At 40.8% G+C, this 67,742-nt stretch overlaps 3 protein-coding genes and 1 non-coding gene across 6 annotated transcripts; all 4 read left to right on the top strand.

The window, feature by feature from the left end:
* The first annotated feature begins 7,625 nt into the window (after positions 1 to 7,625).
* On the top strand, positions 7,626 to 20,795 carry RBM34 (RNA binding motif protein 34). 3 transcript variants are annotated; one of them, XM_075835370.1, is made up of 12 exons: positions 7,626 to 7,692; positions 9,570 to 9,688; positions 10,360 to 10,528; positions 10,949 to 11,088; positions 14,221 to 14,407; positions 15,603 to 15,662; positions 16,633 to 16,676; positions 17,427 to 17,510; positions 18,112 to 18,175; positions 18,261 to 18,303; positions 18,496 to 18,614; positions 20,382 to 20,795. In XM_075835370.1, exons 2-12 carry the CDS (start codon positions 9,621 to 9,623, stop codon positions 20,658 to 20,660), a joined length of 1,257 nt encoding a protein of 418 aa, XP_075691485.1. In that variant the 5' UTR covers positions 7,626 to 7,692; positions 9,570 to 9,620; the 3' UTR covers positions 20,661 to 20,795. The 3 variants fall into 3 exon arrangements, with proteins under 3 accessions (XP_075691485.1, XP_075691482.1, XP_075691483.1); XM_075835367.1 differs by having other exon boundaries at positions 18,258 to 18,303; XM_075835368.1 differs by lacking the exon at positions 7,626 to 7,692 and adding an exon at positions 7,759 to 8,393 and having other exon boundaries at positions 18,258 to 18,303.
* A 4,931-nt stretch (positions 20,796 to 25,726) lies between these two features.
* On the top strand, positions 25,727 to 31,983 carry LOC142659335 (uncharacterized). The gene is made up of 2 exons (XM_075835366.1): positions 25,727 to 25,842; positions 28,762 to 31,983. The coding sequence occupies exon 2, from the start codon at positions 28,773 to 28,775 to the stop codon at positions 30,294 to 30,296; it is 1,524 nt and encodes a 507-aa protein (XP_075691481.1). The 5' UTR covers positions 25,727 to 25,842; positions 28,762 to 28,772; the 3' UTR covers positions 30,297 to 31,983.
* A 3,194-nt stretch (positions 31,984 to 35,177) lies between these two features.
* On the top strand, positions 35,178 to 47,980 carry MAGEA1 (MAGE family member A1). The gene is made up of 10 exons (XM_075834572.1): positions 35,178 to 35,285; positions 39,128 to 39,195; positions 40,211 to 40,318; positions 40,929 to 40,992; positions 44,574 to 44,653; positions 44,742 to 44,836; positions 45,676 to 45,755; positions 46,922 to 46,964; positions 47,053 to 47,115; positions 47,842 to 47,980. The coding sequence occupies exons 2-10, from the start codon at positions 39,139 to 39,141 to the stop codon at positions 47,978 to 47,980; spliced, it is 729 nt and encodes a 242-aa protein (XP_075690687.1). The 5' UTR covers positions 35,178 to 35,285; positions 39,128 to 39,138.
* LOC142660113 (small nucleolar RNA SNORA11) lies at positions 39,457 to 39,588 on the top strand. The gene has a single exon (XR_012850428.1). It is a non-coding gene; the product is annotated as a small nucleolar RNA SNORA11 (small nucleolar RNA).
* Positions 47,981 to 67,742: the final 19,762 nt, after the last annotated feature.

Genomic DNA, 67,742 nt, shown 5'->3' with positions numbered 1-67,742 from the left:
GCATAATCGAAAAATAATAAAATGACTTACCTATCCCCGTTCCCACGCCGGGTGGAGGAGATCCTTCTCCTCCTTTGGTCTGTGCTATGAGTGACTCGGCTCAGACTGGCGCGATGACGTCACCGCATCGCGCCTGTCTGCGTCGAGCCGCTCATGGCTCAGGGCACAACGAATGCTGGAGTAAGGAGCCGTCAGCTCCTTTTTCCAGCAATGAATGGAACCGGGACCTCGGTGAGTGACTCGCCACCCCCCCGGAGGTCATCACACGACCCCCCAGGTGGTCGCGACCCACAGTTTGTAATGTATTGTATTGTGTGGTAGAGAGAGGAGGGGGGGTGCAATTTAATGGCCCCCCTCTCCCCTCTCCACCACAAAAACAGACCGCACAATACATTACGTGCCCCCTCTGCACGTGGTACACTGTGGGCCCCCCAAGCTTAGGGGCCCGGTCGCAACTATGACCGCTGCAACCCCTATAGCTACGCTACTGGCCTTGCATAAATCTCTCCTATTAACCCAAGAGGACTATGCTAATGATCCTACTGCGGAGAGTCATCTAACGTATCCGACAGCTAAGCACCTCTTGGATGCTTTTATCCATGATGAGTCTCACTGCCAGGTGAGGAATACAGATAGCAAGTTTTATAGGTGGGGCAACAGAACAGGCAAACTCCTGGCCACACTTACTAAACAAAGACACCCCTTTAAACCTATTCTCTCCTTGTTTAACACCTTTACGAACACCACTTGTACATACCCCTCTGAGATAGCACAAATCTTTACAACATACTATGAGGATCTTTATATGGCCACTCGGACATCTCCCTCTGACATAAATTCCTTTCTGGACTCGGTTCATTTGCCCACTCTCTCTTTAGAACAACAGGTTTTGTTGAACTCCTGAGATTCAGGAGGAAGAGGTGAGACAGGCAATTTCTTGAGCCGCTAATGTGAAAACCCCGGGTCCAGATGGATTCTCTGCGGAATACTATAAAATATTAGGTCCCCAACTTACACCTCTCTTTACTAACTTATATAATGATGCCTTCATGCATAATAAGCCTATTGATGGCTTCACAGAATCTCGGACAGTGCTTATACCGAAGCCGGATAAGGACCCATCCCTACCCCAATCTTATCGCCCGATATCACTACTGAATCAGGATTATAAGCTCTTGGCTAGGATTTTGGCGGACCGACTCCAATGTTTTCACCCCAGTCTCCTCTGCAATGCCCAGACTGGATTTACAAAGGGTAGAACCAGTATAAAAAACATCAGAACAGCAGTGGCTGCAACGGTTTTGGCGCAGGATCCGATACAACCGGTCGTCATATTAATGAGCCTTGATGCCGAAAAGGCTTTTGATACAGTGTCGTGTCCTTTTCTGGACGCGGTCCTTTCAAAACTACAATTTCCATTTTTTTCTAATTTTGTACAGTTTCTGCCAGTGGCGTAACTACCGCTGTAGCAGCTGCTACGGGGCCCGCAGCATTATACTGTATGGGCCCCCCCCAGGGCCGGAGGCTCCACTAGCAGCCGCTATGGCTGCTACAGCGTGACGCCACTGAAGGGGTTGTTCCTACAAAAGGCATGCATCCCCTATCCATAGGATACGGGATACATGTGGGATCACTGGGACGCCCAGCGATAAGGAGAATGTGGGACAGAAAGTCCCCCGAAGTTCTCCATGACAAACCTCGGACTTCCAGGGTCTGTCGGCAGCTCCATAGAAATTAATTGTGCACCGCTTGTGCGCATGTGTGACCAGCGCTCCTTTCATTTTTATTGAACTGCGCAGACCCCGGAAATCCGAGGTTTCTCATGGAGAACTTCGGGGGACTTTCGGCACCCCGTTCTCCTTATCGCTGTCAGCGATGACACATGTATCCCCTATCCTGTGGATAGGGGATACATCTCTTTTGTAGGACAAACTATAGGCTGTTTTTTGGGGGGGGTATGGCGTTACCTTCGGGGGGAGGGGGTTGGGGGCTGTATGGCGTTATCTACAGCGGGGCTCTATGGCGTTATCTACAGGGGGATGTCTGTAAGGCGTTATCTACAGGGGGCTGGGCTGTGTGGCGTTATCTACAGGGGGCTGTATGGTATTATCTACAGGGGAGGGCTGATGTGCATCTTGTAAAACTCGTAATCTAGTTGTATTCACATTATGTCTATGGGGATTTGCTCACTACTTATATTTGTTTCATTACCCCCCCCCCCCTTTTCTTTTTTTTTTATTCCTGCAACCCATATTAGAAAAGGTTAATAAAAACAATTGTTAAAGATCCAAAAGATCTCACGTTTACCCAAGAAGTTGAACCGGTCTGGATGGTTCTCATCTATTTGTTCTATGGGCAGGATCGAAAAACAGTTAAAATTCCCTTCCTCCATAGTTGTACAGTGTTTGGAGACAATGTGTAAAATAAATTTATTGTAACAATTTGACCTGTGTTTATTGAGACGACAGTGGAGTGGCTGGATGGTTCTGCTTACATACTGTTTCCCGCAGTTAAAATTTATTCAATAAATTACAAGCTGTGACTCACTGTTTAGTTCTTTCTTAATTTTGAAACTTTTTCCTGTTCGTTGAGAGTGGAAACTGGTTACATTGTTGCCAATGGCCTGGCACCACATGCATCTTTGTCGTGTTGGGTTTGTGGACCCACTGGGCCGTACTGCCTTGGCGGTATGGCAGCTGACCAACAGGGCGCTGGTAACAGTCTATAGTTCATATAGGGTACCTGTGGCAGCTCGAACAGTAGCAGGGCAGGCTTGGCAGGTAAGGGAAACACTGGGAACTGAAAGACACTAGCAGACCATTTGCATAGACAAACTTTGAGTGCAACAACAACGCTCAGGCATGGGAGGAAGGGGCTGGGCTCTTCTTATAGCCCAGGGTGCTCTGGGAGCAATCAGCTCAATCTCCCACCTGCATGCGCTTTGGCTTCTTAAGTCTGGACTGAGCTCGCGAGCACACCCTAGTGGTCACTGTGTAACAGGACGGCCGTATTTGCAGACATCTCTGGAGAGAAGGGCGTCGACTGGATGGAAGGAGTTCGTGGTCAGCGACCACGGACGTTACAATCTTTTTGTCCCACATCTGAAACTCCCTACCTTATCAAGATTTAGGATGTCACTTATGTGGTGGGGTCATTGTTGGGATATAGTCGGGAACTTAACCCTACATGAGGCCAGAATATTTTTAATCGTTTGAGCTCTTTTGAATGTTAGCCGTGGTTCAGAAGGGATTATAGATAGAAGGAAAGTATCGTTTTGCAGAATGTGCCAATGTTTATTCAAACACTCTCTGATCTTTTGGTGGACAGAACAGTATTTCGTGACAAAATTAAAACTGAAATTTGTATTATTCTTTGTAATAATAGAATGTTGTAGTTCCGATGTGTTTTGGCTAACAGTTTTACTGGTGTTAGGTAGACAATCTCCTCTTGACTCAAATTTATGGTTCTTTTGTATGCCCCAGAAAGAAGTTTACTAGGGTAACCCTTTTCTTTTAATCTTTTTGTATAGTACCCTACTTTGATGTTTAAATTCTGTCTGTAGGGTGCAGTTTTTACGTATTATTTTGTATTGGCTAAAAGGTATGTTTGTTAGCCATTTGGAATAGTGCCTACTGTGAAAATCTAGGTAGAGGTTTGTGTCTACTTTTTCTAAATGCATGTGTGTAATGAATTTTTGAGTCATTAAGGATATTGTAAGGTCTAGGAAATCTCATCATTTCTTATATCAAAGGAGAAATTAATCCCCCAGGTGTTTTCATTCAAGGAATGGCAGAAGTTGGTGGCACTAGAAAGATCGCCATCCCAAATGATGAATAAATCGTCTATAAATCTTCTGAATAGACGAATATGGCTGGTGGCCCATGGGTGGTTCCATATGTATAGGTGCTCAAAAGCCCCCATAAATATATTAGCATAACTTGGTGTTACCATTGTACCCATAGCGGTACCCTTGGTTTGATGATAAATTGTATGATCAAAAGAGAAAATGTTATTGTTTAGGATGAATTCCATACCCTTACAAATAAAATTAGCTTGTGGTGGGAGTAATTCTTTATCTTTTCTAAGTTGTTTTTCAGACTGGTGAGACCTAAAGTATGTTTAATATTACTGTGTAGAGAGCTCACATCCAATGTAATAAATAGTAGGTTTTCCTTAGGTGTTTGTGAATTAAGATTTTGGAATCAGCTGGGTGGAGTCCTTAAGATAACGGGGGAGGTTTATTACGTATTTTTGCAAGATCAGATCAAGGTATTGGGATAGATTACATGGGAGAGTGTATGCCAGATATAATTGGTCTACCTGGCGGGGTTCTAAAGTTTTTATGTATCTTAGGTAGATGATAAAAAAAAGGTCATGTCAGTATTTTTGGGTATAAGGTAGTTCTTCTAGTTTTTGTTGAGATTTGATTCTTGGTGTGCTTTATTGATTATATTTTTAAGCTCATTCACAATGAGTTTCAGATGTGGGACAAAAAGATGCCTGTGCTGTCGGGCCATTGGCAACAATGTAACCAGTTTCCGCTCTTAAGAAAAAGTTTCAAAATTAAGAAAACACCAAACAGTCAGTCACAGCTTGTAATTTATTTAATAAATTGTAACTGCGGCATACAGTATGTAGGCAGAACAATCCAGCCACTCCACTGTCGTCTCAATAAACACAGGTCCAATTGTTACAATAAATTAATTTTACACATTGTCTCCAAACACTACTACAATGCAAGAAGGGAATTTTAACAGTTTTTCGATCCTGCCCATAGAACAAATAGATGAGAACCACCCAGACCAGATTAACTTCTTGTGTAAACGTGAGATCTTTTGGATCTATAAATTGAGCACATTGGAAATGTTAGGCTTGAACGCAGTTACAGAGACTATTATTTAACCACTATTAGCTAACCTTGTTTTCAGACCTGACATATTATGTATCATCACAACCCACCCCCTCATTCAGGATTTGATTATCAGTTTTTTGACCAATTACTGTATACAATTATTGTTCTCATCAAATATCATTTTACATCTTATTTAAATCCTAAACTCTTCAATTGCCCTCACATGCTCAACCAGTGTTAATTATTCTAGAGCCATGAAAAGATATTCCAATTGTTTGATAATTAATCGGAACCATCACCATGAACGAAGGCGACTACGAGGTAATAGGAGATCAGTTTCTCCTTTATTTCATATCAAGTATACGACTTTTTCATAGCAAGTATATGAAATTTGTTCTACAATATATTTCTCAAAATGAAAGACTTGCTTTTAAGTGTGGTTTTAAACGTGTTTATGAGAGAGTTTGTTAATATACTGTACATACTTATGGATGAATATTTATTGTCACTTTACCAATTGCTTTATAGCGCAAATCTCGTTAGAATCAAAATAGACACTAAACTAATTTTATATGAGTGAAACAACCAGCAAACATCTCTATACTTACCATTTCGGTCTGCTCTCGCGGACTGTTACATATGATGCCGTCAGAGACCGTTCTGTCAACATGCCGACTGATAGTTTAACCCATTGTGTCTGCCGCTATTCCTCCAGTTGTACAGACATAGTGGGATAAAACAACACAGTTAAATATACCCTAACCCACTCTGGTCTAACATTTATCTACAACTTTATTATCGATTTACTATCTACCGCTGACACTACTTACGACTAATAATACCTACAGCCGAAATCGCAACCTAAGATCGGCTTCACAGCAGACCAATTTGTATACACAAATTATTCTTTTCCCCTCTTCTAATAGATCCATTTTATTTGGACACATTGATGTATCAAATACAAATCAAGAGAATATATAATTTTGGACAAACTATCTGTTACAAGCGATGCATTGCTCAGACGCTGGTTTGATTGCAAGGTCTGTGACCTGTGATCCCCACTCGATAATCCATGTTTCCTCTAACTTTTGCCCTATATAAAGCATGTTATTTCTACCATTGTGTATTTGTATTTTGCCTGATGAAGAGGCCGGTCCGGCCCCGAAACGCGTTGTTTTAATATATACAAATAAATTTCTGTAGATGATCTTTGTCAATCTGTTAGAAATACAGAGTTTGTTTTATCCAGTTGCGCCAAGAAAAATGGATCCGATATTATATTTTATCTTCTCCACTCCATTATTCTGGACGGAACTGGCCCAGTCTGGGATCCAGGCTGCAACTGTGCCTTACTATCACTCAGTGGAGTGTTTTTGGTCTACGCTTATTTGGATGTTGTGTTCCCAGCACAACTGAATCAGGTGAGCGTATTTGACCACCTTTTCATCCAAGCATATATTTTATTCCTCATGCACATGGCTGTGCCCGCAATCACGGCCCGTGATTGCGGGCATGGCTGGCCGCATTTTTGGGCCGTGCTCCCATACAAAGTATGGGAGCACAGGCCGTAAAAAAAGAAAATTAGGACATGCTCCATAATTCACGGCACAGTTCTACGGCACAGACACCCTGTCCGCAGCCAATAGAACCGGGTGGGACCGTAATTGCGGACCGTATTGCGGTCTGCAACTACGGAGATTTTTTACGGTCGTGTGCATGGGGCCTTAGGCCTCATGCACACAACCGTAGCCATGTGCACGGCCTGGATTTTCGGGTTGGCCGGCCACGGAGTGACAGCTGCGAGCTGCCCCCAAATCGTGGGCCGTGCCCATGGCCGCGGCCATTATTTTCAATGAGCCCAGACCGCAGAGCACGGCCGTAATAAGACTTGCCTGTTCTTTTTGCGGTGCAGGCTCCTGGGCCATTCATGGACCGTGAAAACCATGTGTGCATGCCCCCATAGGAATGAATGAGGCCGCAATTCTCCCGTGGATTTTCGGGGGAATTGCGGCCGCAAAAGCATGTTCGTGTGCATGAGGCCTTACAGGTTCATGCACTGTGTGCGCCGTGTTTTTTCTTGTTGACCCACATATCTTCAATGTGTAGAAATTGTTAATATTTATGAATTCAAATGATATCAACTGTCCATGACTATGACTTGGGTCTGCTGGGGTTCTTCATATCAAAACGAATGGAACCCCCCATGGAGGCTTCAAAAGGTAATGTGAACAGAGCCTTTTAGACTAGTCAAAATCTTTATATACTATTGATTTTTTATTTCAAATATTATAGAGGGAAGTTCTTGTCTCTTCACAAAGATCCGCAAACCAATATGCAAATTGACACGCGCGATGTTTCTCATCCTGTCAGATGCACTGAGTCTCTTCCATGACCGTTTACTTGAAAATTAATAAGGGAGATTTATCAAGACAAAATGGGGCAGTTGCCCATAGCAACCAATCAGATTCCACCTCTCATGTGTCCTGCAGAAAATAAAAGCAGCAACTTATAAGGTTGCTATGGGAAACTACTCCACTGCACTAGTTTTGATAAATATTTCCTAATACATTTGAAACCATTACTATCCTCATGTCTATATTGCTACTGAGTTACAAAGACTGATAAAGTTTCTTGAAAATAGTTTTCATCATGTACTGTATATTGAAACGTATTCGAGGTTTAATAAAGTATGTTGGGTTAAAAAAAAAAAAAAAAGCAGTACTCCAGGCAAATGTTGCCTGTTGCTGATAAAGTTTGTTGAAAAAAAAACAAAAAAAAAAACACTGCGGGACCCGGAAGTAGTATGAGAGAGCAGGAGCAGCGCATGGGAACAAGAAGTGGTGAGTGCAGCGTCTAATCTCTTGTGTGATGCTGGTCTCTGTTCACACTTATAGGGCCCCACCCTAGGATTTTTTTCTGGGTGTAGGGGATTGAAAGCAAAGGGAAAGCTACATGGAGGGATTTCAATCACTGTGTCATGTGTTACAGCACTTTTTCCAGGGTATAATGGTAGCAGTACTACAAGTCCCAGAGGACTGCAGGAGAAGCTGGGAGTAAAATAATAGAACTGCCCCTCCCCCTCCAATACTTAGATCACAGAGCAGAACGTTTGTGAGGAATATGTGAATGTGCTAGTCCAATGCCCCCTGGGCAGAAGTCTACAGCCTGGTGCTTTCCAGCTGTTTGCAGGCTCTTGCCCTTGGGCATTAAATATCCGCTCCTCTACCTCATTCATTTTTGTTAATGTCTTTATTGTAAACCTTGGTTTCTAGATGATACCTCTGATTCCAACCAATTATAATGATGGGGGTCTTGTGACCCTACTGTACACAACCAGATGCGGGGCGGTTCTGTCAGGCGACAGATACCCCTTGACTGGTTGTCCCATAGATCGAACTTTTGACGGGTTCTCCAGCCTCTCATGTTCTGTTTTACATAAAAAATAAATGCAGAACTCAGAGCGGCGTAAAAAAACAGGATACGTTTTACGTGTGCAGAAAACCGAACCGCTATATTACTGAAATAACCGCATGACTTACAGGTGTGGTTTACTTTATAGTATATGTATACGTTTTCTGTTTATTGCTCCAAAGCATCTAAAATATAGATGAATAAACGCCACAAATAGTCTTGATAAAAAAAATCTCTGCTTTGTGTATACAGCTCCTGTGCAGATCTATGTGTCTCCATAGTTACAAAGTTCAAACAAGCCTTGCAGTCATAAGGCCCTTTTACACGGGTCAATGATTGGTTGAACGAGCGCTGGTACAAAGGCTGGTTCACGATTATTGCCTTGTATAAATAGGGAAAGGATCAGCCGATGAACAAACAAACGCTTATTCATTGACTGATCGCATCTTATATGCGAAACAACAAATGATCGCTAGTCGGCAGCACATCTTCCTGTTCATGAGGGAGTTGTGCTGCCGTCACAATTCAAATGCATGGGGACAAGCGATCGTAGTAACGATCACTAGTCCCCTTACATTACCGATAATTATTCTTTGTGAATGGAGCAATCGGCGCTTGTTTTCATTGGACCTTTACTCTATTCTATCAGTCTCATCTCTTATCTGTGTTGGAGGCTCCGATGCCAGACAAGGTATATTGACTGACACCATGATGGAACTCCGATGAACCCCATTATAGTCAATGGGGTCCGTTATGCGACAAATCCATCAATGCCATTATTTTCATTGTTCTGTACATATGACGGAACAGAACAATGGAAATATAGAACGCAGATGTCGACAGAGACTTAGCAAGAAGAAAGGGCAGAGGGAATGTGGAGTAACACGACTGCAGGATCACTTCACACAGGGTTTTTCTCTAGTCTGTAGCCATGGAGACACTGAGGACTTCATAGGAGCTGTAAACATAAAACTGTTGGAAATTTGTAATCAAAGCTATTTGCAAAGTTTCTTATTGTTAAAGTTTTTCATTCTAAATGCATTAGAGAAGTAAGAAAAAAAAATGGAGTGACTTTAGGTTTGTCGTATAGACTTCGAGGTCCTTTATATGTGTAGGGTCCATGCACACAGCTCAGCTATAGGCGAGAGCTGCAGATTTACAGCCATGGACTGCATCAGATCCAATCCTGTAACTCCCCATCATTGGTGTGAAATATACGGCATATGCACAACAGCTCAATGAATTGTTTTTTACCATCATTTTTAATGCATATTTAAATTTGTTCTTTTTCATGGATGTTTGTCAGAATCCACAACATTTATTATTTGAGGCTGCTATACATCTGATCTAGAAAGAAATGAAGAACGAAGGTTTGAAAAAGAAACCTAGGAAGGTTAAAAAGACGAGAAAAGATGCTGAGGCCAAGTGAGTACAAGGGCGTCAGTAATAAGCTTGTGTGACTGCGGGTTCACATTAAGCAGCAATTGCCCTTTAAGCACTGGTCCACGTGCCCACGTTTGTGGATTGTAATAAATGTATGTATGTATATATATATATATGTGTGTGTGTGTGTTTTCAATAAACCGTATTGGATTCCAGCACATGAAAGACGCAAATTAAGAAGTATTTTCTTCCCCCAAAGGTATTTTCTTTGGTCGCTCCTATTTGCCAAACAGCACAATATTAATTTTTTTTGTTGGTGTCGTTTTGGCTAATAGGAGGGCAGACCTATGTCCTATGTCCGAGTACTATGCTTTCCTTACATAGGGCAGCATAGTCTGATGACAGATCTACTTTAAATCCCTGTGTCGCGCGCCACCTCATTTGGCCCTGCATTAGACATAACAATATGTCAGTTTTGCCCATACTGTTCCTTTAATGGAAGTCTAAGACTAGAAAAGGCCTGTGTAAACCTGGGCATCTCTGTTTCCATACTACTGTGGACCTAGTGGGTGGTATTTGCTTCCTCTAGGACCCCTGTTGGCCAGTGAGTGTGCCGAGATGACCGGGGTCTTCATGACTACTTTTTAAAGATTTCTAGCCACATAATTTCCATTGCCATATACACTAATACAATATTTTGTGTGTCTTTGCAGGTGTGAAACGGAAATATCTGAAGTTGAACCTGCACCTGAAAGTTATGTAGCGGGTGACGTGTCAGGCAGCTTGTTCCCAGCAAAATCCGATCAGAGTACCACAACGCTGTCATCTCTCTTTGGTACCAAGGCTAGCTCCACTCAGCCCCTTTATGTTCCTGTCGTAATTGTGAGTATTATTCTCATATGTTAGATGACATATGTCTAAATACAGGCGTGTTCTGGGCAGCTTTAAAGAGGTTGTATTTGATTAGGTAGCATGCCGAGTACAAGAGGGGGGAAAGTTTAAAAAGAAAATAAATATTGAGTAACGTTGGCCAACACTGCTGGAAAAGGCAATTGCAATCTTATAATGAGCAGTTTATTAACACTATACACCAATGGTCTCCTACCTGTTGGGAGTTGTAGAGTGTCACAGGTTGGAGACCACTGCTATACTGTGGCAATGAGCTCTATCCAGGAACATTGGTGTAGACCAGGGCTTCTTGATCTTTCTCTACTAGGGCCTCCGCAGTCAGAACACCTTACAGCTTAATGTAGAGGTTCCACATATACCCTGATTTCACCATTTATTCTTTGGGTTTTGTAGACCAAAACAAAAAGAAAACTTCCTGATCCAGATGAAGTAAAACAGAGTAAGCCAACACCGGCTGTCCCTCAAGGAGCTGAGACAAAGAGCAAAGTGGCTAAAAAAGAACTGACCTTATCCGAAAAGAGAGTGGGGGATAGGTAAGATGGGGCAAGAAGGAATCACAGATTAGCTATGTGTTATATATGGATTTTAATAGTCTTCATGCAGTGACAACAATGAAGCAACAACTAAAGCTACGAGTCCACAGCGATCATGTTGGATTTTTTGCGATGGTCACAAGTTGGTTTATGACTTACCGCCCCCCCACAGGGTAACATTGAATTTGCAGTAATGCTGGGGACGACATTGAGCCCTAGATTATAATACAGTATGGTAACCAATGGATGGGCTGAAACACAATATGTTGCTGGATGACCTGGGAATAGTTATTACAGCACCCAACGCCGTTGTAGACAAAACATCAAGTGTAAAGGTTGCAGCCAAGATGTTCTGTAATAGAGAACATCCAATAGTAAAGCAGTTTCAGAATAATCTGTGAGACCATTTAAACAGCGTTTCCCCTACAATGTAACATAATGCTGTAAATAGAGATCAATGCTCTATTCTGTCAAGTTACTACCGGGTTTGTCTGCTTTGCACAGTGCCTTTTTGTTAAAAGGACCCCTGACAATAAGGTGATCACGGGGTCACAGCAGCGAGACACCTTGTGATTAGCTGTAATCTGTGGGAAAGCATGGCAGCAAGTGTTTAGTTCCCTTGCAGTGCCATCCAAGAGGAAATTAAGCATTATTCAATGCCCATTGAAATCATTGGGCTCTCTATGTAACCCACAGATCTGGCAGGTCCTCCGTTTCCAGTGACTCTATTTTAAAGGGGTTTCCAGGACTAAAATGTTGATGGCCTGTCCCTCGTATTGGTTATCAATGTTTGATGGGTGGGAGTTAGGGCTGGGCGATTAACCAAATTAATTCGCCCTCAAGCACCCTCACGATTCTGTTTTTTAACAGAATCGTAGAATCGATTCTTCAGTGGCGCCGAGCTGCAGGGGGAAGCTCCGCCCCGCCGCCTCGTCACTGCCCGATCTGCCCCGTTCTGTCTTTACTTCCCCACGGAACCGCTGTTCTGTACTGAAAAAAATGATACAGGTGGGGAAACAGGGGCTCCTAGTACATAGCCACACCGCCCCGCTGTAGATAGCACCCCCTTGCAGGTCGCACCAACCCCCTTGTGCCTTGCACCACAACCCCCCCCCTTATAGAGTGCGCCACAGTAGATCACACCCCCACTTGTGGATCGCACAACCCCTCCCCTTATAGAGTGCGCCGCTGTAGCTCCCACTAGGAGCTAAATTTCCAGCCAAAGCGTCGGCAACCTCTGGCTGGGATTCAGCCCCTAGTGACAGCTACAGCAGCGCGATCTACCAAGGAAGGGGGGTGCACTCTAAAAGGGAGGCGGGTGGTGCTGCGATATGCAAGGGGTGTGGGGGTGCAATCTACAAGGGAGGCGGGTGGTGCTGCGATATGCAAGGGGTGTGGGGGTGCAATCTACAAGGGAGGCGGGTGGTGCTGCGATCTGCAAGGGGTGTGGGGGTGCAATCTACAAGGGAGGCGGGTGGTGCTGCGATCTGCAAGGGGGGTGGGGGTGCAATCTACAAGGGAGGGGGGTGGTGCTGCGATCTACAAGGTGGGGTATGATCTACATGGGGTGGGGCTGCTATCTGCAAGGGGGTGTGGCACTATATTGAGGGGTGTCACTATATGTGGGCACTGTGTCACTATATGTGGGCACTGTGTCACTATATGTGGGCACTGTGTCACTATCTTCCCTGACAAATGAAATCCATCCTTTCTTTTTTGTTTACTTTTTTTTTTTAACGGCCATGATTGACGGACTGGAAATGAATGAGAATTTGGAGACACTGATGCAAAATGGACATGAAAAACCGACAATTGAATCAGTTTTTAATAGCCATTTTTTTTCACTGTCGTGTGACTGTAGCCTAAATGACTATGATGCCAGGAGTCCCGTTCACATGTACATGGGCCGCAAAATCCGGCAGACACACGGACCGTTTTTCAATGTCCAATCACGGTCGTGTGAATCCGGCAGTGTCGGAGACCGGCTGAGGTGGTGACAGGTAGAGGGGGATGTTGGTGCACGCAGCGCCTCATTGATTATAGATTCTGTTAACCTGTTCCCTGCCGGGGAACACAGAAGTTATAATCCATTAGATGTACATTTTCCAATTGTATTTATGATAAAATAAAGTATTTGCAGAGGTTAAAAGTTCTGTACAATAATTATAGCAATATATGTTTAAAAGTTATTTATATAAAGAAAATGTATTTAAATTATCTCTTGGTATTACTGATAAATAAACAGAAAAAAAATAAGAAAATAGAGATTGAAATCAAAAATCGCCCAATGTGTTGAAAAAAAATCGAGATTTTAATTTTGGGCAAAATCGTCCAGCCCTAGTGGGAGTCCAGTGGCATATTTGCCTATTTTTGTTTCTGTGTGGTGATTTGGCTTCTTGTTAAATGGAATGTAACGTCAGAAATGTACCTATTGATTAGATAACGTTTTTTATGTTAAACGTGTTGTTGTTTTTTTTAAAACAAAAAACATTGATATTTTTTCTAATAGTTCATGTCATTATCTATATTTAAAAATAATCCTAATATATTGCAATTTTTTAACTGGCCACTGGACCTCACGGTAATCTAAATGGCCCAGTCATCGTCCAGTGTAAACATGTGCAGCGAGCGATCAGAGATAATCCGCTCGTTTGTCCTTGATCGCATCTTTTATGTTGATTTAAAAATGATGAATGTTTGTCAGCAGGGCATCCACTTGTGTAAACAGGCATTTTAGGAAAATCTTAAGAAATTCATTGGAGACATGATTTTAATAGACTCCCTAATAGGTCTTTATCAGAAGATCGACACCGTTTTTGCTCGTTCAGAAGCCATGCCCCCATATGAAGACAGCCGTATCTTTTGACCGCCGCAGATGGAGGAGCATGTGACCAGACGCATCCAGGAAACAGGCGCAGTGTGTTACAATGGAGGTGGCAAAGTGATGCGTCTGGTCACATGCTCCTCCATCTGCGGCTATATTCTTGGCAGAAGCGGCATGCGGTCAGAAGATACGGCTGTCGTAACAAGAGGACGTGGCTTCTGAACTAGCAAAAAGTGGCTGATCTGTTGAAGTAGAAATGTGAGGATGCAGGTATTCTGTGGATTATAATTCTCTATGGACTGTTCTAGGGAGCAAGCATTGGCCAATGCAGATGAAGATGAAAAAGCAAAGACGGCTAAAATGAAAACCAAAAAGAAACCGGACGATGAAGACCTAACGCAGCAGGATAAAAAGAGAATGATCTTGGCCGAGGAAAGGGTGAAGAACAAGAGAACCATCTTTGTTGGTAATTTGCCGGCAGCTTGCACTAAACAGGTACATGTTACATATGCGTTTCCTACCGGGAAGGGTTTTAATTGTTGTAAAAATAAAGCATTACATGGAGTGGAGGGATGTCAGGTGGACACTGAAGAAAAGTCGCCGTACATTAAAAGGTAGTGTTGGCTCATGACCATTAGGCCTCATGCACACTTACGTCACCGTTTTCACGGCCGCTTCACAAAAGAAGGTCGGACTGGAGGAAGAAGAGGGACTCGTCACCAAAACAACGACCGGGTACGTATGAAATGCTTTTTATTTTATTTTTAATCAGCAGCCTCTTTTCTCTATCAGTTATTGATAGAGACAAGTGGCTGCCGATTAGTGTAATATTTTTCTAATATTTTTCTGCCCGCCCGGCGGTTGCTAGGCAACGGCTCCGTCGCACACGGATGCCTTCCGTGTGCCTTCAGTTTTTTTGGCGGCCCCATTGACTTGCATGGGCCTCACGGTCACGGAATTCCGGACCAAAGTAGGACATGCTCTACTTTGTATCGGAAAGGAGCAAAGGACCGTCAAAAAAACTGAAGTGTGCATGGCCCCATTGAAATGAATGGGTTCAGGGTGCTATCAGTGACAAAAACGGATAGCACCCTGAAGGAAAAAACTGAAGTGTGCATGAGGCCTGAGGGGGTCATCTGAGTTTAAAAGAAACAATGCCCAGTTTTGTTCATCGACTGAGCTGCAGTGCCATACTCTGCCAGGGGACAAAAGTGGTAATGTTTCTGAAAAAAACGCCCCTTTTTGTCTAATCTCAGCGCAAGTGCAAGATAGAGAAATATAGCAATGCACTCTAAAATCGTAAGGTATTTTCATATTCTTGGTTCCTTCCCAAACCTGGTGATAAGAGTTTTCTGTCTTGGTGTACGATAGTGGACGGAGCCATGCAAATCATTCCCCATACCCCTGTAGTAAACTATGCCTCCAGAGCCGATGTATAGCACACATCCATCCTTCATGTATAAAGCCTTTTATTCCAACTTGTAATCAGTTGTTTTGGGCTTGTTAGTCCTCATCAGTGCCAGATGTGGTTTTTTTCTTTTAGGTTGACCTAATATGAATCTAGTATCTGGCTTTTAGTTTACTTCCCCCTTTATTTTGTTTGTGTGTCTATATATATATATATATATATATATAATGCACGTGATAATTGATGTATATTAAGTCAGAATGTGTTTTCTGTGTTTTTTAGACGCTGAAGTCTTTCTTTAAAGAGTTTGGACCAATCGAGTCAATGAGATTTCGATCTGTGGTATGTTTCACATTTTTAAGTTTTAGGCAATCTGGTTATCTGAGTTTCAAGCGGATTTCTCATGTCCTCTAACATTTATTAAATCAGCTTGATAGCTTACCAGCCTCTGCAACGCTGGACCTCTTTTTCTGCAATTGGTCCTGTTAGTTTTGGTGCCCTGTAAGAATAGAATGTCAATCTCAGTCATAGATACTCAGCACTGGGGACTGCCTAGTGGGTGGAAGTAAATCAGTCCTGCAGTGGCTGGTAAGCTATACAGCTCTGTTTAAAAGGATTGCCCTGTCTAAACTGACCCCAGTCTTTACTTTGCACCCTGTCTTGTCAACTTCTGGAACACCCCCTTTCCCCAGCACTGTCCACAGGTATCGACGAGGGAAGCTGCCAGCACCTGCAAAATGTTGTATTACATGGCACCCGTTGATGGGCAACCGTGTACAACATGGTCGCACCAAGTCTGCCGGAGTGTGAGCTGTTCTTTGCTCTCCACCCTGGCTAATAAGGGAGGGGGTGGAGTAGGAGACCCCCCCCCCCACTACAATCATGTTATATTCCCATTATCGTAATCCCTTCCAGTTAATTCAATTTTCCTACATATTGTATGGCCGCAGGATAACATGTCCAGAAATGCCTGCATATGATGTGTTGCAGCTAGGCAGCCATACTTCTCTGCGTGCACTTGATCACACATGGTAAATGATGGGCAGGGATACTGTGGAGATGTGCATTGTATCAAATTGGGTTCAATTTTTTATTTATTTTTTCAAGACCAAAGTCCAACAAGAGACTGGTTCTATCCCCCACTATTTCTGCAATAAGCAACTTTAGTGAATTATAAAGCAGGCAACATGGTTGCATTCAAGACCCATTACTTTCACATTTGATTTTTAGATGAATATCTTTGTCTTATGCTTTGTAGTATTGCTGTAGAACAACCAGTATTTCATTTTTCTATATTTTTTTCTATAATAAGGCTCGAGCAGACCCCACCGTGTCAAGAAAAGTTACCGCTATACAGTGAGTTGACCTTAGTTTTTTGTTTCGTTATATTTTGTAATTGCTATTTCTCTTTACACCATGTCTGTTATAACGTCTATATGATCGACATGAAGTAAGTACACCCCTCTGCTGGGTTTCACCAAATAGACATTATCCTTACTCTGGGGCTTCTCTTCTGTTCACCTGGTCCTGGTCAGGCAAGAACTTTTACATAACTGCCTGTAAGATACAAGGCTACTTGTCTTCTTGTCGCTGAGGGTTTTTCGGTGATGCAGATATTATGCTAGCTATTTCTTTTTTTTTATTGACAGGTCCTGTAAAAGTAGCCGTAAAGATTATCATTACAGGGGTTGTCTGTTTTCCACAATCCCCCAAGAATAGGCTGATCACAGAATGTCCCTTTGCAAGGACCCCCAGCGATCACTTATTCTCTGTGGAGGGAACTTACAGCTAGTGTTTCATTTCCCTACAGCTCCGCCACAGGAGAAATGAAGCATTACACAGTACTTACTAAAATCAATGGGCAGTCGGTGTAAGGCATAGACAGGCCGGGTCTTCCAGAGCATGAGATATTTTGTAGCCCCTCTCTGATCTGGCTAATAGATGAGTGAGCGATGAGTGTGATCGGTTCAAACAAAATTAAATCTTCATAGGTCAGAACACTCATCAAACTAACTAGGAGGAGGAATGTTTGAGTTTATGGTCAACATCGTTTCTAGGTTAAATTCTAAAATTTGATGTTAAACCCCAATGTAATTTCTCTCCTAGGCGGAATGTTCACCCTAAGCGGAAAAGCATTAATGCATATGTGGTCTTCAAGGAACAAGACAGTGCCACTAAGGCTCTAATAAGGTAATCTTAACTTTTCCAGACTCCTGAATGGCAAATGAGGAGTTATGTAATGCTGTGTCTGGGAAAGCTGGGTGACAGCCCATATCGGAGATGTAATGGTGGTCTCTTTAGTTGTCATCCAGCTTGCCAAGGAAGATTTGTAACTAAGAAACGACTAATTTAGCAACTTGACAGACGACAAGTCAAGGGTTATATTAACTGGAGGTATTTTGATTTTAGAGGGCCAAGCTTCCTATACCAAGATCATGCTGACATGAGTGTTTTCATACATGTATAATACTAGTATGCCCTGTGTGAGAACTTCGCAACCTTCGCGTTTTAAACTCCATTACGTCTAATCTGATGTAAATTATATAAATACAGCCCTAAATAATCAAATGCCTAAAATGCAAGAATCCTTAAATGTGACATTATTGGAGAAAACTTCACACGCAGGAATCATGTACATATATAGAAGTTGATAAATGTATGCATTATAGACGCACCGAGGACTAAGATGTTCTGCAGTAGTCAATAACGTGACCAGTTTTGCTCATTGTTATAATCCGCTGGATTTAATACCCTGTAATGTGTATATAGTATATCATTTTTATCTTTTTAGAAATGGCATTGAGATTAGCAGTGGATTTCATATCCGAGTTGACCATGCTTCGAAAAACTCATCAGTAAGTAGCCAGCAGTAGATGCAGCCATTGTTAATAGTTATGAGGGGCCTCGTCTTCATTATTTATTTTTTATTTTTTTTAGCAGCACAACAACAAGAAAACTGTGTTTGTGGGAAACCTTCCGTATGGTAAGCTGGACACCTCCACAATTCTATTACACTATAATCAAATATAAGGCCATTGATAATGCATGCTGCTACTTCGCACGTCTCTCGTTCTGGAGCACCCGGCATTACTAATCTGCAGCATCTGAACATACCCTAACTGTATAATCTTTTCTCCGTACATGGCTATTTTTTTTATTTCATATTTTGCCTTAGACATTGAAGATGAGGCACTCCGAGAACACTTTTCTGAATGCGGCACCGTAGAAGGTGTTCGTATCATCAGGGACAAGAGCACCGGGATTGGTAAAGGATTTGGCTACATTTTATTTCAAGTAAGAATATACATTGCTTCAGTCATTGTTGACTCATGTTGAACGGATCTACCATGTATCGCCCTGCATGTTTCCCTTCGTATTGGAGTGTGGAGATCCCAGGGAATCATTTAAATTATTGTGTCCATATATATCAATTTTCTAAATGGCAAATGGGAAACTATCCAAGTGTACATTGTAAATGCTTACGGAGAAATACTAGATAGGACACATTTAGCAACCAAAAATGTCTCAACTTGAAAGACTGTGGTGAAGCATTACCGTCTTCTATCAGAAGATATTTACATATATACTCTTCCATAACAAATCCCCAAAGCAAAGTGTTTAGCCTTCATTTTAGGGCAGAAACATACAATCATTCATTTAAAGGGATTGTTTCATCTTGACAGCCTTTATTCTAAATGAGGACCAGCTGACGATTAACTGTTTGCTGTGGGTCCATCAGCTGGCATCGTGAAGATTCAAGTGGGCACACTTTGCTGCTTTATTGGCTGCTGCAAGGATAAATGTGGTATTTCATGGAGTCAACGCAAATCACTTGGCAACCATGTAATACATGGTCATGCTGAGTACTCTGGTGCTTCACACTGCTCTGGCTAAAAGGGGGTAGGTCCCGAGAAGTGGGCTACCATGTATGCTGTCCATTTTCCGTAATCTGCTTAGATAACCCTACTCCATAGATCTATGGCTTCCACATATTGCACTGATGAGGGCTCACAAGGCTGAAACAGCAGTGTGCCACCTGGAATATATAGTTGTGTACTATTCTGGATCTGCTATATACCAGCAGTTCTGGATGACTAGTTATCCACAGGATGGATGATGAATGATTCACATTGTTTTACCCATTATCCGACCTAAAGTGAGGGATTTGTGATGGTAGTGATGGCATGCAAGGAGCTTCTGTTACAGAAAGTGGGGGAAAGGCTTGAAAAGGTTGCAAAAAAAAGCATTAAAAAAATCAATGACATCCATTATGGCTGCTGCAATAACTCATGTTACCCAAATTTTCCGGAATAGCAGATCTGCCATGTTCCTTGCTCTCATATTACTGCATTACTAGGCAGGTTTGCCAATCGGGTCACTCGGAAAGCTTGTTGACCGTTTCTGTAGGATCTGTAATGTCGGCCGTATTGGTTATCATCCATCTTTTCCTGAAATAGATGGACAACCTCTATCCATATGCCCTATTAGGATGTCATAGAGAGGAAGGTCCTCTGCTTGGGACCTCCTCTATCAGCCAGGAAAGATCCACTCTAACTCTGGTAGACTCGGCACGACCATGTAATAGGCTCTGTTGCCCCTTTTTTCCTTATATTTATAATGGAAGCCGTGATGCAGTGCCAGATAAGTCACAAGACTGATACCAGCACCGCCTGACGACCTCATTGACTTAAAGGGAACTGCGACGGAGGCTTACATGGTCACCCATTTATTTTAATGGGTGCCATTTAACACCACATTTCTCCTGTAGTGGCCGCTGCAGGGAAAATGTGTGGCTGCCCCAGCCATTACCTGGCGATAACAGCAGCTCACTGGGGGATTCAGCTGCTGAACCTGCAGCGATCAGCTGATCGCCATCAGGTCCTTCTTTAGAAGGGTGTTGCCTGCCTTTTTAGAATGGCTTGTACTATACTGCAATCTTAGTTTAGTCTCTCTATCTGCCCATCATCCTTAAACTTTTCAGCTATCTGTTAAATCCAGGCGTTTTTATGTCCAGTGCTCTCATGAAACAAACCTCACTGTTCGTAAAACCATTATTTGCAGGGCATAGACGCTGTGCAGCTTGCGCTAAAGCTTGGAAATTCTGAGCTGATGGGGCGAAAACTTCGAATAAAACGATGCGCCTCCAATGATGCGAAAGGACCACAGAAAAACAGCGGCTTCAAACAAAAGTTACAGTCCCTAAAGAAAGGCCAAGTCAAGAAAAACAACACATTTGCAGGTGAAACGGCCAATGGTACAAAGAGTAAAAATAAGAGGCCAAAAAATAAGTTTAAAAAGCCAGCAACGAAACCGAACAAGAAGCAAACAAATAAGAAATAAACTGTATGGAGAAATGATACAGACGACGTTTTATACATCTTAAGAGACTTCTGGTATTTGTACTGCGGAGAAAGCCCATTTCCGTTTTTTGACTTGTTATGAATAAAGTTTAAAAGGGTCATGAGTGACTTTAGAGCTTTGTTGGAGCGCCTATGTCTTGTGTTCTTATGTTTTTCTTTTATAGATATTACAGAGTTAATCTTAAAGGGCCATACACTGAAGCCCCATAGATGGCAGTAACTGATGTAGCATTGATTACTGATGATACTCTAAAATATTCATTGTACCATTTATATTCGCTTTTACCTGTGTCCTCGCACAATTCCATGTGCCCTGGTATTTCTTTATCGGAGGCCTACTGTTCATCCTGAGACTTTTGGTTCATGAATGGCAGAACTACTGTGCTGTTAGGGAAGAGAGAACGCTGTGCATGCTGGTGTAATTCCGCATAGCTGATAGATTTATGTGCCAGTCAGTCAGTGAAAAGATAGGTGACCACTTATTTTGGCAGAGGGTTGTCACTATTGAAAACCGTTCCTATGGGGCTTGTTCTGGCTTCCATAGGAATGCATTGAGAGCCTGAGTTTCCGGTGTTCTCAAAAGCACAGAATGTGATCATGTGGGCGGCGGTGGACCCGAAAATGACGTCATGCACAGATCGGTAAGTATTTCTGCAAACAGCACCCCACTGAAACACCAATGTACAAATGTAGGGGGAAATTAAAAAAAGTGGAGTGCTCCTTTAAAGTGAATGTCAACCCGTTACAGCCGTTAGTTCAAAATTCTGCGCTGATTAATCTGTTAATATATCTTTATAGTGGTCGGATGTAAATTTATTGTACACTTCAGTTTGGTCTGAATAAGAAGCAAAGGTTTTATGTATATTAATGTTTTTATTAAAAGTTACAGAATTACCACTATGAAATAAAATACATTTATTGCATGTTTGATATATGTGAGGTAATCGCTAACCTGCGACTCCAGCTGTTTCAAAACTACAACCCTCAGTATGCCCTAACAGCTGTCACAGCATGCTGGGAGTTGTACTTTAGCAACAGCTGGAGATCCACAGGTTGGAGACTACCGTTGTAAGGCATCATTGAATGGATCAGCACATAATAATAGTGCTGTGAATGAAAACCATGTTACTGGGGGATTTTTGTTTTGTTAAAGGAGAACCGTCCCAAATGTGAACATGCTGCATCGGTATAAACTTGATCAGATCTTCTATTCCACAGAACTGCTGGCAGCACAAGCTCCTACCCATTGTAGGAGAACATAACCGCCAGTCTCTAATCTGGAGTGGGCAGTATAAGATGAGTTTCACCTACCACCTTAGATTTATTACAGGATATACTAGATCCACTAGGTGTCAATTTACATGGGATTCTGGGCGTGCGTGTGTGCGGAGGGGCGCGGCACAAAATGAACATAGGAGAATGCAGGTCCTCCAAGCTACAGTGCTCTGTAAGGGGGGATTCACACGAGCGTGTATGCGGGCCGCGTGGTTTTCACGCGGCACGCATGGACCAATACAAGTCTATGGCGCAGTACAGACAGTCCGTGCTTTTTGCGCAGCGTTTTCTGCGCAAAAAGCGCGACAGGTTCAATAACTCTGCGTATTTCGCGCGTCACGTACCCATTGAAGTCAATGGGTGCGTGAAAACCACGCAGTTTGCACGGAAGCACTTCCGTGCGAACCGACTGAAACAGCGCACCAGCTGTCAAAAGGATGAATGTAAACAGAAAAGCACCACGTGCTTTTCTGTTTCCGAACATCCAAACGGAGTGTCTTTGCGATGAGCGAAGCCGGACAAGCGAACCGAACTTCACCGGGTTCGGCCGAACCCGGCAAAAAAATTATCGGTACGCGACGTCAGGAGTTAGTCACTGTCCATGGTGCTGAAAGAGTTAAACTGTTTCAGCACCATGGACAGTGACTACCGATCCCAATAAACATGAACCTGTAAAAAAAAACGAAGTTCTGACTTACCGCTAACTCCCGGCGTCTTCCTCCAGTCTGACCTCCCGGGATGACAATTCAGTCCAAGTGACAGCTCCAGCCAATCACAGGCCAAGCACAGGCTGCAGCGGTCACATGGACTGCCGCGTCATCCAGGGAGGTGGGGCCCGATGTCGAGAGGCGCGTCACCAAGGCAACGGCCGGGAAGTTCTCGGTAAGTACGAACTTTTTCTTTTTTTTCAACAGGTTTTTCTATATTGTGTTCGGCATTCACTGTCGAGGGTGCTGAAAGAGTTAGCTCTTTCAGCACCTTGGACAGTGACGGGCGTCGACTAGCCTCATCTCTATGATGGCGGCTGCGCGAAAATCACGCAGCCGCGCATCAGACACGGATGACACACGCAGCTGTCAAATGGTTTTTGCGCGCGCAAAATGCAGCGTTCGTGTGTATCTGCCCTTAGTGTGTTTCCTAATTAACCATGTCATTACTGTCTGAAAATAATGGAATCTTAAAGGGTTGCCCTTGATAAGAAAAAAGGTCTACTTTTTTTTAAATCCAGGTTGATATTGCAGCTCAGTCTCATACCCTTGATTGGGGATGAGATGTAATACAAGACACAGCCCATGTAAAAGAGTGGCGCTGTTTCAGAGGCGGGGGAAAGCAGATCTTTTTTTTTTAGATTCCTGGAAAATGTTAAAAGGGTACTCTGTAAAAATGTTTTACAAAATGTGGACATCTTATTTCCATTTTTAACCACTGACCGATAAAGTGAATAACATTGTTCTCCTTACAATGGCACCATCAATGGGTGGGATATATTAGGCAGTAGGTGACCAGTTGGTTCTTGAAGTTGATGTGTTGGAAGCAGGAAAAACAGGCAAGGATCTGAGCGACTTTGACAAGGGGCAATCTATAATCGCTAGATGACTGGGAGAGTGTACCTCAAAATCGGCAGGTCTACTGGTGTTTCTGGTATGCAGTGACTAGTACCTACCAAAAGTGGTCCAAGGAAGGACAATATTTGAACCGGTATTTGCATCATGGGCCCCCTAGACTCATCGATGTGTATTGGGAGCAAAGGCTAGCCTGTCTGATCTGATACTGCAGAAGATCAACGGTAGCAGAAACTGAGGAAAAGGTTAATTCTGACTATGATAAAGGTGTCAGAACACACAGTGCATTGCAGCTTGCTGCATTTGGGGCTGTGTACCCACAGACTGGTCAGAGTCCCCATGCTGACCCCTTTCCACTTCTGAAAACGCCTACAATGGGCTTGTGAGCATCAGGACTGGACCATGGAGCAGTAGAAGTAGGTGGCCTGGCCTGATGAATCATATTTTTTAATATCTTATGGATGGCCAGTTGTGTGTGTGTGTGTGTGTCGCTTACCTGGGGAAGAGATGGCACCAGAATGCGTTATAAGAAGACAAGCCATTGGATTCAGTGTGATGACCTGGGGTCCTGGCATTCATGTACATATACCGCCTGTCTAAACATTACTGCAGACAGTACACCCCTTCATGGCAACTGTGTTCTCTATTCTCAGTGGCCTCGGATAGCAGTATAATGCCCCTGCCACACTGCAAAAATTGTTCAGCGATGGTTTGAAGAACATGATAAAGATTTCAAGGTGTTGACTTTGCCTCCAAATTCACTAGATCTTAAATTTCCCCTAAGCATACATGCCTCATGCAGACGGCCGAGCTGTGTAAAGGAGGCAATACAGAGCCATATGTATTTTGTGTGCTGCCATATGGAGCGCAATATCAGACAGATCTGATTGAGGTAAAACATCTGCCTCCATATGAAATCTGAGGTGTATGGAGGTACAGCAGAGCCCCATGGAAGTCATATAGGTGAGAAATTACTGCATTTTTTTGGACTATAAGACGCACTTTTTATCTAGAAAAACATCTTCCTGAAAGTCTCTACGTCTTAGGGTATGTTCACACGAGGTCATTACGTCCGTAATTGACGGACGTATTTCGGCCGCAAGTATCGGACCGAACACAGTGCAGGGAGCCGGGCTCCTAGCATCATAGTTATGTACGACGCTAGGAGTCCCTGCCTCGCTGCTGGACAACTGTCCCGTACTGAAAACATGATTACAGTACGGGACAGTTGTCCGGCAGCGAGGCAGGGACTCCTAGCGTCGTACATAAGTATGATGCTAGGAGCCCGGCTCCCTGCACTGTGTTCGGTCCGGTACTTGCGGACGAAATACGTCCGTCAATTACGGACGTAATGACCTCGTGTGAACATACCCTCATAGTCCGAAGTCAGGGGTGTTCTCTCTCCTTACCTGGCACTGATCTGTAAGATCATTGAAGGGAATCAGGAAAAACTGAACGACGCGATGTTCAGCTTTGTCATGAAGACATACCTCCCAACTGTCCCGTATGGAGCAGGACAGTTCCGGTTGCGCTGTCCCTCTGTCTCAGGCGGTCGGTGGTATGTACTACTATCAACTGCATCTGCGTCCTCAGGACGCAGATACGGTTGAATAAAACCAGAGGAACAGAGGGATCTCCACTCGTCGGGGCATTATACTGTGTGGGGGCAGCTATGGGACATTATACTGTAAGGTGGCAGCTATGGGGCATTATTTATACTGTGTGGGGTCACTATAGGGCATTATACGGTTTGTATGTGTGTGTGTGTATGTATGTGTATATATATATATATATATATATATTTTATGTGTTATTGTTCATGCAGCAGTCGATTGTTCAGAAAATTGCATGTAAAACCCTTTGCTAGTGATTTAGAGTGTATTCACACATTAAAGTCTTGCGCAGAATTTTTTATGCAGTTTTTGAAGCCAAAACCAGGTGTGGATTATAAAGGGAGGGGACGTATAAAGGACAGATACTACTTCTCTGCTTATTTGAATCCACCCCTGGTTTTGGCTTCAAATACTGCATAAAAAACCTGACCAAAACCTACACATGTGAATACACCCTTAAAGGGCCATTGTGGTGCTCATTTGCCTCCTTTATGATGGTAATTGTGGAGCTATTCAAATTGTTTTGCCAGTAGGAACTAATGTTGTGAGCTGTGTTTCTGGTGCTGTAGTAGGAGGCGTACAGCTTCCTGTGAGCTCCTGAGTGCTCTGTGTAGTGCTCAGGAGGAGGAAGAGATGTGACTGGAGGAGCTGAGGATGCTGCTGGTCATTTGTGACTGCACATATTAAGGTGGTCCGGCTGCAGCTGTCAGAGGTAATATACTGCCCAGCACCCGGCTGCTACATTGTTGCACGCCACACATAGCAATTACTAGCAAATCCTATACTGTGATCCTATAGATTAATGTTCAGTCACAGGCTGTTCTCTGTCTATATTGTTAATGCACTACCTTAAAGGGGCTTCCATGTTTTATATAGGGGTCAAATAATAGATCACATGCAGCACTGACACCTCCTAATATGCACCGTATAGAAAATCGTTCTCCAAGAACTCATGTGGACCGGAGGGTATTGCTTATTTACATGCATCTATATGTACGTATCTAATCCATAGAGACCGTAGAATATATACATTAGGCGTGTGAAATAGGGCAAATTGCTCCAAGTATATAAAACGTTTACCCCTGTCCTCTCATAGCGTGCATGTATCGCCTGGCCACGCTGCTTATTGTAGACCGTTTTAATAACTGTTGAGGTAGGTGTCTTAAATGCACAATAAATTTGGAGCAAACGGTGTGCTCCGAGCCCCCCACCCTACTCTATGAAGTCCATATGCCCTAATGAAACAACTCCCATAAGCATACATGCCTACTCCACTACCATGCTGGCATCATGAACATACCCCAGTCCCTGCTGCTATTACTGAACCAACAATGGCGTGATGACCGCTTCAGGCAAGAGAAGGGGCATTGTGGGAGTTAGGTTGGAAGAGTTGCCTACACCTATATGGACAAAAGTATTGGGACATACCTCTTAATCATTGAATTCAGGTGCTTCATTCAGTCTCATTGCCACAGATGCAGAAAATCCAGCACCTCGCCATGCAGTCGCCTTTACAAACATTTGTGATTGAATGGGTCGTTCTAAAGAGATCACTGAATACCAGCGTGGTCCTGTAATAGGACGCCACCATCGTAACAAGTCAGTTTGTGTACTTCAGCGACTCGTGTAAAGTTACAGAGCGGGGGTGCATAGTGCATACAATTCACTAATGATTTGCTGACTAACTGCAGAGCTCCAAACCACCTCTGGCATTAATATCCGCACAAAAACTGTGTCCCTGGAGCTTCATGGCATGGGTTTCCACGGCCGAGCAGCTGCATGCCAGTCTTACATTACCAAGCACAATGCCAAGTGTCGGATGGAGTGGTGTAAAGCACATTGCCACTGGACTCTGGAGCAGGGGAAACGTGTTCTGTGGAGTGATGGATCACGCTTCTCTATCTGCCAGTCTGATGGATGAGTCTGGGTTTGGTGAATGCCAGGAGAACGTTACCTGCCTGACTGCATTGTGCCAACTGTAAAGTTTGGTGGAGGAGGGACAATGCTATGGGGTTGTTTTTCAGGGGTTGCCTAGGCCCCTTAGTTCCAGTGAACGGAAATCTTAATTCTTCAGCATACATAGACAGTTTAGACAATTGTAGCTTCCAACTTTGTAGGAACACTTTGGGGTTTGACTCTTTTCTGTTCCAGCATGACTACCCCAGTGCAGAAAGCAAGGTCCATAAAGACATGGTTTGGTGTTGAAGAAAGTGACTGGCCGCACAGAGCCCTGACCTCAACCCCATCCAACACCTTTGGAAAGAACTAGAACGGAGATTGGGAACCAGGTCCTCTCCAACATCCATGTTTGACCTCACAAATGCTCTTCTGGATGAATAGGCAAAAGTTCCCACAGACACTCCAAAATCTTGTAGAAAGTCTTCCCAGGAGAGTGGAAGCTGTTTTAGCTGCAAAGAGGGACCAACTCCTAATTAATGCCTATGGATTTAGAATGGGATGTCATTAATCTCCTGTAGGTGTAATGTGTAGGTATCCCAATACTTTTGTCCATATAGTGCATATAATAAGTTTGAAAATTGTGTGTGCAGCATTTTGCCCACATTGTCTCCCTGAAGTGATTTCTCAAAAGTAGGCACGTATGCCTTTTAAGAAATATTTTGTTGCAAACCATGTGGGAATAGTGTTGGTAGCCATATTAGTTGCCATCCTGCTTTTTAAGAAACCGATAACTATAAATGTTTTTATTAATTTAACTGAAGAGAACATTTCATGCGCTTGTAGTCACTAGAGATATTTTTGATTAGGTGTTTATTCACACATGTCGGCTTGGTTGCCCATTTTTGCTGAGATTTTCAGGAACATTAGGCGAAAACAACGGTTTTGCGATACCACGACGAAGGCAACCAGTGGGTGAACCCTAAGGCCTTATTCACACGAACGTGTGCGTTTTGCGCGCGTTGCAGTTCCGTATGTCATCTGTGCGTGCGTGATTTTCGCGCATATGCCATCCTTATGACACGCGGTTTTGATGTTTAGAAAAAGAAATTAAGTGCTTTTATTTTTTCCTTCATTTCTTTATCTACTGTTGCGCGAATAACGCGCGGCACACGGAAGTGATTCCGTGTGCCGTGCGCGATTTTCACGCACCCATTGACTTCAATGGATGTGTGATGCACGAAAAACGGCCAAGTATAGGACATGTCGTGGGTTTTACACAGCGGACACACGCTGCGTGAAAATCACGGGCTGTCTGAACAACCACATAGAGTAACATAGGTCCGTGCAACACGCGTATCACGGATGTTAAACACGTTCGTGTGAATAAGGCCTAAGAGTAAGTTCACACAGGGTAGATCTGTTGCAGATATTTCTGTGACTGTCCCATACATCATGGAGATTGCAGAGACAACCCTTTTCAGATGTGTAAAAATTTGCTTTTCAGTCGCAGAAATTCTGCAACAAATTTGCCGCATGTGAATATACCCTAAAGGGGAAATCCTATCTAAATGATAAGTATAACTTTTTTTTAAAATTTCTGCATTAGCAGTGCCACCCAAAACTAAATGTGATCGTTCCTGGTTACATCAAGCTTTTGTTTTTTCTTATTTACAGTAATTTTTTTTAATCTTTAATACTGTTATAATTAATATTGAAATTTGTCATTTTATAGTGGACTCCAAGATGATGGAGGGACTTACATCTTGTCTGAGTGACATGCTGGACAGTGTGAAGGCAGCACAAGCCAAACTGGATACCAGCCCATTTTCCATGGGAGATTTTTTGAAAAAAGTGGGTGTCTCCGGTAATCAGCCAAGCATCGTGATGGGACGTAAGCAATACAAGTGTGATTTGTGTGATCGTTGCTTTTCTGACGCTTCCAACCTGAGGCGCCACAAAAACATCCACACGGGCCTGAGGCCCTATGTGTGTGATGTATGTGGCAGTAGCTTCCGTCAAAAATCCCAACTTGACCGCCACCGTTTGGTGCACACAGGTGAGAGACCATATCGTTGTGCCTTTTGTACTAAGGGATTTAGGGACTCTACCGAGCTGAGGGTTCACTTTCGAGTGCACACAGGCGAGAGGCCTTACAGCTGTCCGGTCTGCCAGAAAAACTTTTCTCGTATTTGTTACATGAGGAGACATACGGAAAAGCATGCAAAGACTCAGCCAGCGTTACTACAAAAACATGGAAATTGTCATACCGTTACACCTACTAATGAGAATGAGGAGATTCCTCAAGAATTTCAGTGTTCCTTCTGCAGTAAATCATTTGTCTCAAAGAAAGATCTTGATGTTCATCGCCCTGTGCATCTAAAGGTTGGACCAATGGGGCAGAAACTTTATGAATGTGTCGAATGTAAGAAATGTTTTAACAATTCCTCTAACTTGAGAAAGCACACGGTCATACATACGGGCAAGAAACCCTTCACCTGCAACATTTGCAATCAATCTTTCCGGCAAGCCACCCACCTTCAGCGCCACTACTTGGTCCATACAGGGGAGAGACCATTCAAATGTTCTATTTGCCATAAAGGTTTTCGAGATACCAGTGACCTATTAAAGCATCAACGTGTTCATACTGGTGATAAACCTTATCAATGCCCCACCTGGCATAACGCCAAAGTACAAAGACAGAGGCTTCTGGATAAAGGGCATAGTCCTGAGGTCATCTCTTTGTCTTCTCATTCTCAGTCAATATCTACTTTGAATGAAGACTCTTTTGGTGGGCAGATGAAAGAGGAAAGTTCACATGACAGGCTATATGCTAAACATTGGAAAGATGATGACCCCGTACAAGGCAAGGCCATTAAAGACAAATTAAAGTGCAGTCTTTGCGCCAAGTATTTCACCCGTATCTCGAGTTTGCATCGTCATTACTTGATGCATACAGGCTATCGCCCTTTTAGTTGCGACATTTGTAGCAAGACTTTCCAACAGCTCACTCACCTTGACCGACACAAGCAGATGCACACCGGAGAGCGACGTTATCATTGCACAACCTGCCAGAAAGCTTTTCGAGAGTCTAGTGATCTCTTGCGTCACCAGCAGGTCCATACAAAGGATCAGTCCGTCAATTGTCACCAGAACGATGAGACTTATTCTCAGTCCCATCAGATAAGTCATGGACAGGAGGCCTCTGAAGAAAGTGATACTTTAGTAGATGTTGATGATGGCAACTCAATAGAAGTTGTATTGGTCTAACTGCTATAATAACCACCTAAAGTTTACACTGGAAAAAAATATATTTTGGAGTGACCAGTCGCACAGATACTGGAGGCTTTTTCTTTTAAGGAGAGATCTTGTTGCTGCAAACTTTGGGAGCTATGGTTAATCTATGAGTGAGAGCGCTCGTAGGTTTCTGTAACAACCATCATTGTACATGCATAGCCATCTCTTCACTGAAATGAGTGCAGAGACCTGTTTGTTGAGGTTACTGGCGGTTATCCCGGCTCCCAGACCTCCACCAACATGACCTTCTGATATGTCTGAATTAGGTGTCAGAAAAGTGCCCTTAATGGGGTTGTCCACTACTGGACAACGGATGACCTATCCACCAGATAGGTCATCAGTATATCGTCGGTGCAGGTCCGACACCCGGACCCCGCACCGTTAATTTCTTACTATTGTTCAGTACAATATGTACAGTAATTAGAGATGAGCGATGTTTTATCAGTGGGGGTCTAACGTCTGTGACAGCCCGCCGATCATCACAATGAGAAGACCACGGCACTCGCGTCGCCCTTCATTATTTACACGGGCACCGTCTCTTACGTATGAATGTGGCTGTGCCAGGTACTGCAACTCAGTCCCAGTCCCTTGAATGGGACGGAGCTGCAGTATAAGGTAGAGCCACACTTTACAGACAAGCTGCAGTGCATGTGTAAAAAAACTAAGGGGCCCCTTTATTGTGCTAATTGATGGGTGTCCTGGACTTTGGACCCCAACATGTCAAACATTGATGGCCTGTCCTAAGGACCTTTTAACGGTAGCAATTGATTTTCATATACTATATAGTGGAATATGTCATCAATAAGTTTCCCATGTTAAGAAATACATTACCTGCAAGAAGACATTTTATTTAACATCTGTCCGGTCTATACGGTCTACAGACCCCATAGCGTATGTCCTGGGAGTGGCGCATATGCCAAACATGCACATTGAAGGTTGTGTAAATACATCCTTACCTATAGTATCCTGGACAGGGCTAGTGAAAAGTAGTGGGCTATCCGATCCACTGCCAGGGCAATATCACGTTCTGCTGGCAGGGCTCAATTATGTTAAAGGCCTAGCGTTAATGGGGTTGTGCCAAGATTAACATTAATGTCTATTTGCTTGGGATCCCCACTGATCATTAGAGCGAGGGTCCCGAGCCCCCTGTTCGTCCTCATTGCATGACTGCAGTGAGAACTTTGAATGGAGAGGTTGTCGCGCATGTGCGATGTCGCTCTATTCAAAGTCTATGGGGCCGAGTACAGTGCTCCGCTGTTTCTGTCGTTCCCATAGACTTTGAATGGAGCGGCATCACACATGTGCGACCGCCACTCCATTCAGAATCCTCCTCACTGCAATTGTGAGGAATTGGAGTCGGACCCCTGTCCTAGAGATGGGTGGGGATACCAGTGATGGGGGCCCCCAGCGGTCATATATTTATCACCTATCCTGTGGATAGGTGAAAAATGATAATTGGGGGGGAAAACCTCTTTAAAAATGGAAATGTTGGATCATGAAACCTAAATAAAATTGAAAATAAAGTATTTATATATAAACTAGTACCGTATCATAGAGGGGATTCATCATAGAAATTCATAAAATCACATCATGACTGGAGTTGTCCTCAAATCTGCCCGATAATTTCAGCAGCATCTAAATAAAGTTTTAGAAAACCCCATTTTACTTGCACTGGTACTTTTTTTTTGCAGATTTTCAGTGTGAATTGTGAACCCAAAGTACATAACTGATCTGACGCATGTGAACGTGTCCTTAACATTTACTTGGTTTACAGAGCATTTTACACAGTTAAGAAAAATAAATACATTTGTAGGGAACACATGTTCTGCTGCAACTACAATGGCTGTAAAAAAAAAAAAGTTCTAAATGCGGATTATTTGGTTTTCTGACAAAAACGGCATCATGGCGACCAAAAACGCTCTAAACAACTCTGTGTGAACATGATTGTAACGTTCCAGTCAGGTGATGGATACAAGAACAGTCCCTGATGTCCTTATATTAGTCTGGTGGGACAGTCTTGTTAGATTAATTTCACGGTTTGATATTAATGCTTTTATTTTTTTGTAGTCTTCCCCTTCAGCAGCTGATTTTGACGGGTTTTTAACCGTTTCCCGTTACTAATTTGTAGATTTACATCGGGAAAGGGTTTTTAAAGATTGGCGCCCGCTCAGAAGCAGAGCGGGTGCCATAGCTGCCGGGTCTTGGCTATGTTGCACAGCAGGGACCCAGCGGCAATGCTTGCGATCAGAAACATTTCTGATCACAAGCATTTAACCCCTCAGATGCCGGCGTCAGATGTGACGACCGGCATCTGAGGGGTTTTTACTGCCCCTTTCACTTCGGGGCTGGTCGCCGGCTCCTTCCTGGCGGGCGCCGGTGTATTCTTATAGCAGCTGGAAGCCTTGTGAACGCTGCCAGCGCTGCTATAGGAAGCTTGCTCATCAGACCTGCCTGTCGTCTGTGGCAGGTATTTAATAGCAATGCACTCATTTTACTATAGACTGCAATACTGTGATGTTGTAGTCTATGGCATAAGTGAGCTAATGATCGCAGGTTCAAGCCCCCTATGGGGGGCTAAAAAAGAATAAAAAATGGAAAAAAAGTTTTGAAAAATATTTTAAAAAAATAGAATTATTCAAATCACACCCTTTTCCTTGCAACACATAAAAAAAATAAACCTAAACACATTAGGTCTGAAAATGGCCAAACTTTAAAAATATTTTATAAATACGGTGAACGCCGTAGCGGGAAAAACGGTCAAAATGGCAGAATCTTTTTTTTTTTTACCGCTTCAATCCCGCAAAAAAAAAAGTGAATAAAAAGTGATTGAAATGCCCGATACATATTTCCACGTACAAAAAGAGGCCGTACACAGCTCTATACACAAACATATAAAAAAAGTTACGGGGGTCACAATATGGGGATGCAGAAAAATGTTTGAAAGGAACAAACGGTTAATTTTTTTTTAACGGTACTATAACATAACACAAACTATATAAATTTTGTTCTCACCGTGATCGTACAGGCGTGCAGAATAAAGGTAATGTGGCATTTTCACCGTACAGTGAATACCGTAAAAACAAAACCCATAAGAAAATGGAAGGACTGCTGTTTTTTTCCCAATTCCACCCCATTCTGAATTTCTTTCCAGCTTCCCAGTACATGACACATAATATTAAATGGTACCATCAGAAAGTACAATTTGTCCCGTGAAAATTAAACCCTCATATGGCTGTGTCAACGGAAAAAATCAAAAAGTTATGATTTTTCTGAAGGTGGGGAGGAAAAAACAAAAGCATAGAAATGAAAATGGAGTCTGGTTCTGAAAGGGTTAATACGAGACATAGGGGGAGATTTATCAAAATTGTTGCAACGGAAAACTGGAGCAGTTTCCCATGGCAACCAATCAGGTTTCTGCTTTCATTTTGCTTCTGCAAAATGAAAGGTGGAAACTGATTGGTCGCTATGGGCAACTACTTCACTTTTCCTTTGCACTAGTTTTTCCCCCATAGCATGTACTCCTGGGGTACACACGTGTGACACCACAGATTGAGAACCTAGGTGCTGGGGGGTGTTATAAAGTATTGACAGGCAGCACTCAGGCCTTGTCTAGCTGTTTTCGGCAAAGATCCCCTCTTCACTTGTATGCTCAGTGGCCATTAGTTATCTGTTCACACTGCTACCATATTATGACCTGGACCTAAACGGTCATTTTCAGTTAGGCCTCGTTCACATGAGCGTGAATCACATAGGTGTGCTGCACATGGAAATCACACGCAGCCCACAGACCCATTGATTTCATTGGGGCCGTTCACACATGAATGAGTTTTCACGCAGCGAGAGTCCATTGAAGTCTATGGGTGCGGGAAAACCGCGCACTGCACACGGATGCACATCCGTGTGGGGTGTGTGATTTGCGCATCAATTCGATTAAAAAAAAAAAAAAAAAGTGCTTTGCGAGTGTGTGAATAACACATGCCGCTCAACACATGCCGCTCGCAAAGCACACTGATGCATAACGCCACACACACGGACCAGATTCACACGCGTGAATCTTATACGCTCGTGTGAATGAGGCCTTATATCTATGTATGGAGGTCAGATACATACAATTTGGGATTTTTAAAAAAAATTTTCATGGATCTGCTATTTATTATACCATAATCTACACATTTTGGCTAGCAAAACCCACATGGCTAAAACTACAACTCCCAGCTACCTGGGTATTGTAGTTTTAGAGCAGTTACAGACCAATGATTTATAGAATCAGAGCAGCTAACGATGTTCAGAATTATTTATTAATATATGTATCACTTCCATACATGCAACTGACATTTTCATTGCGAACTTTCTATTTCGATCGAAACTTAACGAACGCGACACCAACAACCAATCAGCTGCCTTCCTTTTCCCGCCTGGAACCATGGTCACATGTTCTATTATGTCGTAAGGGAGGGGCGGAGCTTGAGCGTCGTGTTGCTGAGGGGGCAGAGCTTGAGCGTCGTGGTGCCGAGGACCTAGTTTCGTGCCGTGGTTACGCCGGACGGAGCAGGTAACGTCATGGCGTCCCCTAGCGCTGGTATTCGGCTTCTAATAAATGTTTGTGCCTTAGACAAGTTGCCGCGTTCACAATTTAACGGGCTTTAAAAGCTGTACGCTTTAGTTGCTATGGGCAACCGATAGCTTTTCTTTCTTCCACGTTGTCATGTCTGTGGGGACCGGGTTTGTTTATCTTCTTGTCTGACCTATGTCTCCCTTGAGATAAGCAGCTGTGTTGTCGCTTATCTCCTGACTTGTTAGTGGAGGAGTTGGCTGTCAGTTGAACGCTCATTTTATGTCTCTGACCGGTTTTGAATCAGAATATTTGTTTACATAAAATGGATTTGGATTACCCGGAAATTCCACGCACGTTTTCTGACATGTCTGCTAAACGGTGGTCCACATATAATCTGCACTGATTGGGTGAGATATATCATGATTTGTGCAGATGGAGCAGCTGCCCATAGCAACCAATCCAACTAGCGAAAATTAGGCCCTCTAAATAAAAATAATTGATTGGTTGCTGTGGGTGACTACTCCTCTTTTCCCTTGCACAAGTATTTAACCCCTTAGTGACCAGCCCATTTTAGGCCCTAATGACAAAGCTATTTTATTTGTTTTTCTATAGTCGCATTCAAAGAGCTATAACTTTTTTATTTTTTCGTCTACATAGCTGTATGAGGACTTGTTTTTTTGCGGGATTAGTTGTACTTTTTAATAGCACCATTTTAGGGTACATATAATTTTTTTTATTAACTTTTTTTTTGGGGGGATTATAAAAAAAAACTGAAATTCCACCATTGTTCTATGCGTTTTTAAATTGACGCCGTTCACTGTGCGACGTAAATAACATGTTACCTTTATTCTATGGGTCGGTACGATTACGGCGATACCACATATGTAGAGTTTTTTTTTATGTTTTACGACTTTTGCACAATAAAAACACTTTTGAACTAAAATTATTTGTTTTTGCATCGTCGCTTTCCAAGAACCGTAACTTTTTTATTTTTCCATCAATGTAGTGATTTTTTGTGCTTGTTTTCTGTGGGACGAGACGTAGTGTTGATTGGTACTGTTTTGGGGTACATGGGACTTATTGATTCATTTTTCTTATGACTTTTTTGGGGGGCAATGGAAAAAAATTACAATTTCGCCATTGTTTTTTGCGTTTTTTTTTTACGGTGTTCACTGCGGTTTAAATTACATATTAACTTTATTAATGGAGTCATTACGGTCGCGGCGATACCACATATGTGTACTTTTATTTATTTTTTACACTTTTACTGTAATTTTTATTAATATTTATTTCACATTTATTATTTATTTCATTAGTCCCACTAGGGGACTTTACTGTGCGATGTTCCGATCGCTGCTATAATGCTTTGGTATACTTCGTACACCAGAGCATTATTGCCTGTCAGTGTAAATCTGACAGGCAATCTATTAGGACGTGCCTCCGGCGCGTCCTAACAGGCATATGTCCAGGTCAGACCTGGGGGCTTTTATCAAGCCCCTGGCTGCCATGACAGCCCATCGGAGACCCGTGATTGCATTTGCGGGCCGCCGATGGGTGACAGAGGGAGCGCACTCCCTCTGTAAACAAGTTAAATGCCGCGGTCGCTATTGACTGCGGCATTTAACGGGTTAAACGGCCGCGATCGAAGTAAACTTCGATCGCGGGCTTTGGAGCAGGAGCTCAGCTGTGATCAGACAGCAGAGCCCCGGCTCCAGCCTGCACGGGACACCCGTGCAGGACTTAGACTAGGCTCACGTGAAAAGGCGTCAGCCAAGCCTAAGGCCCCTTAGTCACTCACGTGAAAAGGCGTATTGGTGGTCACTAAGGTGTTAAAGGGGTTATTCGGAAAGTGAATTTTTTTTTTAATTAGAGGCTGCAAATGAAGGGCAAAAAAAAAAAAAGACATACTTACCTCTCCTTGCCCCCCGGCGTTCCAGCGCTATCCCTGCGACGGCAGTCCCAGTGGTTGTGTACATGCACGTAGCACGTGACCGCTGCAGCCAAGCAGAATACTCAGCGGGGCTCATCGTCCATGTTTTATTTCTGGCATTATGCCAGAAATACTATTTGTCACCACTAATATCCGTTGAGCCTGAACATGCTACGTGCACGTAAACCAGCACCAGGACTGCCGCCGGAGCGTCAGCGCTGGATCGCCAGAGGCGAGGACAGGCAGGTATTACTTTTTTGTTTTATTTGTTTCATTTGCAGCCCCTAATAAAAATGTATACTTCCCGCATAACCCCTTTAATAAATCCCTCCCCCCACTATTGTGTCCGTGATTACGAGTGCTGAGGACTTGTATTGATGGCATGAGCACATCCAGTGTGGGTGATGATGGCGAGTGCGTTTCGGCTTAGTTCACATAGCTTTATTTTTATTTATGTTTTTTGTGCTGAGTTTGTCGTGGAAACCGCGTCGGAATCGGCATAAAGGAAAAATGCACTGTTTTCCCTTATTGATGTCAGGCGGTTTTTGATGCCCTATTGGAGCGGTTTCCGCCTCTGAACTAACATTAACATCAATGGGAGTCAGACAAAAAATGCACCACCAATTTTTTTGTTGTTGCAGTTTTTGGCAAAAAATGGCTGCGGTTTTACGTTTGATAAAAAAAATGCGTAAAGAAACGCTGGCATTTCAATATGTGTCAAAAACCCTGAAGGAATTTTGAGGCAGATTTTTGTGCCTGACAAAAAACTGTGAACTAGGCCTAAGGGCTCGTTCACACTGAGTTTTTTGCAGGAGGAAAATTCTGCCTCAAAATTCCGTTTGGGATTTTGAGGCAAATTTTGTACTTCCTACATGTAGTTTGCCGAGTTTTTCGCCACGTTTTTCGCTCGCGCCCATTGAGTGCTACGGGCAAAAAACTCTGCGAAATACGCTTTCTCTGCCTCCCATTGATGTCAATGGGAGGTCAGAGGCATAAAAGCGCGAAGATAGGGCATGTCCCTTTCTCCCGCGAGGCGGTTTTACCGCTCGCGGGAGAAAACCGCCCCCGCCTCCCATTGAAATCAATGCGAGGCAATTTTAGCCGGTTTTTGACGAGTTTTGCGGAGCGGTTTCCTCTCCAAAAAGCTTGTCAAAATACTCCATGTGAACAGGGCCTTATTGTCCTCCAACAATAAATAGACTACAGGATGTCCTGCAGCTGGGAACCTGGCAGCAAGTGTTCAATTTCCCTGCAGCGCCACCACAGGGAAAATAAAGCATTGCATGGTTCCTATAGGAATTAGCTTTCTGTGGACGCGTTGGGTCTTTCAGTGATTGAGACACCCTTTATAGCTACGCCCTGAATGAGCCCCCCCCCCCTCTTAGCTCAGATTTCCCAATGGTGTATGTGAGAATGGGTTTTATAAACCAAACAACCTTTAGGCTTCGTTCACATCTGCGTCAGGACTCCGTTCATGGGTTTCGTCAGATCTTTCCGTCAGGGGACCCATGAACAGATTCCAAACTGAACCATAGGTTTCCGCTTGTCACCATTGTGTAAGGGTTCCGTTGTTTTGACGGAATGAATAGCGCAGTCGACTACGGTATTGATTCCGTCAAAACAAAGGTACCCTTACACGACGGTGACCAATGGAAACCATTTGCACCGGATCAGTCACCATTGAAATCAACGGTGATGCAAACGGAAACCTATGGTTTCCATTGGTTCGTTTGGATTAAGTTTATGGGTTCCCCTGACGGAAAAGTCCGACGAAACCCCTGAACGGGGACCTGGTGCAGATGTGAACGAATTCTGCGGCATATCGGGCATGATGCGGATTTGATAAATCTGACAGCATTCCCTGATTTTCGAGCAGATTTTTTTTCTGCTGCAGGAGGATGGAGTTTTAAAGACCCCGTCGACATGTATTATAATGTAGATTACTTTAATCCCAAAAAATCCACAACATCTGAACATAACTTCTCCATTCAGCCTTTTCTTAGTTCTAGCTGCTTTTGAATAACTTTGGTGACCCCAAATATGTCCGCCACAGCCCACGTATGGGTTATTAGCCAGGATTACTAGACCCCCGAGTGTCACGTTTGGCCAGATAAGCAGTGTCACCGGTGGATTTGATGCAGTAAACTAGGTGACGACCCCTGTAGAAGCGTGATGGTGGCCATATCGGGTCACCCAGCATCCCCCCCAAAATAAATAATGGTTATTGTTTTATTTTATTTTATTTGTTTTGTTTTTCTTTAAGTTTGAAGAACTGTGCTTATGTTCATTGGCTTTAAATTGGTATTTGTGTTATTTAAGCGCCGACAAGCATGGCACAGAAAAGGAGGGGTCGGCCCAGTGGTTCTAAGGACACTTCACACCTTCAGGTACGATTTAGAGGCTACCGAATGCTTTCATAATATATACAGAAACATATTTTTTTGTTTTACTACAGCTGAACTTAGACATTTGATCGCTGTCTGTGGAGGCCACCAATTTTAGAGGGAGCCGCTCTCAATGTATTGGGTATAGGCACAACCTGACTGTCCTCTGATGTCTTCCTGGGAGATAAGCGGCATCAGAGATTACATTTTGTATCTAATGTGTATGGCAGCTTTAGTGTCTGTCCGCTGTAGAAATGCCACTGTCTGGTGTGCTCAGAGCAGCCTTTGGTGAGACCCTTCCTTGGCTGTTTATACCACACCGCAAATCAATCCACTGCAGCTACCACAGTGAGACATGAAGACCGTGTCCTCCTTGGTATAGATTGCAGTACATGTTCTGTTTTATGTTTACATGTATCTTCTGTTCCAGTATTACAGGTTGTTCTTTCTGGATGACGAATGAAGTTCTTATAAAACCTTGAGGGAGATTTATCGGAACCAGAGAAAAGTGGAGCTATTGCTCTTAGCATCCAATCAGATTCCAGCTCTCATTTCACAACCCTAAAATAAGACACAACCTGATTTGCTGCTTTGTGCAACTGCTCCAGTTTTTATACATCTCCCTTATTGTACCAGCTGTTGACGGGGGTTTCTCGCAGGGGTTGGGTGTACCGATCCCGGTGGATGAAAACCTGTGCTTTCAGGCCTTCGATTAGCTCCGATACCTCAACCCATGCAGGTTGTCACTGACTTTAACACTATAAGGCCTCATACACATGGTATTGCTGTGGGCGACGCATTGAGTTCTTGTGGCTCCAAAAAAATGGAACAATATGCGGCTCCGTTTTTCTCCCCTAGATACCTTGCTGGATGGAACAGGGCCCCATAGAATTCAAATCAGTGTTTCTATAGAGCCATAATATGGCCATGTGAATATGGCCTAATAGTTGTGTCCTGTGGAATGTAATGCAAGTGAGCGTTCTGCACCTCAATAACTCTATTATTGTATTTCGTATAGGGTGGAGATGTGGATATGGAGGAAGATATTACATTCACTCAAACACAGACGCTAACGCAGGCACAGAGGAATTTAGAGAAGCATTCTCCTGAGCAAGTGAACCTGAAGGTACCTGTGTCCTGTATATGTCTTCTCAGAGGGCGCATCTATTCAAGTTATCGGGGCAGCTTTACTAAAACTGGCGTTTCATACACCAGTCAATATGCTGCGTCTTCACGCTGGCCGCGATCGTGCACATAATTGTGGCGCACTGACCGCGGCCGTGCGCCATCTATTGCCCACAATCGGACATAAAATAAAACAATTATTCTCACCTCACCGCTCCTCTTTTCTCAATCTGGTGCGTTCTGCGTCTCATTCAAGATCCTGACACCAAGCAGCCTCAAGGCCTTATATGCGGCGCAGCATTCAACGTCATCAGTTCTGCGTCACATACAACGACCTGACGATGCCCATACGTTGTATGAGCCATGTCATTTCCGGAGGGAAGAAGAGGAGTGGTGAGGTGAGCAGAAACTGTTTATTTTGTAAATTTATATAGTGTCTGGAGGGGAGGGGGGGGTTGTCTGATTAGGGGGACAGGGTGCGAGCGCCGGCATGGGCCTATACCGTGCTAAGCCCCACAGAGTGAAATCTACGCCAGGTAGGAGTAGATTTCCACTATAATGTGTATATAAGTGGTTGCCACAAGATACTAAAATATATTCTGTTCTTGTAGGTTGGGGAGCTGGTTCAGTACCTGTTGATCAGGGACCAGAAGAAGTTGCCTATTAAGCGTGCAGGTAAGTCTGCTTCTCTTTCAGTATGTACACTGTGGGTTAAAATATGTCTTATTATTAAGTAATAAAAATAACGGTAAAGAATATTAGAGAAATAAAATTTGGCCTGTTCCAAAGATGGAGAATTTCATCAGTCAGTACTTGCTAATAACCCTTTAGGCAAAAATCCCTCCAAACATTTCTTGTAGCCAGTTATGGGTTCACATGTACAAGTTCATCTTATAGGGTTGTCATGATATCAGAATTTGGACTTCGATACCGATACGTCATGTAGTATTGCGATACTCGATACCAAAACGATACTTTCCAACAATAATAATAATTTAAAAAAAAGTTCTTCCATTTTCTGATGTGAGGCGCGTGGTTTGATGAATTTTGAACCTCCATGTGCATCACATTAATGGTAATTAACCCCATCATGTTCCTCTGTCGTAATATACAACATTTGGTTAATGTGTGAGTTACATGATGGGGTTAATTAGTATTAATATGTCGCACATGGAGGTTCAAAATTCATCATACCTCGTGCCTCACATTATTAAGTGAAAGAAAGCAGTTTAATTTTATAAACATAATAAATGACGCTATAGATTTGTTGTGCAGGTAATTACGGTCGTGATGAATGTGCATATTTTTTTCTATTAGGACTTATTTTAATGTTTATTGTAAAAAGTGTATTTTTTTTAACCTATTTTTTTTAACCTTTTTTATTTTTAAACTTTAATGTACTGGCATTTATCTATATACTGCTAGTACACAGGCGGCAGTTAGGGCATACTTCGGTATGTCCTAACAGGAAATATGGTCAGACAGCCCTGGGGTCCTTCAATGGACCCCGGGCTGTCTGCCCATATATGCTATGTCCCTCAATCGCATCACATGGATTCCCCGTGGCGCGATCCAAAGGGCATCCCCCTTCTCATTTTCCCCTTGAATGCAGCGTCCGCTTTGATTGCAGCATTCTAGGGAATATCGGTGGAGATGAGAGGTTTCTCTGTGTAGTACAACCATTGCCCCGATCCTGACAAGTGCACGCGCGGTCAGCATGAGGTGATGCGGCTGGTGCTGCACTAATGAGTGGCGGCACAGACACTGAAGACAGGCAACATGCAGTACGCCCGCCATGTCCTCTGTGTTCAGTGCCGGCGCTCATTACTGCAGCGCTGGTCGCATCACCTCATGCTGAATGCACGCGCACACTTGTCAGGAGCGGGGTAATGGCTGTATATTACACAGCGGCAGCACCGCTCTAACTACATTCATGTGTTACAATACTAAGCTATGCGGCCACACAGCTTAGTATCGAAATACATGAATTAACAGTATCGAACCGTCTGAGGGTGCATGGCATCGAAATAGTATCGATATTTTGATCCATCGTGCAACCCTAGCAGAGTATAGTGCAAGCGATCCAACGAGGGGGACAAAAAAAATAAGAATAAAAACTTGCATGTACCCCAAAATGGTACCATTAAAAACCAAAGCTCGTCCAGCAAAAAATAAGCCCTCCTACCACTCAATCAACTGAAAAAGAAAAAAAGTCATGGCTCTTAGAACTTGGCGACACAAAAATAAATTTTATTTTTTACTATTCGTTTTTCCCTTGTAAAATATAGAAAAAAATATTTTATTTGGTATCGCCGTAATTGTATTGATCAGCAGAATAATAGGAATGTATCGTAGGGAAGTGCAGGAAAAATATTATTTCTGGCATCGTCCTGCATATATTTAGGAAAGGTCGTCTATGTGATAAAGAGTTGGTCCGAAATGCGTTGTTTTTAATAAACACAAACCGAGTCTTCAAGTAATAACATTTCTTTAACCCCTTGAAGTCAAAGGCATTTTTCGTTTTTCACTCCCCGCTTTCCAAAATCCATAACTTTTTTTTGTTTTTCTGTCATTGGAATGGTGGGAAGGCTTATTTTTTGTGGGAGGAGTTGTAGTTTCTATTGGCACTATATAAAGTATCATATTATGTACTGGGAAACTAAAAAAGAATTCTTTGTGATTTGGAATTGGAAAAAAATCTGCGATTCCTCTATAGCTTTTTGAGTTTCGTTGTTACAGCTTTCAGCGTGCGGTAAAAATGACAACTTGACTTTATTCTGCTGGTCAAAATAATTAAGGGGATACCAAATTGATATAGTTTTAGTTAATGTTTTATTACTTTTATAAAGAAAAAAATACTTCTATAAAAAATTTGTTGTCGCCACATTCTGAGCCCTAATTGTTATTTTTCTTCCATCGTTTGAGCGGTTCAAGGACTTACTTTTTGGTACTTTTTATAAAATATTTTATTTTATTATATATATTTTTTTGTAATAAAAATGTGAATCCGTGTGACTGGTGCAGCTTTGTAATTTACATTTTATTAAAAATGATTTTTTACTTTTTCAGATGCTGCTTTGTATCCTGTATACAAAGCAGCTTTATCTAGCGCTGAAACCTTTATCAGTCAGGTCAGCGGCACTGACGGGCTCAGTGACAGTGGGTCCTGCGTGTCTATGACATGTAGGATCCGCCTGTTATCACATCTAAGTTCATAACAGAGAAAGCTGCTCGCAAGAGCAGCCCTCTCTTCTGGTAGTGCCGGATTGGGTAGGAAAGGTTCTAGAGCTCGAGCCAGGTTCTTTGTTGAGAGGATCAGAATTCGGTGTACGTATTCCTCCCTCAGGGTCAGGAGGGGGTCCCCCAGTGATGATGACATAGTAGGGGAGTCGTGTGTACCCGGCAGAACTTCAGCCCCAACTGAAGCAGCAATAGATATATTACGAGCGTCAGGCTCCATTGCTGGATAGTTGGCCGTTAACTTCTGAGGACCGGCAGATTTGCCCCTACGTTTAACCATTCTTGCAGTCAATAAGATCACATGCACCACAATATAGCGGACAGGTGCAGATCAAAGGGCAATGGATGAGGAGTTACTTTATTGAAACGCACCCTTATTTCAGAGTATGAAAAACCACTTGTATGAACTCTAATATGGGAGAGGGAAACAATATTAATCTCAAATATGGCTCACGTGTAGATGTATGGCTGTCCGCATAAACAGGTGTTTTATGCGTGTTTGAAAATGCTATAAGTGAGATCTCACCACTGGTAAGCAGGTCCAGAACGGTGTAGTTAAAGCCCCTAGAGAACATCCAGTCTGTCTGAAAGGCAGCAGATAGCGTCCCGGCTTGTAGTGATAGTTGAGGGCAGTCACAGACCTTACTCCAACACCTCAGCAAGTCCCGGGAGCCACCAGATGTACTCAGATGGCAGGAGTGTGAGAGGCCGGAAGTCGTCGTCCTCCCGCTGTTTGGAATCAGTCACTGACCGGAATCGAGTAGAAGTAGACTTTTTGTAGTTCTACTGATTTGATTTGAACTATTGATCCACAGCTGAAGTCCAAATGAATACATTGAGCTGCATGCAGTCTTGGATCACTCAATAGTTAAAATCAGTCTGTAGTACTACAAAAGTCTAGGTGTAGCCCTGGCTTTAAGAGGTGTGTACCAATACTTTTGCCCATATAGTGTATAATATACATACATACATAAATACACACGCAAATAAAACAAAATATTATTTTTAAATTACAGATATTGTAAAGCATGTGATGAAAGAATACAAAGATGTTTATCCTGAAATACTTCTCCGTGCCAAGAAGGCGCTGCTAGATGTAAGTGAATATGTAACTAGTTATTGTAAAAAACACGCCATCATTTATCAGAACTTCTCACTTTTTTGTAATTTTTTTTTATATATAGGTTTTTGGTTTTCAGCTGGAGGAAATTGACACAAAGAACCATATTTATATTCTTATAAATAAATTGGACCGTGTGCAAGGAGATGGAATGAAAGTGTAAGAGCGTTTTCATGAAACTAAAGTAGAAAACAGGGATTGACCGTGTTGTTGTTTTTATGAGGTATCCTAGTTAAGATTGTTAAAAATGTTCTTGCAAAGCCCTTTATAGCAGGATGTTTGGTTTTCTATAGTGGGATGCTTGGTTTTCTGGAAGCTAGAGGATGTCAAATCTTCCCCAGCACCCACCCTCCTGACTACCTTCCGAAAAAAGTCTTACAACAGCTTGTAGTAAAGCGATGGGCTTCAGATTAGACTGCTCTGAAATCACTTGTCTGTATTTGGAGTGGTACTCTCTCTTCCCATTGATCATTTTTGGTATTTAGAGCATAGTAGAGAATTGCTGTAAAAGTTATTCTGAAGAAATAGATAACGGCACCAATCCTTTGTGAAGTGTGTGCTTGACTGGGAGTGCTTTTCTCGGTATTCAGCTGATCATATTTGGGATGCTAATAGATACTTACAACACCTGTGGGTCATGAGATTTAGGGTATATTCACATGGTGAGGTGCGGTTAGAACCGCAACCGAAAACCACGTGTTTTACCGCAATCTGGTGCGTCTTTTCTATTCCGTTTTCACTGCAACTGCATCAAATCGCGGTAAAAACGCATGCGGTTATTGGATACGTATTTCTATGTGGTCCTAACAGCTCAACCGCAACATGTGAATAGACCCTTACTGTGGTCGTTCCACAGCCACACATTGATTTTGCTAAAAATTTAAGGGGATAGTATAAGATCGAGAAACAAAATAAATAAATGCCAATTCACAAGCTAGAATGATCCGAAGTGGAAGTAGATGAATTGACAAATACGTAACCTTTTTTTTTTTTCCCAGGGATGACAATACAGCAAAATTGGGCTTACTTACAGTAATTCTGAGCCTTATCTTTATGAAGGGGAACAATGCCAAGGAGGGTAAGCTTTCACTTAAGCATTTAAAGAGGCTCTGTCACCAGATTATAAGTGCTCTATCTCCTACATAATCTGATTGGCGCTGTGATGTAGATAACAGCAGTGTTTTTTATTTGGAAAAACTATCATTTTTTGAGCAAGTTATGAGCAATTGTAGATTTATGATTATTTTCTTAATAGACAACTGGGCGTGTTTTTACTTTTTACCAACTGGGCGTTGTACAGAGGAATGTATGACGCTGACCAATCAGTGACCAATCCGTGTCCTACACTTCTCATTGTTCCAGCCCATTGTTAGTGAGAATTGGATGGTGCTGATTGGTCAGTGTACAACGCCCAGTTGGTAAAAAGTAAAAACGCCCAGTTGTCTATTAAGAAACGAATTAGCATAAATCAAAAATTGCTCATAACTTGCTAAAAAATGATGGTTTTTCAAAATAAAAACCACTGTTAGCTACATAACAGCACCGATCAAATTATGTAGGAGATAGGGCACTTATAATGTGGTGACAGAGCCTCTTTAAAAGCTTTTTCCAAATCCATGCATCATGGCCCCAGTAGCAAGAAAGGTCCACTTTAAAAGTGAGATTTGAAGGAGCCCACGCTTAAAGAGTAACTCTGGTGTTAAAAGTTCTATGAAACAAATCGCTAAAACTAAGTGGCAGAAGCGCTCGTGTGAGTGCTCGGCCACTTCGTTTCTGTTTGGCTTTTCCCGGAAAGCCGATGTAGTGGAGTACGGGCTCATAGATTTTCTATTGAGTCCGTACACCGCTACATTGATTTCCGGAAAAAGTCAAACATAAACGAAGCGGCCAAGCACTCACACGAGCGCTTTTACTGCTTCGTTCTAGTGATTGGTGGGGGTCTCAGTGCTCGGACCCCCACCAATCAAAACTTCTGCCGTGTCACTATGACACGTCAGAAGTTTGAACGTTTAGTTACACTTTAATAGTAGATCACAAAATGCAGACCTTAAAGCAGTTTCGTAAAAGCAGTGCTTTCTGTCCATGGGTTATGTCAGGTATTGCTGCTTAGCTCAGCTGAATTTGTTGTATCTCCAATACCAAACACAGCCCATGGGCAAGGGTGGTGCAGTTTTTGGAGAAGAGGTTCAAGCAGACATCTGACTAACACTTGGTATTGTTCACATTATTGTTTGTTCTCGGCAGCTGCCATCTGGGAGACCTTGCGACGTCTGCACATTGATCCAGGGTATGTTCAGATATGTGGTATAGAAAATAACAATTGTTGATAACTGTGATTTCATTACGCCCATGCTCATTTCAAATTTTGTTTGTAGGGAGGGCCATGAAGACTTTGGAGACGTGAAGAAACTTGTGACAGATGAATTTGTAAGACAAAAGTAAGTTGTCTGAGGCTGATTTCTGATCTTTTTTGAATGCTGGTGTGTTCAGAGTAGCCTGTGCAGAGTTACATCACACCACAGAGTAATTACAGTTTCAAAACTTTGCTAAATGGGGAGGAGGAAAAAAAGTGCCGATTTTTATTGATATAAAATAAAACTGTAATTTGCTTTTTGTCAAACTTTGTCTTGGCAGATATGTTTTTTTTGGTGGCATTAAACTGGTTATCTGGTGTTTAAAATGTATTGTGAAGAATAAGGACAAACTCGGCAGACGAACACAGAGCTGACGTTTGCTCCTGCCGCAAATCTGTTCGTTTGTTAAAAATTCTATCTACTTTTTTGCAGGTCAAAAGCAGTTGAACCTGCAAAAAATGCAGTGGACATTAAATTATTGTTAAACAATGCACTATTTGCAGTAAGAGCGCATGTCAGCTCAGGGTAAGGACATGCAATGTGACTGAACACAAACAGTCAGCGGTGTATGGTCTCCTACAAACAAAATCTTTCACCAGACCGATCTAGAAAATAGAGAGTAATTAGATACTCTAATAACTATAAGCTTTGCTGGATATCCTTCATAACTGTAGTTAGAAAATTGCAGGGTATGGCCATTTTTATCGAAAGATACTGGAGTGTTGTGTGCACCTTGATTCATTTTTGTTCTTTCATGAAGCATAAATGAGTCTTGTACAAAATAAATGATGCTGATTTCTATCTTTTTAGATACCTAGAATATAATAAAATCCCTCACACGGATCCCCCAGAGTATGAATTCCGCTGGGGCCCAAGAGCTTTTAAAGAAACCTCCAAAAGGAAAATCCTGGAGTTCGTCTCAAAGGTAAGAGAATGGGATGTGAAGTAGTCAGTCCTGATAACTGCCCGCCTCCATTAGGATGAAGAGACATTACTTTATGTATTAGGCCAGATTCACACAAACGAGTGAAAAGCTGCCGTTTTTCACGTCCGAGTTGTACCCATGAGCGACGCGTTTTCACAGATTCCTCATAAACTTGAGTCTATTGAGGGTTCCGTGAAAACGGACGAAACTAGGGCATGTCCTATATTTTCACGGACCCTGAACACGGTCCGATAAAACAATGGCTGTGTGAATAGCCCCATTGAAATACATGTGTCCGTGTGACAGCAGTTAAAAACACTCGGCCTTAGTTTCCACTCTGAAAACTCCTTTTAGCATTCAATGATTAAAGGGGTTCTCACATGACGGCTCTTAATTTTAATAGTGGCAAATTAAGTTATCAAGCAAATTTACAGCACTTAAAGAGGCTCTGTCACCAGATTTTGCAACCCCTATCTGCTATTGCAGCAGATAGGCGCTGCAATGTAGATTACAGTAACGTTTTTATTTTTAAAAAACGAGCATTTTTGGCCAAGTTATGACCATTTTCGTATTTATGCAAATGAGGCTTGCAAAAGTACAACTGGGCGTGTTGAAAAGTAAAAGTACAACTGGGCGTGTATTATGTGCGTACATCGGGGCGTGTTTACTACTTTTACTAGCTGGGCGCTCTGATGAGAAGTATCATCCACTTCTCTTCAGAACGCCCACCTTCTGGCAGTGCAGATCTGTGACGTCACTCGCAGGTCCTGCATCGTGTCGGCACCAGAGGCTACAGATGATTCTGCAGCAGCATCAGCATTTGCAGGTAAGTAGCTACATCGATTTACCTGCAAACGCCGATGCTGCTGCAGAATCATCTGTAGCCTCTGGTGCCGATGTGTCCTCGCTCGTCTGACACGATGCAGGACCTGTGAGTGACGACACAGCGTGATCTCTGGAGAACACGGCTGTGTCTGCACTGCCAGAAGCTGGGCGTTGTGAAGAGAGGTGGATGATACTTCTATACACAACGCCCAGCTAGTAAAAGTAGTAAACACGCCCCGATGTACGCACATAATACACGCCCAGTTGTACTTTTACTTTTCAACACGCCCAGTTGTACTTTTGCAAGCCTCATTTGCATAAATACGAAAATGGTCATAACTTGGCCAAAAATGCTCGTTTTTTAAAAATAAAAACTTTACTGTAATCTACATTGCAGTGCCTATCTGCTGCAATAGCAGATAGGGGTTGCAAAATCTGGTGACAGAGCCTCTTTAAATGTGTATTTTAAAAAGTTCCTGTCTGAGCTGCCATTCAAATCACACCCCAGTGACTGTAGTTGGACCATATTGCGCATTACGGTGCTATCTCCCTACACAGCATCTCAAGACTGCTGCCTGCACTACTTTTAATATCTTACCAATATGCAAAGTGTTTTATTACCTAGGCCATGTGTACATGGCCTATGTTCAGGATGAAAAAATAATAAGAAGCAGATTTCAAGGGCAAGAACAACAGCCTTGGAATCCAAGCGGTTTTGGAGCTGATTTAAAAAAATCGGATACGGGTTTTTCGGCGCTTTTTTGATATGTCAATAAGAAAAATCTGCTTGAAACACGCTTTAAGAACGTACATGTCAATACTTTTATACGAAACATATTTTTACAAGGGTGCTTTTTATTTCAGCAATGTAAAAATGTGCCTCAAATGAACTACATAGTGTATTCCCCATTAAAATCAATAGGAAGTTGTTGACAGGTGTTTTAAAGGGAATGTGTCGCTAAAAATATATATATTTTTTTTTAGTTAAAGAATTATTATTTAAGTAATTACACATTGTTTTAATTTTTTCACAAGTCAGGAAATATTATAAATTAGATTCTAATTTATAACATTTCCATGTGCTGGCCACTAGAGGGAGCAGTTCCCAAAATTGCAGCATGGTCAATGTGGTAAAGCAACCTCATTGCTTTATGCTGCAAATTTGGGGTAGACGCACTCTCTAGTGTCCTCACACATTCCCCCTCCCTTAGTCTGGCTAGTGCCAGGAGAAGGAGGGGTTTGAATCTTCAAACTTCCTACACTGTGTGCCGCCATTTTCTGAGCGACTGCACAGTGTAGGAGGATTAGATACAGGGCTCAGCAGACAGTATAACACGAACATACATGAACATAATACACACATCACATACACGAACATAAATTTGCTGCCGCCTCCGCTCCTATTCCTTGCACCGTCACTTCCTTAAACATAAGTCCGGAAGCCGCGGCCGGAAGTCGTTAATCGACACATATAGTGATAAAAAAAACTGGCAGCCCCCATAGAGAAGTAAAAAGTATAACACGAGAACACAAATAAATAAAATTTATGTTATTATCATAGTAAAAGCAATATGATAAAAAAAAAAAAAAAAAAAAAAAAAAATAATAATTCGACACCTTCCCTTTAAAAGTGTATTTGAGTGTAATATGCATGTTTTAAGTTCCAAACAATGCCAGAAAATATTCAGTATTATATCAGCTTCATGATCATTTCTATACATATACAGTTATATATAGTGTTTGTAAAGTGATAGATGTATCACTGTATAGTAATAAAGTATAAGGATAGACGGATGGCGATAAAGGATAAGGATAGACGGATGGCGATAAAGGATAGACGGATGGCGATAAAGGATAGACGGATGGCGATAAAGGATAGACGGATGGCGATAAAGGATAAGGATAGACGATAGCGATAAAGGATAAGGATAGACGATAGCGATAAAGCATAAGGATAGACGATAGCGATAAAGCATAAGGATAGACGATAGCGATAAAGCATAAGGATAGACGATAGCGATAAAGCATAAGGATAGACGATAGCGATAAAGCATAAGGATAGACGATAGCGATAAAGCATAAGGATAGACGATAGCGATAAAGCATAAGGATAGACGATAGCGATAAAGCATAAGGATAGACGATAGCGATAAAGCATAAGGATAGACGATAGCGATAAAGCATAAGGATAGACGATAGCGATAAAGCATAAGGATAGACGATAGCGATAAAGCATAAGGATAGACGATAGCGATAAAGCATAAGGATAGACGATAGCGATAAAGCATAAGGATAGACGATAGCGATAAAGTATAAGGATAGACGATAGCGATAAAGTATAAGGATAGACGATAGCGATAAAGTATAAGGATAGACGATAGCGATAAAGTATAAGGATAGACGGATAGCGATAAAGTATAAGGATAGATGATAGCGATAAAGCATAAGGATAGACGATAGCGATAAAGCATAAGGATAGACGATAGCGATAAAGCATAAGGATAGACGATAGCGATAAAGCATAAGGATAGACGATAGCGATAAAGCATAAGGATAGACGATAGCGATAAAGTATAAGGATAGACGATAGCGATAAAGTATAAGGATAGACGATAGCGATAAAGTATAAGGATAGACGATAGCGATAAAGTATAAGGATAGACGATAGCGATAAAGTATAAGGATAGACGATAGCGATAAAGTATAAGGATAGACGATAGCGATAAAGTATAAGGATAGACGGATGGCGATAAAGTATAAGGTTAGACGGATGGCGATAAAGTATAAGGATAGACGGATGGCGATAAAGTATAAGGATAGACGGATGGCGATAAAGTATAAGGATAGACGGATGGCGATAAAGTATAAGGATAGACGGATGGCGATAAAGTATAAGGATAGACGGATGGCGATAAAGTATAAGGATAGACGGATGGCGATAAAGTATAAGGATAGACGGATGGCGATAAAGTATAAGGATAGACGGATGGCGATAAAGTATAAGGATAGACGGATGGCGATAAAGTATAAGGATAGACGGATGGCGATAAAGTATAAGGATAGACGGATGGCGATAAAGTATAAGGATAGACGGATGGCGATAAAGTATAAGGATAGACGGATGGCGATAAAGTATAAGGATAGACGGATGGCGATAAAGTATAAGGATAGACGGATGGCGATAAAGTATAAGGATAGACGGATGGCGATAAAGTATAAGGATAGACGGATGGCGATAAAGGATAAGGATAGACGGATGGCGATAAAGGATAAGGATAGACGGATGGCGATAAAGGATAAGGATAGACGGATGGCGATAAAGGATAAGGATAGACGGATGGCGATAAAGTATAAGGATAGACGGATGGCGATAAAGTATAAGGATAGACGGATGGCGATAAAGTATAAGGATAGACGGATGGCGATAAAGTATAAGGATAGACGGATGGCGATAAAGTATAAGGATAGACGGATGGCGATAAAGTATAAGGATAGACGGATGGCGATAAAGTATAAGGATAGACGGATGGCGATAAAGTATAAGGATAGACGGATGGCGATAAAGTATAAGGATAGACGGATGGCGATAAAGTATAAGGATAGACGGATGGCGATAAAGTATAAGGATAGACGGATGGCGATAAAGTATAAGGATAGACGGATGGCGATAAAGTATAAGGATAGACGGATGGCGATAAAGTATAAGGATAGACGGATGGCGATAAAGTATAAGGATAGACGGATGGCGATAAAGTATAAGGATAGACGGATGGCGATAAAGTATAAGGATAGACGGATGGCGATAAAGTATAAGGATAGACGGATGGCGATAAAGTATAAGGATAGACGGATGGCGATAAAGTATAAGGATAGACGGATGGCGATAAAGGATAAGGATAGACGGATGGCGATAAAGGATAAGGATAGACGGATGGCGATAAAGGATAAGGATAGACGGATGGCGATAAAGGATAAGGATAGACGGATGGCGATAAAGGATAAGGATAGACGGATGGCGATAAAGGATAAGGATAGACGGATGGCGATAAAGGATAAGGATAGACGGATGGCGATAAAGGATAAGGATAGACGGATGGCGATAAAGGATAAGGATAGACGGATGGCGATAAAGGATAAGGATAGACGGATGGCGATAAAGGATAAGGATAGACGGATGGCGATAAAGGATAAGGATAGACGGATGGCGATAAAGTATAAGGATAGACGGATGGCGATAAAGTATAAGGATAGACGGATGGCGATAAAGTATAAGGATAGACGGATGGCGATAAAGTATAAGGATAGACGATAGCGATAAAGTATAAGGATAGACGATAGCGATAAAGTATAAGGATAGACGATAGCGATAAAGTATAAGGATAGACGATAGCGATAAAGTATAAGGATAGACGATAGCGATAAAGTATAAGGATAGACGATAGCGATAAAGTATAAGGATAGACGATAGCGATAAAGTATAAGGATAGACGATAGCGATAAAGTATAAGGATAGACGATAGCGATAAAGTATAAGGATAGACGATAGCGATAAAGTATAAGGATAGACGATAGCGATAAAGTATAAGGATAGACGATAGCGATAAAGTATAAGGATAGACGATAGCGATAAAGTATAAGGATAGACGATAGCGATAAAGTATAAGGATAGACGATAGCGATAAAGTATAAGGATAGACGATAGCGATAAAGTATAAGGATAGACGATAGCGATAAAGTATAAGGATAGACGATAGCGATAAAGTATAAGGATAGACGATAGCGATAAAGTATAAGGATAGACGATAGCGATAAAGTATAAGGATAGACGATAGCGATAAAGTATAAGGATAGACGATAGCGATAAAGTATAAGGATAGACGATAGCGATAAAGTATAAGGATAGACGATAGCGATAAAGTATAAGGATAGACGATAGCGATAAAGTATAAGGATAGACGATAGCGATAAAGTATAAGGATAGACGATAGCGATAAAGTATAAGGATAGACGATAGCGATAAAGTATAAGGATAGACGATAGCGATAAAGTATAAGGATAGACGATAGCGATAAAGTATAAGGATAGACGATAGCGATAAAGTATAAGGATAGACGATAGCGATAAAGTATAAGGATAGACGATAGCGATAAAGTATAAGGATAGACGATAGCGATAAAGTATAAGGATAGACGATAGCGATAAAGTATAAGGATAGACGATAGCGATAAAGTATAAGGATAGACGATAGCGATAAAATATAAGGATATCTATATAGTGATAGATGTATCACTGTATAGTAATAAAGTATAAGGATAGATGATAGCGATAAAGTATAAGGATAGATGATAGCGATAAAATATAAGGATATCTATATAGTGATAGATGCATCACTGTATAGTAATAAAGTATAAGGATAGATGATAGCGATAAAGTATAAGGATAGATGATAGCGATAAAGTATAAGGATAGATGATAGCGATAAAATATAAGGATATCTATATAGTGATAGATGCATCACTGTATAGTAATAAAGTATAAGGATAGATGATAGCGATAAAGTATAAGGATAGATGATAGCGATAAAGTATAAGGATAGATGATAGCGATAAAGTATAAGGATAGATGATAGCGATAAAGTATAAGGATAGATGATAGCGATAAAGTATAAGGATAGATGATAGCGATAAAGTATAAGGATAGATGATAGCGATAAAGTATAAGGATAGATGATAGCGATAAAGTATAAGGATAGATGATAGCGATAAAGTATAAGGATAGATGATAGCGATAAAGTATAAGGATAGATGATAGCGATAAAGTATAAGGATAGATGATAGCGATAAAGTATAAGGATAGATGATAGCGATAAAGTATAAGGATAGATGATAGCGATAAAGTATAAGGATAGATGATAGCGATAAAGTATAAGGATAGATGATAGCGATAAAGTATAAGGATAGATGATAGCGATAAAGTATAAGGATAGATGATAGCGATAAAGTATAAGGATAGATGATAGCGATAAAGTATAAGGATAGATGATAGCGATAAAGTATAAGGATAGATGATAGCGATAAAGTATAAGGATAGATGATAGCGATAAAGTATAAGGATAGATGATAGCGATAAAGTATAAGGATAGATGATAGCGATAAAGTATAAGGATAGATGATAGCGATAAAGTATAAGGATATCTATATAGTGATAGATGTATCACTGTATAGTAATAAAGTAGAAGGATAGACGGATAGCGATAAAGTAGAAGGATAGACGGATAGCGATAAAGTAGAAGGATAGATGATAGCGATAAAGTATAAGGATAGATGATAGCGATAAAGTATAAGGATAGATGATAGCGATAAAGTATAAGGATAGATGATAGCGATAAAGTATAAGGATAGATGGATAGCGATAAAGTATAAGGATATCTATATAGTGATAGATGTATCACTGTATAGTAATAAAGTATAAGGATAGACGGATAGCGATAAAGTATAAGGATAGACGGATAGCGATAAAGTATAAGGATAGACGGATAGCGATAAAGTATAAGGATAGACGGATAGCGATAAAGTATAAGGATAGACGGATAGCGATAAAGTATAAGGATAGACGGATAGCGATAAAGTATAAGGATAGACGGATAGCGATAAAGTATAAGGATAGATGATAGCGATAAAGTATAAGGATAGCGATAAAGTATAAGGATAGACGGATAGCGATAAAGTATAAGGATAGACGGATAGCGATAAAGTATAAGGATAGACGGATAGCGATAAAGTATAAGGATAGACGGATAGCGATAAAGTATAAGGATAGACGGATAGCGATAAAGTATAAGGATAGATGATAGCGATAAAGTATAAGGATAGATGATAGCGATAAAGTATAAGGATAGATGATAGCGATAAAGTATAAGGATAGATGATAGCGATAAAGTATAAGGATAGATGATAGCGATAAAGTATAAGGATAGATGATAGCGATAAAGTATAAGGATAGATGATAGCGATAAAGTATAAGGATAGATGATAGCGATAAAGTATAAGGATATCTATATAGTGATAGATGTATCACTGTATAGCAATAAAGTATAAGGATAGACGGATAGCGATAAAGTATAAGGATAGACGGATAGCGATAAAGTATAAGGATAGATGATAGCGATAAAGTATAAGGATAGATGATAGCGATAAAGTATAAGGATAGATGATAGCGATAAAGTATAAGGATATCTATATAGTGATAGATGTATCACTGTATAGTAATAAAGTAGAAGGATAGATGGATAGCGATAAAGTAGAAGGATAGACGGATAGCGATAAAGTATAAGGATAGATGATAGCGATAAAGTATAAGGATAGATGATAGCGATAAAGTATAAGGATAGATGATAGCGATAAAGTATAAGGATAGATGATAGCGATAAAGTATAAGGATAGATGGATAGCGATAAAGTATAAGGATATCTATATAGTGATAGATGTATCACTGTATAGTAATAAAGTATAAGGATAGATGATAGCGATAAAGTATAAGGATAGATGGATAGCGATAAAGTATAAGGATATCTATATAGTGATAGATGTATCACTGTATAGTAATAAAGTATAAGGATAGACGGATAGCGATAAAGTATAAGGATAGACGGATAGCGATAAAGTATAAGGATAGACGGATAGCGATAAAGTATAAGGATAGACGGATAGCGATAAAGTATAAGGATAGACGGATAGCGATAAAGTATAAGGATAGACGGATAGCGATAAAGTATAAGGATAGACGGATAGCGATAAAGTATAAGGATAGATGATAGCGATAAAGTATAAGGATAGCGATAAAGTATAAGGATAGACGGATAGCGATAAAGTATAAGGATAGACGGATAGCGATAAAGTATAAGGATAGACGGATAGCGATAAAGTATAAGGATAGACGGATAGCGATAAAGTATAAGGATAGACGGATAGCGATAAAGTATAAGGATAGACGGATAGCGATAAAGTATAAGGATAGACGGATAGCGATAAAGTATAAGGATAGATGATAGCGATAAAGTATAAGGATAGATGATAGCGATAAAGTATAAGGATATCTATATAGTGATAGATGTATCACTGTATAGTAATAAAGTATAAGGATAGATGATAGCGATAAAGTATAAGGATAGATGATAGCGATAAAGTATAAGGATAGATGATAGCGATAAAGTATAAGGATAGATGATAGCGATAAAGTATAAGGATAGATGATAGCGATAAAGTATAAGGATAGATGATAGCGATAAAGTTTAAGGATAGATGATAGCGATAAAGTATAAGGATAGATGATAGCGATAAAGTATAAGGATAGATGATAGCGATAAAGTATAAGGATAGATGATAGCGATAAAGTATAAGGATATCTATATAGTGATAGATGTATCACTGTATAGCAATAAAGTATAAGGATAGACGGATAGCGATAAAGTATAAGGATAGACGGATAGCGATAAAGTATAAGGATAGATGATAGCGATAAAGTATAAGGATAGATGATAGCGATAAAGTATAAGGATAGATGATAGCGATAAAGTATAAGGATATCTATATAGTGATAGATGTATCACTGTATAGTAATAAAGTAGAAGGATAGATGGATAGCGATAAAGTAGAAGGATAGACGGATAGCGATAAAGTATAAGGATAGATGATAGCGATAAAGTATAAGGATAGATGATAGCGATAAAGTATAAGGATAGATGATAGCGATAAAGTATAAGGATAGATGATAGCGATAAAGTATAAGGATAGATGATAGCGATAAAGTATAAGGATAGATGATAGCGATAAAGTATAAGGATAGATGATAGCGATAAAGTATAAGGATAGATGATAGCGATAAAGTATAAGGATAGATGATAGCGATAAAGTATAAGGATAGATGATAGCGATAAAGTATAAGGATATCTATATAGTGATAGATGTATCACTGTATAGCAATAAAGTATAAGGATAGACGGATAGCGATAAAGTATAAGGATAGACGGATAGCGATAAAGTATAAGGATAGACGGATAGCGATAAAGTATAAGGATAGACGGATAGCGATAAAGTATAAGGATAGACGGATAGCGATAAAGTATAAGGATAGACGGATAGCGATAAAGTATAAGGATAGACGGATAGCGATAAAGTATAAGGATAGACGGATAGCGATAAAGTATAAGGATAGACGGATAGCGATAAAGTATAAGGATAGACGGATAGCGATAAAGTATAAGGATAGACGGATAGCGATAAAGTATAAGGATAGACGGATAGCGATAAAGTATAAGGATAGACGGATAGCGATAAAGTATAAGGATAGACGATAGCGATAAAGTATAAGGATAGACGATAGCGATAAAGTATAAGGATAGCGATAAAGTATAAGGATAGCGATAAAGTATAAGGATAGCGATAAAGTATAAGGATAGCGATAAAGTATAAGGATAGCGATAAAGTATAAGGATAGCGATAAAGTATAAGGATAGCGATAAAGTATAAGGATAGCGATAAAGTATAAGGATAGCGATAAAGTATAAGGATAGCGATAAAGTATAAGGATAGCGATAAAGTATAAGGATAGCGATAAAGTATAAGGATAGCGATAAAGTATAAGGATAGCGATAAAGTATAAGGATAGCGATAAAGTATAAGGATAGCGATAAAGTATAAGGATAGCGATAAAGTATAAGGATAGCGATAAAGTATAAGGATAGCGATAAAGTATAAGGATAGCGATAAAGTATAAGGATAGACGGATAGCGATAAAGTATAAGGATAGATGATAACGATAAAGTATAAGGCTAGATGATAGCGATAAAGTATAAGGCTAGACGGATAGCGATAAAGTATAAGGCTAGACGGATAGCGATAAAGTATAAGGCTAGACGGATAGCGATAAAGTATAAGGATAGACGGATAGCGATAAAGTATAAGGATAGACGGATAGCGATAAAGTATAAGGATAGACGGATAGCGATAAAGTATAAGGATAGACGGATAGCGATAAAGTATAAGGATAGACGGATAGCGATAAAGTATAAGGATAGACGGATAGCGATAAAGTATAAGGATAGATGATAGCGATAAAGTATAAGGATATCTATATAGTGATAGATGTATCACTGTATAGTAATAAAGTATAAGGATAGACGGATAGCGATAAAGTATAAGGATAGACGGATAGCGATAAAGTATAAGGATAGATGATAGCGATAAAGTATAAGGATAGATGATAGCGATAAAGTATAAGGATAGATGATAGCGATAAAGTATAAGGATAGATGATAGCGATAAAGTATAAGGATAGATGATAGCGATAAAGTATAAGGATAGATGATAGCGATAAAGTATAAGGATAGATGATAGCGATAAAGTATAAGGATAGATGATAGCGATAAAGTATAAGGATAGATGATAGCGATAAAGTATAAGGATAGATGATAGCGATAAAGTATAAGGATAGATGATAGCGATAAAGTATAAGGATAGATGATAGCGATAAAGTATAAGGATAGATGATAGCGATAAAGTATAAGGATAGATGATAGCGATAAAGTATAAGGATAGATGATAGCGATAAAGTATAAGGATAGATGATAGCGATAAAGTATAAGGATAGATGATAGCGATAAAGTATAAGGATAGATGATAGCGATAAAGTATAAGGATAGATGATAGCGATAAAGTATAAGGATATCTATATAGTGATAGATGTATCACTGTATAGTAATAAAGTATAAGGATAGATGATAGCGATAAAGTATAAGGATAGATGACAGCGATAAAGTATAAGGATAGATGATAGCGATAAAGTATAAGGATATCTATATAGTGATAGATGTATCACTGTATAGTAATAAAGTATAAGGATAGATGGATAGCGATAAAGTATAAGGATAGATGATAGCGATAAAGTATAAGGATAGATGATAGCGATAAAGTATAAGGATATCTATATAGTGATAGATGTATCACTGTATAGTAATAAAGTATAAGGATAGATGATAGCGATAAAGTATAAGGATATCTATATAGTGATAGATGTATCACTGTATAGTAATAAAGTATAAGGATAGATGGATAGCGATAAAGTATAAGGATAGATGATAGCAATAAAATATAAGGATATCTATATAGTGATAGATGTATCACTGTATAGTAATAAAGTATAAGGATAGATGATAGCGATAAAGTATAAGGATAGATGATAGCGATAAAGTATAAGGATAGATGATAGCGATAAAGTATAAGGATAGATGATAGCGATAAAGTATAAGGATAGATGATAGCGATAAAGTATAAGGATAGATGATAGCGATAAAGTATAAGGATAGATGATAGCGATAAAGTATAAGGATAGATGATAGCGATAAAGTATAAGGATAGATGATAGCGATAAAGTATAAGGATAGATGATAGCGATAAAGTATAAGGATAGATGATAGCGATAAAGTATAAGGATAGATGATAGCGATAAAGTATAAGGATAGATGATAGCGATAAAGTATAAGGATAGATGATAGCGATAAAGTATAAGGATAGATGATAGCGATAAAGTATAAGGATAGATGATAGCGATAAAGTATAAGGATATCTATATAGTGATAGATGTATCACTGTATAGTAATAAAGTATAAGGATAGACGGATGGCGATAAAGTATAAGGATAGACGGATGGCGATAAAGTATAAGGATAGACGGATGGCGATAAAGTATAAGGATAGACGGATGGCGATAAAGTATAAGGATAGACGGATGGCGATAAAGTATAAGGATAGACGGATGGCGATAAAGTATAAGGATAGACGGATGGCGATAAAGTATAAGGATAGACGGATGGCGATAAAGTATAAGGATAGACGGATGGCGATAAAGTATAAGGATAGACGGATGGCGATAAAGTATAAGGATAGACGGATGGCGATAAAGTATAAGGATAGACGGATGGCGATAAAGTATAAGGATAGACGGATGGCGATAAAGTATAAGGATAGACGGATGGCGATAAAGTATAAGGATAGACGGATGGCGATAAAGTATAAGGATAGACGGATGGCGATAAAGTATAAGGATAGACGGATGGCGATAAAGTATAAGGATAGACGGATGGCGATAAAGTATAAGGATAGACGGATGGCGATAAAGTATAAGGATAGACGGATGGCGATAAAGTATAAGGATAGACGGATGGCGATAAAGTATAAGGATAGACGGATGGCGATAAAGTATAAGGATAGACGGATGGCGATAAAGTATAAGGATAGACGGATGGCGATAAAGTATAAGGATAGACGGATGGCGATAAAGTATAAGGATAGACGGATGGCGATAAAGTATAAGGATAGACGGATGGCGATAAAGTATAAGGATAGACGGATGGCGATAAAGTATAAGGATAGACGGATGGCGATAAAGTATAAGGATAGACGGATGGCGATAAAGTATAAGGATAGACGGATGGCGATAAAGTATAAGGATAGACGGATGGCGATAAAGTATAAGGATAGACGGATGGCGATAAAGTATAAGGATAGACGGATGGCGATAAAGTATAAGGATAGACGGATGGCGATAAAGTATAAGGATAGACGGATGGCGATAAAGTATAAGGATAGACGGATGGCGATAAAGTATAAGGATAGACGGATGGCGATAAAGTATAAGGATAGACGGATGGCGATAAAGTATAAGGATAGACGGATGGCGATAAAGTATAAGGATAGACGGATGGCGATAAAGTATAAGGATAGACGGATGGCGATAAAGTATAAGGATAGACGGATGGCGATAAAGTATAAGGATAGACGGATGGCGATAAAGTATAAGGATAGACGGATGGCGATAAAGTATAAGGATAGACGGATGGCGATAAAGTATAAGGATAGACGGATGGCGATAAAGTATAAGGATAGACGGATGGCGATAAAGTATAAGGATAGACGGATGGCGATAAAGTATAAGGATAGACGGATGGCGATAAAGTATAAGGATAGACGGATGGCGATAAAGTATAAGGATAGACGGATGGCGATAAAGTATAAGGATAGACGGATGGCGATAAAGTATAAGGATAGACGGATGGCGATAAAGTATAAGGATAGACGGATGGCGATAAAGTATAAGGATAGACGGATGGCGATAAAGTATAAGGATAGACGGATGGCGATAAAGTATAAGGATAGACGGATGGCGATAAAGTATAAGGATAGACGGATGGCGATAAAGTATAAGGATAGACGGATGGCGATAAAGTATAAGGATAGACGGATGGCGATAAAGTATAAGGATAGACGGATGGCGATAAAGTATAAGGATAGACGGATGGCGATAAAGTATAAGGATAGACGGATGGCGATAAAGTATAAGGATAGACGGATGGCGATAAAGTATAAGGATAGACGGATGGCGATAAAGTATAAGGATAGACGGATGGCGATAAAGTATAAGGATAGACGGATGGCGATAAAGTATAAGGATAGACGGATGGCGATAAAGTATAAGGATAGACGGATGGCGATAAAGTATAAGGATAGACGGATGGCGATAAAGTATAAGGATAGACGGATGGCGATAAAGTATAAGGATAGACGGATGGCGATAAAGTATAAGGATAGACGGATGGCGATAAAGTATAAGGATAGACGGATGGCGATAAAGTATAAGGATAGACGGATGGCGATAAAGTATAAGGATAGACGGATGGCGATAAAGTATAAGGATAGACGGATGGCGATAAAGTATAAGGATAGACGGATGGCGATAAAGTATAAGGATAGACGGATGGCGATAAAGGATAAGGATAGACGGATGGCGATAAAGGATAAGGATAGACGGATGGCGATAAAGGATAAGGATAGACGGATGGCGATAAAGGATAAGGATAGACGGATGGCGATAAAGTATAAGGATAGACGGATGGCGATAAAGTATAAGGATAGACGGATGGCGATAAAGTATAAGGATAGACGGATGGCGATAAAGTATAAGGATAGACGGATGGCGATAAAGTATAAGGATAGACGGATGGCGATAAAGTATAAGGATAGACGGATGGCGATAAAGTATAAGGATAGACGGATGGCGATAAAGTATAAGGATAGACGGATGGCGATAAAGTATAAGGATAGACGGATGGCGATAAAGTATAAGGATAGACGGATGGCGATAAAGTATAAGGATAGACGGATGGCGATAAAGTATAAGGATAGACGGATGGCGATAAAGTATAAGGATAGACGGATGGCGATAAAGTATAAGGATAGACGGATGGCGATAAAGTATAAGGATAGACGGATGGCGATAAAGTATAAGGATAGACGGATGGCGATAAAGTATAAGGATAGACGGATGGCGATAAAGTATAAGGATAGACGGATGGCGATAAAGTATAAGGATAGACGGATGGCGATAAAGTATAAGGATAGACGGATGGCGATAAAGTATAAGGATAGACGGATGGCGATAAAGTATAAGGATAGACGGATGGCGATAAAGTATAAGGATAGACGGATGGCGATAAAGGATAAGGATAGACGGATGGCGATAAAGGATAAGGATAGACGGATGGCGATAAAGGATAAGGATAGACGGATGGCGATAAAGGATAAGGATAGACGGATGGCGATAAAGGATAAGGATAGACGGATGGCGATAAAGGATAAGGATAGACGGATGGCGATAAAGGATAAGGATAGACGGATGGCGATAAAGGATAAGGATAGACGGATGGCGATAAAGGATAAGGATAGACGGATGGCGATAAAGGATAAGGATAGACGGATGGCGATAAAGGATAAGGATAGACGGATGGCGATAAAGGATAAGGATAGACGGATGGCGATAAAGGATAAGGATAGACGGATGGCGATAAAGGATAAGGATAGACGGATGGCGATAAAGGATAAGGATAGACGGATGGCGATAAAGGATAAGGATAGACGGATGGCGATAAAGGATAAGGATAGACGGATGGCGATAAAGGATAAGGATAGACGGATGGCGATAAAGTATAAGGATAGACGATAGCGATAAAGTATAAGGATAGACGATAGCGATAAAGTATAAGGATAGACGATAGCGATAAAGTATAAGGATAGACGATAGCGATAAAGTATAAGGATAGACGATAGCGATAAAGTATAAGGATAGACGATAGCGATAAAGTATAAGGATAGACGATAGCGATAAAGTATAAGGATAGACGATAGCGATAAAGTATAAGGATAGACGATAGCGATAAAGTATAAGGATAGACGATAGCGATAAAGTATAAGGATAGACGATAGCGATAAAGTATAAGGATAGACGATAGCGATAAAGTATAAGGATAGACGATAGCGATAAAGTATAAGGATAGACGATAGCGATAAAGTATAAGGATAGACGATAGCGATAAAGTATAAGGATAGACGATAGCGATAAAGTATAAGGATAGACGATAGCGATAAAGTATAAGGATAGACGATAGCGATAAAGTATAAGGATAGACGATAGCGATAAAGTATAAGGATATCTATATAGTGATAGATGTATCACTGTATAGTAATAAAGTATAAGGATAGATGATAGCGATAAAGTATAAGGATAGATGATAGCGATAAAGTATAAGGATAGATGATAGCGATAAAGTATAAGGATAGATGATAGCGATAAAGTATAAGGATAGATGATAGCGATAAAGTATAAGGATAGATGATAGCGATAAAGTATAAGGATAGATGATAGCGATAAAGTATAAGGATATCTATATAGTGATAGATGTATCACTGTATAGTAATAAAGTATAAGGATAGATGGATAGCGATAAAGTATAAGGATATCTATATAGTGATAGATGTATCACTGTATAGCGATAAAGTATAAGGATAGATGATGGCGATAAAGTATAGGGATAGATGATAGCGATAAAGTATAAGGATAGATGGATAGCGATAAAGTATAAGGATAGATGATAGCGATAAAGTATAAGGATAGATGATAGCGATAAAGTATAAGGATAGACGGATAGCGATAAAGTATAAGGATAGACGGATAGCGATAAAGTATAAGGATAGACGGATAGCGATAAAGTATAAGGATAGACGGATAGCGATAAAGTATAAGGATAGACGGATAGCGATAAAGTATAAGGATAGACGGATAGCGATAAAGTATAAGGATAGACGGATAGCGATAAAGTATAAGGATAGACGGATAGCGATAAAGTATAAGGATAGACGGATAGCGATAAAGTATAAGGATAGACGGATAGCGATAAAGTATAAGGCTAGACGGATAGCGATAAAGTATAAGGCTAGACGGATAGCGATAAAGTATAAGGATAGACGGATAGCGATAAAGTATAAGGATAGACGGATAGCGATAAAGTATAAGGATAGACGGATAGCGATAAAGTATAAGGATAGACGATGGCGATAAAGTATAAGGATAGACGATGGCGATAAAGTATAAGGATAGACGATGGCGATAAAGTATAAGGATAGACGATAGCGATAAAGTATAAGGATAGACGATAGCGATAAAGTATAAGGATAGACGATAGCGATAAAGTATAAGGATAGACGATAGCGATAAAGTATAAGGATAGACGATAGCGATAAAGTATAAGGATAGACGATAGCGATAAAGTATAAGGATAGACGATAGCGATAAAGTATAAGGATAGACGATAGCGATAAAGTATAAGGATAGACGATAGCGATAAAGTATAAGGATAGACGATAGCGATAAAGTATAAGGATAGATGATAGCGATAAAGTATAAGGATAGATGATAGCGATAAAGTATAAGGATAGATGATAGCGATAAAGTATAAGGATATCTATATAGTGATAGATGTATCACTGTATAGTAATAAAGTATAAGGATAGATGATAGCGATAAAGTATAAGGATAGATGATAGCGATAAAGTATAAGGATAGATGATAGCGATAAAGTATAAGGATATCTATATAGTGATAGATGTATCACTGTATAGTAATAAAGTATAAGGATAGATGATAGCGATAAAGTATAAGGATATCTATATAGTGATAGATGTATCACTGTATAGTAATAAAGTATAAGGATAGATGATAGCGATAAAGTATAAGGATAGACGGATAGCGATAAAGTATAAGGATAGACGGATAGCGATAAAGTATAAGGATAGACGGATAGCGATAAAGTATAAGGATAGACGGATAGCGATAAAGTATAAGGATAGACGGATAGCGATAAAGTATAAGGATAGACGGATAGCGATAAAGTATAAGGATAGACGGATAGCGATAAAGTATAAGGATAGACGATAGCGATAAAGTATAAGGATATCTATATAGTGATAGATGTATCACTGTATAGTAATAAAGTATAAGGATAGAGGATAGCGATAAAGTATAAGGATAGACGGATAGCGATAAAGTATAAGGATAGACGGATAGCGATAAAGTATAAGGATAGACGGATAGCGATAAAGTATAAGGATAGACGGATAGCGATAAAGTATAAGGATAGACGGATAGCGATAAAGTATAAGGATAGACGGATAGCGATAAAGTATAAGGATAGACGGATAGCGATAAAGTATAAGGATAGACGGATAGCGATAAAGTATAAGGATAGACGGATAGCGATAAAGTATAAGGATAGACGGATAGCGATAAAGTATAAGGATAGATGATAGCGATAAAGTATAAGGATAGATGATAGCGATAAAGTATAAGGATAGGTGATAGCGATAAAGTATAAGGATAGGTGATAGCGATAAAGTATAAGGATAGATGATAGCGATAAAGTATAAGGATAGATGATAGCGATAAAGTATAAGGATAGATGATAGCGATAAAGTATAAGGATAGATGATAGCGATAAAGTATAAGGATAGATGATAGCGATAAAGTATAAGGATAGATGATAGCGATAAAGTATAAGGATAGATGATAGCGATAAAGTATAAGGATAGATGATAGCGATAAAGTATAAGGATAGATGATAGCGATAAAGTATAAGGATAGATGATAGCGATAAAGTATAAGGATAGATGATAGCGATAAAGTATAAGGATAGACGGATAGCGATAAAGTATAAGGATAGATGATAGCGATAAAGTATAAGGATATCTATATAGTGATAGATGTATCACTGTATAGTAATAAAGTATAAGGATAGATGATAGCGATAAAGTATAAGGATAGATGATAGCGATAAAGTATAAGGATAGATGATAGCGATAAAGTATAAGGATAGATGATAGCGATAAAGTATAAGGATAGATGATAGCGATAAAGTATAAGGATAGATGATAGCGATAAAGTATAAGGATAGATGATAGCGATAAAGTATAAGGATATCTATATAGTGATAGTTGTATCACTGTATAGTAATAAAGTATAAGGATAGATGATAGCGATAAAGTATAAGGATATCTATATAGTGATATACTTTATTACTATACAGTGATACATCTAAGGATAGATGGATAGCGATAATGTATAAGGATAGATGATAGCGATAAAGTATAAGGATATCTATATAGTGATAGATGTATCACTGTATAGTAATAAAGTATAAGGATAGATGATAGCGATAAAGTATAAGGATAGATGATAGCGATAAAGTATAAGGATAGATGATAGCGATAAAGTATAAGGATAGATGATAGCGATAAAGTATAAGGATAGACGGATAGCGATAAAGTATAAGGATAGACGGATAGCGATAAAGTATAAGGATAGACGGATAGCGATAAAGTATAAGGATAGACGGATAGCGATAAAGTATAAGGATAGACGGATAGCGATAAAGTATAAGGATAGACGGATAGCGATAAAGTATAAGGATAGACGGATAGCGATAAAGTATAAGGATAGACGGATAGCGATAAAGTATAAGGATAGACGGATAGCGATAAAGTATAAGGATAGACGGATAGCGATAAAGTATAAGGATAGAC

This window comes from Rhinoderma darwinii, chromosome 8 (assembly GCF_050947455.1).
Source record: "Rhinoderma darwinii isolate aRhiDar2 chromosome 8, aRhiDar2.hap1, whole genome shotgun sequence".
NCBI lineage: Eukaryota > Metazoa > Chordata > Amphibia > Anura > Rhinodermatidae > Rhinoderma > Rhinoderma darwinii.
This window is presented reverse-complemented; position numbering and strand designations above follow the sequence as displayed.

Coding starts and splice junctions, on each gene's coding strand:
- RBM34 (XM_075835367.1), top strand. CDS start 9,621: ATGAAGAACGAAGGTTTGAAAAAGAAACCTAGGAAGGTTAAAAAGACG. Junction 16,677..17,426: donor AGAAAAGTTACCGCTATACA/GTGAGTTGACCT, acceptor TTTCTCTCCTAG/GCGGAATGTTCACCCTAAGC. Junction 17,511..18,111: donor GCCACTAAGGCTCTAATAAG/GTAATCTTAACT, acceptor TTATCTTTTTAG/AAATGGCATTGAGATTAGCA.
- MAGEA1 (XM_075834572.1), top strand. CDS start 39,139: ATGGCACAGAAAAGGAGGGGTCGGCCCAGTGGTTCTAAGGACACTTCA. Junction 40,993..44,573: donor GTTGCCTATTAAGCGTGCAG/GTAAGTCTGCTT, acceptor TTTAAATTACAG/ATATTGTAAAGCATGTGATG. Junction 44,837..45,675: donor CAAGGAGATGGAATGAAAGT/GTAAGAGCGTTT, acceptor TTTTTTTCCCAG/GGATGACAATACAGCAAAAT.
- LOC142659335 (XM_075835366.1), top strand. CDS start 28,773: ATGATGGAGGGACTTACATCTTGTCTGAGTGACATGCTGGACAGTGTG.